Source organism: Humulus lupulus, chromosome 8, assembly GCF_963169125.1.
Source record: "Humulus lupulus chromosome 8, drHumLupu1.1, whole genome shotgun sequence".
Taxonomy (NCBI): domain Eukaryota; kingdom Viridiplantae; phylum Streptophyta; class Magnoliopsida; order Rosales; family Cannabaceae; genus Humulus; species Humulus lupulus.
The window spans coordinates 51,272,779-51,344,867 of NC_084800.1; the positions used below are offsets into that span (position 1 = coordinate 51,272,779).

Sequence of the window (72,089 nt, forward strand, 5' to 3'; positions counted from 1 at the left end):
TGCCGTACACCGAGGCATCGCCAGGGCCAGAGCTCAGCTCGAGGAGATGAAGGCTGGTCACCAGGCCGCCCTTCAGGAGGCTCGCGTGGCGAAGGATGCGCTGGCGACCTCCAAGGCCGAGTTAGAGAGCACCCACTCGAAGGTCAAGGAGCTTGAGACATCCCTGGCCACCTCGCGGACTGACCTCGAGGCAACGACGACCGAGGCCCAGGCCGCCCTTGAAGCTGAACGGGCCACCTCGGAACGGTCCATGCAGGAACTGTTCTATCATTGCTGGGCCCACAATCCGGAGGCTGACTTCTCCTTCATGCCGTCGGGTCTCTGGGCGCGCTTGTTGGTGAAGTTCCAGGCCCGCTTTGACAAAGAGGTGCCGCCTTCGGAGACTGGGGAAGCCTCTGGTGCGGCGGAGCAGGATGAGACCGCGACCTCCAAGGGGCCGACCGACGGGGCTTAGAGCGTTTCTTTTTTTCTTTCTTTCTTTTTATTTTGAAGTATTTCATGTAATCTTTAGCACGAGGTATTCTTTCCTCGAGACAATTTGCCTTGAAATTTTAACTTGGGTATTTCTTCATGCTTTCGGCTATAATACACATATTTTGTTGTTTAATAAACTTAGTTCGTGTTAACCGTTATTTATATCCCGGGCCCTTTAAGAAGAACCACGATCAATAAATTTAAGTTAACTTCTAAGTTTTATGACCCGGTTAAAACCAGGAGCTTATTTTGAAAACTTAGTTCGTGTTAACTTTTTATCCATATCTCGTGCTCTTTAAGGAGAACCACGATCAATAAATTTAAGTTAACTTCTAAGTTTTCTGACCCGGTTAAAACCAGGAGCTTATTTTGACAACTTAGTTCGTGTTAACTTTTTATCCATATCTCGTGCTCTTTAAGGAGAACCACGATCAATAAATTTAAGTTAACTTCTAAGTTTTATGACCCGGTTAAAACCAGGAGCTTATTTTGAAAACTTAGTTCGTGTTAACTTTTTATCCATATCTCGTGCTCTTTAAGAAGAACCACGATCAATAAATTTAAGTTAACTTCTAAGTTTTATGACCCGGTTAAAACCAGGATAGGACTTAGTTCGCGTTAACCCTTATACATTGATAAGAATCAACACCTAAGTCGTTAAGGAGACCTCGTTATATCCAGGTAACATATGCCCCCCAAGTAACTGGGAAATGGTCTTTCGTGGTTACTTTAAGATTGCACTTGCAAAAAAGAAAAACGTGATTCTTATTTATACATAAAAAGTGGCCTCCCAGGCCTTACAAGTGGATCATTGATAATATTTCTTCAAATGGATGGCGTTCCAAGTCCGTGGGACTGCCCCTCCATCAAGTCGAGCAAACTTATAAGTTCCTTCCTTGATGACTTCAATGACCTGATATGGTCCTTCCCAGTTTGGTCCTAAGACTCCATCCTTGGGATCTTTTCCGGCCAGGAAGACTCTTCTTAGGACCAAGTCGCCAATGCTAAAGGTACGTTTTCTGACTTTAGCGTTGAAGTAGCGAGCGATCTTTTGCTGGTAATGGGCGAGCTGGAGTTGTGAATCCTCTCGCCTTTCATCGATAAGGTCCAGGGAAAGGCATAGGAGCTCGTGGTTCCTATCCTGGTCGTAAGATTGGACCCTATGCGACAGAACTTTAATTTCCACAGGGAGGACTGCTTCACTCCCAAAGGTTAGGGAGAAAGGAGTGTGACCCGTAGGAGTTCGATGTGAGGTCCGATATGACCAAAGGACCTGGGGGAGCTGTTCTGGCTAGATTCCCTTTGCCTCATCTAGCCTCTTCTTGAGGCTCGCCTTTAGAGTTTTGTTGACAGCCTCAACCTGGCTGTTTGCCTGAGGATAGGCCACAGAGGAGAAGCTTTTCACAATCCCGTGCCTTTCACAAAACTCAGTGAACAGGTCGCTGTCGAACTGAGTGCCGTTGTCGGAGACAATCTTCTTCGGCAGGCCGAACCGACAGATGATGCTTTTAACCACAAAGTCGAGTACCTTCTTCGATGTTATTGTTTCCAACGGCTCTGCCTCGGCCCACTTAGTAAAGTAGTCGATGGCTACCACGGCGTAGCGGACCCCGCCCTTTCCGGTAGGCAGGACGCCTACTAAATCTATCCCCCAAACGGCGAATGGCCAAGGGGCTGAGATCATTTTCAGTTCGACTGGAGGAGCTCGGGCAACCGTAGCGAAGCGCTGGCACTTGTCGTACTTTTTCACATATGAAATCGAGTCTTTGGACAGGGTTGGCCAGAAATAACCTTGCCTGAGAACCTTCAAGGCCAGGCTTTTCCCCCCAGCATGATCTCCGCAGAATCCTTCGTGAATGTCTTGCAAGATGGCCTGTGCCTCATCTGGATGAACGCACCGGAGGAGAGGTAGGGAATGCCCACGTCGGTACAACACACCATCGACCAGAGTGTACCTCGGGGCTTGATACAAGACTCGCCGTGCGTCGCTACGCTCTTCAGGCAGCTTACCTTCAACGAGATACTCAAGAATGGGGGTCATCCAGATCGGCCTGGCATCAATCATCTCGACCTCTGCCCGATCTCCCTCTATACTTGGTTCTTTTAAGAATTCTATTGGCACTAACCCCAGGGTTTGTGTTTCTCCCGAGGTGGCGAGTTTGGCGAGAGCATCTGCGTTGGCGTTCTGTTCCCGAGGTATCTATTCAATCGATCCTCGCTCAAATGTGGACAGCTCAGTTTTTACCTTCGCCAAATAGGCAGCCATCTTGGCTAACAAGGCTTCGTACTCTGCCTCATTGTTGGATGCCTTGAACCCGAACCTTAGCGCCGAGTGGAACCTATGTCCCTCGGGGGATATTAGGATTATTCCAGCCCCGGAGCCACTCTCGTTAGATGAACCATCAACGAAGATCTTCCACGACGAATGCGGCGAGGCGACTTGACGTAGGCCTTCTGATGGATCCTCCTGGAATCCCGTGCACTCCGCCACGAAGTCAGCCAACGCCTGACTTTTTATGGCAGTCCGTGGAGTATAGAAAATCTCGAACTGACTGAGCTCGACCGCCCACTTTAACAAACGTCCCGATGCTTCAGGCTTTTGAAAAACCTGCCTTAGAGGCTGATCGGTCATGACGTGTACCGAGTGGGACTGGAAATACGGTTTGAGCTTTCGCGAGGCTGTGATTAGGCAAAACGACAATTTTTCCATCAGTGGATACCGTGACTCTGCTCCGAAGAGTCTCTTGTTGATGTAGTAGACTGGCTTTTGAACTTGGTCTTCTTCTCGTACTAGCACGGCGCTAGCTGCATCCTCCGTGACGGCCATGTAGAGGAAAAGAGGTTCTCCTGCCCTGGGCTTGGACAGCACGGGCGGTTCAGCCAGATGCGCCTTCAGATCGAGGAATGCGTTTTCGCACTCTACTGTCCACTCAAATTTATTGTTTCCCCGGAGCAGGTTGTAAAAGGGCAAACACTTGTCGGTCGATTTGGAAATGAACCGGTTAAGTGCTGCCACTCTTCCTATGAGGCCTTGGACGTCTTTCCGCGACCTGGGGGAAGGAAGCTCGATCAGCGACCTGATTTTGTCGGGGTTTGCCTCGATTCCTCGGGTATTGACTATGAACCCCAGGAATTTCCCTGATGCGACACCGAACGTGCATTTCTGAGGATTGAGCCTCATGCCGTATTCCCGTAGTATTTTAAAACATTCTTCCAGGTCGGAAACATGGTTGTCGGCAGTCTTTGATTTGACAAGCATGTCATCAACATACACCTCCATGTTCTTTCCGATCTGGTCCGCGAACATTCTGTTTACTAGCCTCTGATAGGTAGCTCCAGCATTCTTCAGACCAAATGGCATGACCTTATAGCAATAGACATTCGTTGGGGTCATGAAGCTGGTATGCTCCTGGTCCGCCGGGTTCATCGCGATCTGATTGTAGCCTGAGTACGCGTCCATGAAGGTCATGAGCTCGTGCCCCGTCGTAGCATCCACCAGTTGATCGATCCTAGGCAATGGAAAGCAATCCTTGGGGCAGGCCTTATTCAGGTCGGAGAAATCAATGCAAGTCCGCCATTTCCCGTTGGGCTTTGGAACTAGCACGGGGTTGGCGACCCAAATTGGAAATTTGGCTTTGCGGATAAAGCCACACTTTTTGAGCCGGGCCACCTCTTCTTCTAGGGCCTCGGCTCGGGTTGTTCCTAAACGCCTCTGCTTTTATCCAGATGGAGCGTATGCATGATGACACTCGGACTAATCCCCACCATGTCCTCGTGGGACCATGCGAATACGTCCAAGCTATTCTTCAGAAACGCAATCAGCTCCGCCTTTCTCTTGTCGCAGAGGTTCTTCCCAAGCTTAACCGTCCGTGACGGATTTTGTTCATCAATGTTCACCTCCTCGATGTAACGACCCAAATTCGCTAATAAGGCTTAAGGGCCTTGATTAGCGTGCCAGGAGGGCATGATGGGATTGATGTGTGATTTTAATTATTTAAATGCATGGTTATGATTTAAAGCATGTTATATGACTATTTGTTTATCTGAGATGCATGACTATGTAAGTTAGTGTGCATGTAGGCCCGGATCGTGTTAGAAGGGGCATAATTGTAATTTTGGCCATGATTGGGCGTAACTGTATTGTTATGTGTTGATTGTTGAGGCCACAGTGGTATGTGGATGTACCTGTGCTTTGTGACTCGAGGCGATCCCAATGAGCAGGCTAGCGGAAAGTGTTGACAGGAATTTATACCCAGCTCGGGGCGAGCCTGGGGGTATAAGCAGGAATTCAGAGAAATGGATTGAGATAATTATTTGGTGATTTATCAGGTATTGGGAAGCAACGGGAAAATATTAGAGACACTTGAGGATTAGCGGGAATTGGGTGAATGACTAAAATGGCCCTACTTGAACAAAAGGATTTAGAATTTATAGGGAGGGCATTTTGGTCATTTGGCTTTTGGAGATAGGTTTTTATAAGGCTTTATAGAGAGAGGGAATGCTGAAAGAAAAAGAAAAGAAAGAAGAAGGAAAGAAAGAAAAGAGGGAAAAACAGGTGGGTTTTCTCAAGGAACGGTTTGTGCGTTCTTGCACCGTTCCTCTCCGTTTTTCTTGGGGAAAAGCTCGGTGGAGAGTAAGGGTAGGCTGAGCATCAAGGATCTTAAGGTTATACTTGAAGATTTGGCAAGGATTAGCAAGAACACATCAATGTTTGAGGTAAGTTTTAGAGATTTTCGGTTTTAAGGGTTTTGATGGTTTGAGCTGTGTTTTGAGCTGGATTGATGGGAATCTCAGGGGATTTCTGGGCAAGCTTTGGGGGATAGCAAGCTAAGGAGGCCTAGGGTTGAATCAAGGTCGAAATTTGCAGCAATGGTATGATTTCTAAGACTTTAACTTTGTGGTTTGCTTGAATTTCTGGTTTAGGGTTGTTCATGGTAGATTTTGAGATTTGGGATAAATGATCTTGGGATTTGAGGATTTGGGATGCTTGGGATGAGTGGAGAGTGTTCATAAGCTTGATTTTGAGTTTGGTAAAGATTTGGGGAAGTTTAGTTTGAGATTGGGTGAAAGAAATCGCAGAAATGCGATATTGGGATTTCTGGGCTGCAACTAGCGCTACAGCGCTAGTCAGTGGGCGCTGTAGCGCTAGTCCCTGTTTCTGGGGGGTGCATTCTGCTTGTAGCGCTACAGCGCCCTCTTTAGAGCACTGTAGCGCTGCACTGTTCACAGAGGTGAATTTTGGGTTTTTGATGATGGATTTTGACCTAGGGTTCGGGGCTTGTTTCCGCCACTTTGTTTTGGGGATTTGGGACTTCCCGGGGGCTCGGGATTGGTCCCGAGGCTAGGTATTCGGACTTGGGGTTCGGTGTTGACTTTGACCTATGTTTGTGCCTAGGTGTGCGCTAAGGCTCGTGTGGGATCGTGCTCAAGGAGTCAGGTGATCTAAGCTATTGATTGGAAAGGTAAGAAAACTATAACACCCGAGGTTAGGGCATGGCCCCAGATTGTATTATGTGCAAATTTTTAAACCTTAAATGAATCATGATGTGTGTGAATGATTATTTCGAATGTACTATATGTGTGATTATGATGAAATAAGCGGCAAGGGCCGAGTACGGCGTAAGCCGGGGCGGCCGTGGGCCGAGTACGGCGTAAGCCGGGGCGGCCGTGGGCCGAAAGTAACACCTAGCACATGGGATGCTATAATCAGGGCGGGGCCCGGTGGATTCATGTGTTTGCTTAGTCTAAATGGTTGACTTATTTATTTGTGGATTATCTGTTATGATAAAACTGTATACATTGCATATGTTATGTTCTGCATGAGTTTTCTTGCTGGGCTTCGGCTCACGGGTGCTCTGTGTTGCAGGTAAGGGCAATGACTGAGTCAACCAACCATGAGTACGGAGAGCGTGAAGCGACGTGTACATGTTTGGTCTGCCCGACTGCTTTGGTTGGGGGTTTATTCGAAAATGGCTGTAATAATCTATGATTTTATGATTTCTCAACTGTAACCTTATTTCAAGATGTAATTAGTTTTCAAAACTTATTTTGGGATCCCAAATGTTTAATAATAGAAGTTTTAATGAAATGACACATTTTCAAAGATTACAGCCTTAACTTTTAATTAGTCACACTTTTGTTTCAAAACCTCGGTTAGCGAGTCCATTGCACACTATTTTGTCTTAAAAACTCACTTAGTAACGGCTCTAAGGAAGTAGGGCGTTACACTCGAGCTCCTCAATAGCCTGGAGCTCGGATCTGTCCTCGCCTACTCGGGGGTCAATGTCCTCGCTCAAGGTAATCTTTTCCTCTTCGGTATTAAGAGGTTTTTCAATCTCAGGAGCCACCAAGGGTCCCTGAGATTCCTCCTCGCCCTGAATGGCCATTGCCAGCTGCCCGGGTTTAGACTTTCCCTTCATGGAAATGCTGTAGCATTCCCTGGCAGCGAGCTGATCGCCCTTGGTGGTACAGATTCCTGTTGAAGTAGGGAACTTCATGGCGAGGTGTCGAACGGAACTGATGGCCTCGAAAGCTATGAGCGCAGGTCAGCCCAAAATGGCGTTGTAGGCAGCAGAGCAGTCAATGACCACGAACTCAAGTAGCTTGGAGACTGTCCGAGACTCTTCTCCTAGGGTGATCACCAGCTCGATCGTCCCTATCGTTGCCGATCCTTCTCCCGAAAAACCATATAGCATCATGGAGGTTGCCTTTAGCTCTGCTATGGTTAGACCCATCTTTTCTAATGTGGATTGGAATAAAAGGTTCACCGAGCTTCCGTTGTCCACCAACACTCTCCTCACTTTCCGGTTGGCGAGCTGGACTACTACGACCAAGGGATCATTATGGGGGAATTGGACGTGACCTGCGTCTTCCTCCATAAAAGTAATCGGTTGCTTCGCTAACAGTTGCTATTTTGACTGACGCTGCTTCGGGATGAACTCCGCTCCGTTGTGGGCCTTTAACTCATTCACATACCTCTTCTGGGCGCCTCTGCTCGTGCCAGCCATGTGCGGTCCTCCAGAGATGGTGGATATCTCTCCCTCGATCACGGGAGGAGGGACGTCCTGATCTACCCGAGGCCTGGGCTGACTGGCTAGGACTTCTGGAGTTGGTCGACCCGCTGGGACCTTGTTTCGCGAATATTGCTCCAAGGGGCCTGCTCGGATGAGAGTCTCGATTTCATCTTTTAGATGCCTGCAATCGTCGGTATTGTGGCCGACATCGTTATGGAAACGGCAGAACTTTGACGTATCTCTCTTTCCCTTGTGGTGTTTCAATGGCTCCGGCCTCTTCCAAGGGACCCGAGTAGAGTTGGCTAGGAAGATGCTTTCCCTGGACTGGGTGAGCTCGGTATATGCTGTGAACACGGGCTTGAATTTATCCACGGACTTATTCTTCTTTTGACCGTGCTGGCTGTTTTCACCGTTTCCCTTTCTTTTGCCACCACCGGGCTGGTTGTTCTGCGCGACGCCGGGGATTGCCCCGCGATCTCCGTCCCCGCTCCAGCGGGCTTCTCGGGAACCTGGCGGGTCCCCGCGGCTGAAGCTTCAGCTTCTTCTAAGTTTATCCACTCTTGGGCTCTGTTAAGGAATTCGTTAACCGAGCTGACTCCCTTCCTCTGAATATCTTTCCACAGGTCTCCCCCGACCAGGATTCCGGTTCTCATGGCCTTGAGCTTGGAGCTATCGTCAGCGTCTCGGGCTCGAGCAGCGACATTCGCGAATCTGCTCAAGTAAGCTTTTAGCGTTTCACCGGGCTGCTGTCTCACGTTAGCTAGGGAATCGGCTTGGACTCGGGCGGCCTGGGAGGCGCGGAATGCCCTTTTGAAGTCAGCTGAAAAAGTCTTCCAGGAGCTGATTGACTGTCTTTTACTTTGCTTGAACCACTGCCTGGCAAGTCCGATCAGTGTGGAAGGGAAGATCAGGCAACGCAGCTCCGGGCCAATGTTATGAGCCATCATTAGGGTGTTGAACATCCCCAAATGATCCGACGGGTCCCCGTCCCCGTTGAACTTTGACAAATGGGGCATACGGAAACCGGATGGGTATGCCGTCGCTGCTATATTAGGGGCGAAGAGTTCCATTTCGTCGCCCGAATCATACTCGTCTTTTTCTTTTTCTGTTAGGAGCTTCCACATCAGCTCCTCCATCTGAGTTAGACGCTCGAGGGTTTGGTCCTGAGATCCTGGGTTATTCCGAGGCTGTTCCACAGCTCCGGACCCATTGTACATATTAGGTGGGTTGTTGCCCCTCCTATCTTGAGATAGGTTATTTGGGACATTCCCTCCGTTACGTACTTCGGATCGGACTCCCGCCAAGCGAGCCTGACTACCATCCCTAGCCATGTCCTCTCTGTGAGAGTTGAGGCGATCTCGAAGGTCGCCTCCCTATGTGGTCTGGTGGCTCTGTGCCGAACTCAGTCGCTGACGCAGGTCTCCTCCGGAGAGATCACTCCGGCGGCTGCCAGTCCAATGACTCCTGCCGGATAGGCTTGGAGTCCGCCTTTGGTGGTGAGGACCTGAGCTTTCTTTAGGTGCCCTGCTATGCCGGGAAGGTCCTGCTGATGGTGGGTCTCTCCTATTACTTCCGTAAGCCGGGATGTCTCGGAAAGGCCGAGGAGACGGATATCTGATTGGAGAAGGAGGATGCCTGACTGGGGAGGCGATCCTAGTTCCGTCCGGACGGATCAAATTTGGCGGGGGCCTTTCGGCCCTGCCAGCTTGCTGGTCCCGCCCTGGGCGAGCTGGACGAGGCGTAGGACGGTCTTCTGGGACGGGCTGGCGCTGCTGGCCCGCCCCGGATCTCCTTCGGGAGTTTCCTCGAGCTCTCCGGAGCGTTCCCGAGGAAGGTTGAGAACTAGGAGTTGACGTCCTGACCGAACAGCTGTATTGCTGTTGTCCGACCCCAGGCATTTCCCTGAAGTTTGCCTCTTGATGGTGTGATGAAGGGGTGGAGTTGGCTGCATGAGGCCTACCCGACCGGCTATGCCTGGGCCGATTACCCCGGTGAGACTTAGGAGCCTCACCTTGCCTCTCTCCAACGTTAACGTTGGTTGTGAAAGGGGGTAGTCAGGCCAGAATATCCTGGATTTGCCGTCCGGCTGTTGCTAACTGGCTCCTTAGTTGAGCATTCTCCATCTCCACCGCAGTATAATAACACGGGTTCGGATTAGGTGGCCGGGGTGCTGAGCTACCAGTGTCATCTTGGCCCGCCGGCTGCTTTCCTGGCCTCTGTTGGACTTCAGGAATTTGTTCATCAGGGATGGCAATATGGTGGGCCTCCTGCCCATCCTGCTGCTCTATTTCATTGCCATGCCTGGATTGAGTGGTCACCATAGTTGGATGTTTGTGGCAGCACTGATTGAACTTGCTCTCAATGAAAGCACCAAACTGTTGACGCAGTTCTTCGCCAACATGTAATTAAGAGAAGAAGAGAAAAGGATTAGTGCTGAAAGTAGAACCGTCACAGATGAAATCTTAGAGAATGAACTAGGTGACTCAAGACACGTTTTTAAGTGGTTCAAAGGTTAAAATCATTCTACTCCACTAGTCAATATTATTGATATATTCTGGATTTTTGGTTACAAATTGTATATCTCTTCTGAGACTATTTTTTCCAACCCTTATCAACTCCCAGGGTCTCCATATTTATAGGAGAAGGCACCTGGAAGTTGGTAAGAAGGTCATCCCGTGACCTTCTTATTTGTCATATCAACTCTGTGACATTCATGATTAATTCCTAAACCTGACACATGAGTATGGTCAAATCGATAGATAAGGAGATAATGGGCCGCACGGCCCAACCTAGTCGTGGGTCTCTGAATACGCACGTTCATGCTGCGTGTCCGAGAAGTCAGGGAGATATCTGACACGTGATGTCAGATATAGGCACGTTTATCTTGCGTGTGTTGACTTTACAAAGGGTCAGAGATCTATGAGCAGCAGCTCGCACCACGAGCTGCTTCCATGACCCGACCTTCGGCCTCAAGGATTCCTTCCCCCAGCCTTGGGCAGCCTTGGCGAGTTCTTGAGGATACCTCGAGCTAAGGGGGTACGACCTGGAAAACAGGATCTCCGACCTGGGGAAGTTTACGGACTAACCTTGATTAGTCCGAGGCTCGACCTGCTAATCAGCCCGTGGAAATCCAGGGCGTACAGTTACAGATATTATTTCCTAAATAATCGGATACTTAGGAAATCATGGGAGAGAATTTCGGATTCCATCATAACTGCCTAAGATTTCCTCCGCGTGTTACGTGCATACGACCAGACTGGTCGTATGAAGAGACCGATCGCATAATGCTGAATATCTTCTTGGTCGATAGTCGAGCACATGTTTTGCCAGGTTTCAGCCACGTGCAATTAATTCCTGCCATGTCATTCAGTTCTAATTTTTGGGATAACTAGGGGATTTACCCTATTTTTGCCGCTTAGATCGGCGGGTTGTAAATTTTATAATGTAGTGACCATTTTGCATGGTAAATAACTTGTAAACGTTTTTTTATGGGCCCATTAATAGTTTTATGTTTTAAATAAAATATATCATTTCCTTTTTATTGATTTTTCCACCTTAATCTGTTAATAACACCTAGAAGCACGTTTTTTTTAACCAAAGAACTCGGTTAGCGAGTTAAATTCATGGTTCAACGTTCACCGTAACGATCTTAGGGTAACCAGGGCGTTACACCTCCCGACATGCTAATCCATGCACTTAATTCTATTAGGAATTTAAGGGTGTTACACCTTGGGACAATCTAGGCCCCGGCCTGAGGTACTTTGTAACCTCCAAATTTTGCATTTTTCCATAAAAACATCATAACTCATTCCCTTTTGATTTTTTAACTTTCATAAACCTAATGAGAGTCAAAATCATTTCTCCAATAGCTATTCAACATAATGGCTCATGAAATTCAATTTAGAATTGTGTAACTCTCGTTTTACACATTAATAATTGATATTTTTGAAGTTACAAATAATTACTAATTTGTAAGATGTGTGACAGCCAAAAGTATGTTACAAATTTGGACAAACGCATTTGTTCAATTTATTGTAACTCTGTTATATGACAAACTCATTTTGTCACATTTCTCTTTATTATTTAATCTAGATAATATAATGTTATATGTATAACCTATAATTAAAAATAACACTTACTCATTATAAGTTGCTTCACAATCAATTAAACACAACATTCAAACATCAAATCTCAATCACATAACCCACAAAGTATTATAAATTTCTTTTTTCTTTCTTTCACCTAACTAAATACAATAACAAATAGGAATTTTTTTTTTTTGAATATATGCTTTGGTGAGATGAGATGGAAAAGTTAGGATAGGAAGAAGTTTTGTTCTTCTCAAAAAGTTATTTTTTTTTATATATCTCAAAAGGTATATATTTATATATTATAAATGTGAGTTTAACAAAAATTGTTATTTTCTGATAGATTTAATACTTTTTTTGTATTGTTTTCTAACACCGTTAGTTTTAAAGTTAATTAAATAAGGTAACTTAATTTTTTTTTAAAAAGTAATAAAATCATCTAAATAAGGTAAATAAATTAAAAAATAAATAAATAAAAAGTAATAAATTAGACATAATAATTTCTTATCACATATTTTAAAATTTTATATTAAAGTATTTAAATTACTCTATCAATTATAAATGTTTTCAAAACTATAATAAAAAAATATTTATGTGCTTAAATTTATTATTATATTGAAATTCATATGTATTTTTTTTAAATTAAAAAAATATTTAATTTTAAAACTGGAATGAACCATATCTTTGTGTATAAAAAGTGTGTATTTAACGTATAAATGTTTTTTATTTTTTTTAATTATAGACAATTTTTTGATTTAATTTATTTTTGATATATTTTTGTCATTTTTTTATAATATATATAATATTCTTTATTTATTTAAAATTGATATGATAATTAAAATCATATAATAAAAATAATTAATATATTTTCTAAATAAAATCTAAATAAAATGGACAATGGTTGATTTAGTCTATTTCTTTCAAACAATTAATGTGGTTGTATGCACTGGACGATCGTTGTTATTGTTTACCGTGGCTGTGAATTGTGCGCCTGCTGATATTGGTTGACCGACCGTACTCATGGATTGGGATTCGACGTTGGCAGTCATTGATGTGGGTTCTGTTTTAGTGGGAATTAATTTTACAACTTTCATTCTAATCTAATAATTAATATGGTCATAAAAAGTTTTCGAACAAGCCTTTATAATTTGTGTACAACATGATTACTTAATCTGATCTAAGGAAAAATATATATGAATATGAATAGAACAATGATTAAGCTGATTCATTGTTCTGACCCTATTAACTTTAAGTCCTTTTAAGCTAACTCTAACAATAAAGCGCATTCTGGTATCATATAACCAACATTAAAATTGTGTAATTTTAGTATCATATATTTTTTTCATTTCAACTACAATACTAAAATTTACACAAGTATATTCTATGTTATTTTATCTTATATATAAAATAATATAAATATATATATTTATTATTATTAAATACTAATATAAAAAATAAAATAATAATTTTTTTTGTTGCTACACTACTTTATTATATTTGGTGGGGGTACTGTAGCTTGACAGCATAATAGTGGGATAAATACAGTTGAGTTGGATTTACTTTTGTGCATTTTTAGCCCTATAATTGTTGTTTTGCAGTCCAGTTAGAGTTGTCCTTAGGACATCTCTAACCCATAACACCATATATGATGTTGCACCAATACCAAAACTAAGGAATCTTGGCACCATATTTTTTTTTTCCATTCCAACCAGAACACCAAAAATTACACCGAAAAGTATATTATTTATTATTATATTATTTTTTTATAAAATAGAATATTCTTTTTATTATTATATTATTTTATTATAGTGTAGAGTAATAATTTTCATACACAAATTAAAATAAATTATATAAAAAATTAATTATGAAATATTTAAAATTTATTTAGAAAATTAAATTACACGTGTATTTATAATTTAAAAAATCCAACATAAAATATAGACTCAAATAACGCCCATATATTTATATATACTAGATACAAGTAACGTGCAATATGCACGATTGCTTATTTTTATTTATAGAATTTCTTAATTATTTTTATTAAATTTATATTAATGTCATATAAATTTTGAAATAAATATCCTATTTTAATTAAATAACTTATTTATTTTTGTTTAAGTTTATATTTGTTCTAGTTTTTGAATTTAGGAGTGACAACAAGAAATTATATATTATATATTTAACGTAATATTATATATTATACGTTGATTTTAAATTTAAGTTTCTTGCTAGTTTTTTTTAAAAAAAAATAATTTGTTGTTAATTCACAGTATATTATATTATATGTTTAATATGATATTATTCTAATAAGTGAGTTTAAGTTTAAGTTTAATTAAATTTTATTTAAGTTATAAAACGTATGATTTTATTATTTTTAAATAATTATTATTGTAAAATATCTCAAATATATCATATTTTAATTTGTTTAATTACTTATTATTTTAAAATAATTATCATTATAAAATATCTTTAAAATATATTATTTTAATGTGTTTAATTATTTATTATTTTTAAGTAATTATCATGGTAAAATATCTCAAAAATATCATATTTTCATTTTTTTTAATTATTTATTTTATTTTATTTTATTTAAATTTAAGTATTTACAAACTACCATTAAATATAAGAATATTCTGTTAAATATAAGAATGTTCCGTTAAAGTTAACATTAAAAAAATAAAAAACTGTTAAAAACAAGAATTTTTGTTATCTACACACTTATTATATAGAAGAGATATAGGATATAAATATATATATTTTTAAAAGAGATATGATATATATATATATATTAAAATAAAATAAAAATTTGCCATGTGAATAGTGTACAACATATCAATTATGGTACTGTTCACACACGATTAAATAGTGTGTAATATCAGCTTATGTTGGGTTGGAGACATTCTAAGAGAATATCAGCTTATATATTTCGGGGTTGGATTGGAGTTCGCCTTGTATGATATTTTTTTGGTGTTGAAAAGTTACTAGTTAAATTTTTTCTTTCACTTTAAAGGGTTTAACGTGCATGTCTTACATCAGTGTCTACACATTTTACCTTTCTCTCCTTCATCACTTTTATTCTTTTTAAAAACATTTTATATAGAGAATGGCTGTGATTGTGAATTAGTAGTGATCAAGCTGATGTGTAACAAAGCATAAATTTTTGGTTCTTATCCCCAGCTTGGCATCTCAACTTGATTGGAAAGGACCTTAGAGATTACTACGAAACTATACAGAATATGGCTTTTAGAAGAACCATAATAATAGACATTGAGTAGTTACAAGTAACCTCAAGATAAGGATTAATTGAAATCAAATAATCAAACGGCTATTATTGCACATGTTGCTCTTTTTTTTTTTAGTGATCACTACACGGAACCATGATAATATGTTAATGACCAACTCAAATTTCATAGTCCAAAGTCTCTACTCAATCAATCTGACATACTATATCTATAACTTCACCAAAACTAATACATACTCAGCTCACCAATTTGGAAAATAATAATAATAATAAGAGCTAGGATTTATGAACATATAGAAATAACAATCAAACATGTTACACCCAAATTTCAAAATCGTAATAAATGAGCCTCGAAGTGTAGGCTCATAAAGTGTAAATTCGAAAATGTTGAGTAATGGTTCAACACTTGTATAAATTAACATGTTTCCTAATTTGTTCCAATTGGCGATCAAGTATCAATTAAGAAGGTTTGAGCTTAGACATTAAGTTCGAAAGGATGGATCTTCTCTAAAGTCTGAGTGCAATTCAAATTTTCATTGCAAGCTCAAAGAGGTTGATCTCCGATTGTTAGGCTCAATGAAATTACTGGTTAAGGATGAGGCTAACCAGAATGACAAGCTCGTGATGTTGGTCGATCTCGAAAATGTGTAAACTGTATGTTCAAGGTCGATAATCCAGTTTGAACGTGGTTGCGGTTAGAAAATCCTTATTTCTTGGGAATTTGTTGTAATTTAATAGTAAATTCTGATTATCATGGGATATTACATAATTAATATATTTAATTATATGTATTTCAAATTTGAATTGTAACTTTCCGAAATAAAAGATAAAATATTTTATTAATCAGTCTATAATAAATAGATTGAAGAATTTCATTTGTAGGAGAGACACAATTTGATAATGAGAATACTCTACAAAATTGCTTTGTAAAAATTTTAAGATAATTCCACCACTCAATAATATTGACTTAACTTGTAGACTAGACAGATTTTAACTATTGAACCATGTAAAATCCCGATTATTTTGATTTATTTTTTTAATTCTGTATTTAGTGCTCTTATGATTTAAGTTGACGAAAAACGTCGTGAACAAAACTATTTATAAAATTTTGGAAAAATAATGATAAAATTTTGTTTCTGTCACAAATTTGGATGTAATGCTTATTTAATAAAATGTGTATTGTCACTGTTGTCTGAGTTGGTAAGCTATGAACCTTCAAAGAAGCAACACTATGGACAACGAAGTTCTAGATTTTAAGAAAGAAAATAATAATAATAATAATAATAATAATAATAAAAATAAAAATAATACATCTGACTGGATTGTTTTTGTACTAAAGCTAATATTTAACACTACCAGTAGTAATTATTAAAAAATAATATAATAATAATAATAATTATAATATGTGCTTGCAAGCTTGCATCAACTACACAGAAGATTCCAAAGTGAGGTGGTGTGATCCAATGTCATCTAATTAAGTTGGAAAAGCATATGCTCCATGTCTTGTTGTCTGTGGAAGTAAAAAATTATGCTCTCATTTTTATCATGATTTTGTGTTTATAATGGAAAGAAAAAAAAAAGTAGAAGTAAATTTTCACTAGGCACGTGCTTTGAAGTTTTTCAGGGTTGAATCTTTTTTTAATATTTAGATAAACTTTTAAAATATATATTTTTTTAAGAAAGTATATATTAACTTATATAAAAAAATAAAAAAGAGTGTTTTTGTAGAGTTTTAATTAAAAAATTATACTTTATATAAATTCTGATGATATTTGTGTTTGTATTTTTTTATGATTTAGAAAATTCTTTAAAAAACATTATATAAACTTTTTTTTATTAAAAAAAGAGTTTATACTTTTTTGGACCATGTGTTTTTTTCCATTACCTGTTTGGATCCTGTGTTTTGACAAATTATTTTTTGGACCCTATGTTTTGTAAAATAGTTAAAATAGAACCATAAACTCAATTTTGATAAAAAAAAATTGAATATAACAACACAGTTTTTAAGCAGAATGATTTTATTTTTGTTTCTGAATTGTTAGTTTGCTAAATTATGTGTGATTTTAGTTGAAAAAATATTGACAAAAATCGAGTTTAGAGTTCTATTTTAACTATTTTACAAAATATAGGATCCAAAAAGTAATTTATCAAAATACAAAATCCAAACAAATAATGAGAAAAAATAGGAGATCCAAAAATGTATAAACCTTTCAAAAAATCCTTAAAAAAATACTTCTACTTTTATTTCTTTTCTTTTACTGTATATGGGAATAAAAACAAAAAATTTCTCAAACAAACAACCATAAATGACCCATTACTCCATCTAAAAAAATATATGGTTGAAATTTAATAGCAATGTTAAACCTTAAAATAACAAAACATAATTTGTAATGATTAGTGTCTAGAAACTAATGATGAAGACCATATTTTTTTATACATGAACTACTAATATAATATATATTTTTTAAAAATATTAAGTGTGATTGTTTGTAAGGTAGAAAACTATTTGATGCATAATGGTATTGTAAAGTATTATTTTGGTACTTTATATTTGTAATAATACTTATTTGATATAATTAATAAATAAAATTTTGTCAATTTAATTAAATTATTTTTAGTTATATGAATTCTAAATTCAAATTTAATTATTTAATTACATATAATTTATACTAGTTTAGTCATATTAATAAAATTTTATTTATTAAATTTGAGTCTAGGGTGCCAAATATGTATGATTTTAAAATTAAAAGTACTATATATTTATTATTGAAAAAAAATATCAAAATGATACTTTGCATAAACATAAAGTACTAAATGAATAAATTCCATTATTTTTAAATTATTTATATATTTCTTAAAATTAAAATCACATATTTTATAAATGATTTTAAAATATTTGTTTGCTTTTGCTTTTGCAGTCATTTCAAAAGATTAAGGTAAATTCCCTAGAAAGATAAAGAACATTGCATATGATATGTTTTTTTTAATGATAATGATATGCATTCCTAAATTAGTAGAAGCACATAACTCTTAACTTGTGAATATTATATTACTTGGGAAAGTTCATAACACCTAATTTTGACTGCTTCTTACTCACATGGAGATGATGATGGAGGATTGGAAGCAAAGTTGAATTGACTCATGCATTTTATTTTATCATTAATGTTATTTTAATGGCAAGAGAAGAGAGAGAGAGTCATTTTTCTTTGTTTTATAATCTATAATTTAATGCTACTATTATTAGAACTTTAGGGGGTTTGTTGAATGAGTAATAATATGTGGGCTTCAAATATACAATAAACAATACATAGAGTGATCTAATCCATTGTTTTATTAAAATTGAATCTCATTGATTTAAAAATCAATTGCACATTATTTTGTGTAATATTTTAATGCATATTATAGATTCCCGTATCATTACTCTTGTTATATAAATATATATGGTACATCTCAACTTAACGAGTGTGGTATTTATATTGAGAAAAACATTTTGCTTTCGCTCAACAACCTCCTTTGTATTCTTTTGATCTGACTTGACTTATATATCATGCATCATAACTTCAACTTGTCATTTTATTAATTAATTAGCAATAACATAATTTACTTGAAACTACATAAACGTGTATACATATACCGAGTGACATCCCACGTATGATCATGCTTTGTTGAATGTTTGTTTAGATTTTATCTTTTTCTCTGCATATTTTATTTTACTTTACAATGGAAATTTGGTAACAAATGAGGCCTTAATAATGTGGGGTACAAATTATATTCTATATTGATAATCAAGTATTTTATAATTTAAAAATTGGTAAAAATATAATTTTGTGCTCAAATTTAATCAATCAAATTTTCAAAATAATCAAGTTATCCTAATTATAAATAATTAAGTAAAGGCGTGCGAAGGTTCCTCTCTTCTCTCCATGATGAAGAAGAAGAAGGTTGCTCGAAAGCCTGCATCAAGAACAAGATCTGAGGAGGCCACTAAATCACTGCCATCAACGGAATCTTCGTTGAAGGTTCACCCTGTTCTACAGACAGAGGACGTTTTACCTGATAGCTTGACGGAAAATACGCAGAGGATAAGTTCGTTGGGTCTGAATTGCGAAGATGGATTGTCTCATCAGGGGGATGAAGATAAGATAAGAGATACAGTTCTGGTTGAGGGAAATGAGGATTTCCAATCTTCTGCTCAATCGCATTGGGCGAACCTCAGAGGTAAATTAAACGTCAATGAGTCGACTAAGCTGCATTATGAGGAGCCTTTACTGAAAAATGGAAAGAAAGTAGCTCAAATTGATTTGGAGGAGGTTGCTGAACAAGCTCAGAATTGGAGTTCAGCTGTGATATGCATGGTTTTGGGAGCCAACCCCCCTTTTGCAGTTTTTGAAGGGTTTGTAAAAAGAATATGGGGTCACCTGGGTATTGAACGGGTAGTGAGGATGCATATGGGTCTCACCATTGTCAAGTTCAATGATGAGGCTACTAGAGATTTTGTTTTGCAGAATGGCATTGTGCAGTTTGATCGGAAACCAGTCATAGTGAGGCCTTGGACCCAAGATCTGGACACCATCAGGTTAGTAAGATCTGTTCCCCTGTGGATTCGACTTCCAAACTTAGGTCTGCAATACTGGGGAAAAAAATGTCTCAATGCTTTGGTAAGCACTATTGGGAAGCCAATTATGGTGGATAAGTTTACCAATGATAGATCTATGATCAGATTTGCAAGGGTGCTTGTAGAAATGGACATAACTGATGATCCTCCTTTTGTCATTCAATTTGTCAATGAGCTGGGCCAAATTCAAGAACAATTTGTGGAATATGAATGGTTCCCTATAAAATGCCAGAATTGTAAGGGATATGGGCATAATTCAGCTGAATGCAAGAAATTTGATAACAAAAGCTGGGTGACCAAGGATAAGGCTATTAAGGAGGTTATAAGGGTTGATGCTAAATTAGGTGAGGCTGGAAATAACTCAGAAGGGAATATTGCAGAAACTGATGGCCATAAAGCAGTATTATCTCAGCAGAAAGCAACTGAGTTAAGCAATGTTACTAGTGATCCAACGAGTAGATTACAGATTCAACAGGAGACACGATTTCAGGCCAATAAAGAAAATTGGGAGGTCCCAAAGAAGGTTGGGAATTCAAAGAGCAAAGGTAAGTCAGTGAGCACGCATTTAGGAAGTAAGCTGAATGTATTCAAGGTACTCCAAGACCAAGAAACAGGGGAGAAATCTGAGGTTCTAATTGACCCTAAAGCTGATGGATTGCTCAAATTTGCTTAGTTGGAATGTTAGGGGGTTGAATAAGAGAGACAAACAGCAAGCAATTCTAAGTCTCTTAAGGTTGAATAAAGTTGGTATTGGTGCTCTGTTAGAGAATAAGTTGAAGATGGATAAAACTAAGGATATGATGTCTAAAGTGTTTGAGGGCTGGGATCACTATAATAGCCCAGTTATTGAAGGCAGAATTCTGGTTTTATGGAGGAAGACTTTTGTTAAGGTTCAGGTGTTAATGGAACACAAGCAATTTCTTCATTGTTTGGTTTCTTTTACTGGCCTTCAGCTGGATTTTGTTGTCTCTTTTGTGTATGGTTTTAACACAGTGGTTGAGAGGTTGGATTTGTTGAGGGATTTGTCTTCAATTCAAGTTACTAGTAAGCCTTGGCTGGTAGTGGGTGATTTTAATGCAATGTTTAACTATGATGACAGACTTGGGGGTAAGAGGATTAATGCTAATGAGATAATGGACTCTACATCTTGGCTAGCCTTTTCTCAGCTAGCTCCAATCAAAATCATAGGTTCGAAGGTTACCTGGTCGAATAGACATGAGGGAGCTGATAGAGTTTATTCTAAAATAGATCATGGGTTTATCAATGAAGATTGGTTTGACTTTATTCCAAATACTGTTGCTGAAATTCTGTGGGATGTGCTTTCGGATCATTGTTTCATTCTCATTAAGGCACTTAAGGTGGGACATCTTGGAATTAAACCCTTTAGATTCTTTAATTGTTGGATAACTCACAGCAGGTTTAAAGAAACTGTTATTGATAACTGGAGCAAGCCTTTGACAGCAAAAGGGTTATTGGGAGTGACAAGGAAATTGCTCAGGCTGAAGCATACTTTGAAAGCATTCAGTAGGATGGAAATAGGGGACATTGAACAGGGGTATCATCAGGCTAAGGGTGCTTATCAGGTCGCATTAACAGAAGCTCAGGAACATCCTTTGGATGCTTCTGCACAGGAGGCAGAGATATTAGCAGCGGTCCGTTATAAAGAGCATTATACTCGGTACAGGAGCTACTTAATTCAGCGTAGTAAAGTCACTTGGATTCAGAAGGGGGATGAAAATATTTCTTATTTTCATGCTTGTATTAAAAAGAGAAGAGAGGAGAATCGGATATTGTCTTTTTTGAATGATCATGGGGAGGTAATTACTGATTATGGGGCAGTAGTGAAGCATTTTCTTGATCATTTTAGGCAGTATATGGGAAGTCAAAGTTCAGGTTCTGGGCTGATTAACATTGATTGCATTGATTTGGGCCCTTGTTTAGACATTGATTTGCAGCTGAACTTAATCAAGAAATTTACTAAAGCTGATGTAAATAAAGCTCTGTTTAGTATTCCAGGTACTAAAAGTCCAAGCTTAGATGGCTACAATTCAGATTTTTACAAGGCTATGTGGAAGTATATTGGAGATGACATTTCTTTGGCTGTTTTAGATTTTTTTAAAACAGGGAGGATCCTGGCTGAGTTGAACAAAACAGTTTTGGTTCTAATTCCTAAAATTGATTCCCCTAATAGGGCAGTTGATTATAGGCCTATAGCATGTTGTAATACTCTGTATAAGTGCATTTCAAAAATGCTTTGCAGTAGGCTTTCGGAAGTGTTAGCCTCTATTATTAGTTCCAATCAAGGTGCTTTTATTAGAGGGAGATCTCTTGCTCATAACATCCTTATTTTTCAAGATTTGATTAAGAATTATAACAGAAAGAATGCTTCCCTGATATGTACTTTGAAGATAGATCTGAGTAAAGCCTATGATACTCTTGATTGGGATTTTTTAGAGAGGTTATTAATAAGATTGAGGTTTCCTTCTAAATTCATTCATTGGGTGATGGTTTGTCTCAGAGGTACGTCCTATTCTGTTTTGATGAATGGTCGTTTGCAGGGTGGATTTCAAGGAGTTAAGGGTCTTCGACAAGGCGACCCTATTTCCCCATTACTATTTGTCTTAGTTATGGAATATCTCACCTGATTGCTTCAATTTGGTGCAATGCATCATGAATTTCGGTTTCATCCTTTACGTAAAAATCTCAAAATCATCAACTTACGCTTCGCTGATGATTTAGTGATTTTTTGCAAGGCTAATAGAGGTTCAGTTCAGATTATTAAGCAGGTTTTTGAAGACTTTTGCTATAGTACTGGAATGAAGGCTAACTTAAGCAAGTCTCAAGTCTTCTTCAGTGGTATCTCTGCTCAAGACAAACGCCAACTACAGCTTCTGTTAGAGTTAGAAGAGGGCTCCTTCCCCCTGAAATACCTTGTTGTTCCTTTGAGACCCACTAAATGGAAAGCGGCTGACTGCGGTGAAATTCTTAAAAAGTTAAAGCTTAAACTTCACACTTGGTCAAGTAGACATCTATCCTATGCAGGGAGAGTTCAGCTCATCACTTCTGTTCTTTTGGGGCTGAGAAATTACTGGATGAATATTTTTTTATTGCCTCAAAGTATAATCAAAGAAGTGGACAAGCTTTGCATGTGGTTTCTTTGGGGTAATGATGGAACTAGAAGCAAATTTCATCTTACATCCTGGTCTACGGTTTGTTTGCCTAAAGCTTTTGGTGGTTTGGGGTTTGGAGAAGGCTATTAGTCATCAGCAGGAAGCATTATGGGTAAAGTGGGTTCATGCAGTGTATTTAAAGGGCCAAAACTTTTGGCAATACCAACTTAAGGCTGATGCAAGTTGGTATTGGCGCAAAATCTGTCAATTACGTGAGATGTTCTCTCAAGAGGAGATTGAAAAGGCTGGTAGTAATGGAAGGTTTAAAGTTAGACAATTGTATACTGGGCTGTTTCAGCTTACCCCTGTCAATTACAAGCAATTTGTTTGGAACAGAGTGAGTGTTCCTAAGCATAGGTTCATCACTTGGCTTGCTGTCAATTCTAAGTTGCTAACTAGGGACCACTTACAAAGAGTGATGCAGCTGGATTCTTCTCTTTGCCCGGTCTGTGATCAAGAGTTGGAGAGTCATAGTCATCTGCTCTTTGGGTGTTATTTCTCTCAGCAGGTTGTTCAAAAGATTCATAGCTGGTTTGGCTGTTCTTGGCCTCTTATTTACTCAGACTGGTGCAGATGGATTGGTGGTATGAGTAAGGGGGTTAGAGCTTCAAAGGTGGCGGTTGTGTTCTCTGCTACAGTCTACTTTGTGTGGCATAACAGAAATATTTGTGTTGTTCATAATTACTCTCTTAGTATTATGACTGTAGTTGAGTTGATAAAAAATGCCATTAAGTGTAGACTGAGTGCATTTTTCTCTGATGATGTTGTAAAGCTGTGAGTTTTTTAGTGTTGAATTGGTGAGCTAGTTTATTTCAGTGGGCTTGTGTTGGCTGTAGCTTGGTTGCTTTTTGCTGTGATTAATAAAAATTCTTTTTCTTGATCAAAATAAATAAATAAATAATTAAGTAATTATAATATTATATTTAAATTTATCTAAAAAAATTATTATGACATGTCTGATATTATACATGGTCCAGCATATAATTCTTTTTAAAGATTTTTAATTTTATTTGTAATAATATTTTATATTTTGAATTATAAACATTATCTATTTTTTTTTTTAATTCTTACACATGGTTTCAAACCTAGTCTCCAATACCATGTGATACTTGAGCAGTTGAGCTAGCCTCAAGTAGTAACATTATATAATGTTTTAATTTTAGTAAAATTCACTTTCATTATAACTAAATTTTTATTTTCATCGTTCTTTTAAAATAAATATGTCTCCATGGAGATTTTCTACCCCCACCCCGCTAATATTCTTAATTTCTTATCCCCTTACATGTGTAATTTTTATGTACTAATTATTATTTTTTTTAATTTATTAAATATAATATGTGGTACTTTATAATAAATTGTGTCAATCAATGTTAGATGGTATTGGGCAACATAGGTGCCTTATAGCAATGCTCAATTTTTTTATCTACAGACTCTTTTTTAATTACTAAATTACACTAATCAATGTTAGGTGGTTTTTGACATCATATTTGTCTTATAGCAATGCTCAATTTTGTATGTACTAACTTTTTTTTTGTTATATGCTAACTAAATTTAAGTCTTTAATTTTCAACCATTTACTAAATTAATAATACATTTTTTATTTATAAAATTACATAAATAAGTAGATTTATATTTTCTTTCAAAATAATATTAACAAATAATCTCTCAAAATGTGAGCACTCTCAATGGCCCCTTTAAAATAGTTATACTCTAAAATTATAGCTCAAATATGATAAAATGGTTCTTTATCAAATGAATTATTCTCTATTGGAGCATTTGGGCGGGAAGCCCTACATGGGATCCGTTACTTGACTTGTGAAGCCCTGTGCTCGAAGCAAAATCAGATTACTTGCACAAAGAAAGTGACCAAAGATACTATAAAGACAACTATTCACTCTTTTATAAATATTTTATTTTATTTTTTAACTTTTCTCCATATATATTTTATATTATGAATAATATTATATAGTTTTAATAAAAAAAAATTATACTTATATACATATTATATTTTTATATTTTGTTATAATTATTATATTGAGAATTATTTTTAAATTTTGTATTAATTTATATTTTATTTTATTTTGGAATAATCTAAAATAATTATAGTTATGTTTTGATATTATATATGGCTAAATATTAAAAGATATAAAGATATTATTGATAATGAATGAAAAAAAATTAAAAATAATATTCAAATGACACATTGAAAAAATAAAAAAGTTGATGTTGTGTAATATAAAAAATATTGATAAAATAAATAAAAAAAATGTTTTGATGAGTTATTAGACACAGAATTGTATCTATTGAGATTGCTCTAACAAATTCTCCAATTTTATCTATTTTGGTTGAGTAGTTAACACGTTAAGGTTGATAAAAAGAAGAAAAATGTATTATGGAGCAATACTTTAGTCCCTCACTTGGATTTGATTGGATTTGAAGGACTTAGTACTTCATCTATTTTCAGCCATTGGATCCATGATGGACGGTGGGATTGTGGTGTTTGGTTGAGGATGTGTTAAAATACAAATATACTCCTTGATAACTCTTAGGAACCGACTACCGTTTCCACTCTTAATTTTTTTTCTGATTTTTTTAATTGAAAACAAAGAAGAGTTGTTCTTCCCCTCCTAATGTACCTCGGTCTATCTCTCCCTCTCCATTGCTTTTTTTAGTCAGAGTTTTGTGTTAAAATTGTTGAATAATAGGTGGATTGGCGCGGTTAATTGATGGTGGGTTTCATTCATTCTTCTCCTTTGTTTTTTTCGTACATTGTCCAGGAACAAAGCTACCTTGTTTTCCATCTGTGGATACATTTGTCTTGCATTTGCTCTTCTTATTTTTCTCATTTTGTGCCCTAATTTTGTTTGTCTTCTCATATTTTAAATTTCGTCATATAGAAATTATGTTCTGCTAACTAAATTTGATGGATGCAGATCATTTGTTCCGTTGATTTTAATTCATTCTCTTGTTCATTCTCACTCCCGTCAAGCAACACACCCACTCAGAGGTATTTGATCGTCCCAATGAGCGGTCCATGACAAAGGCACTCTTCCCAACTTCCACCCATTCTTCTAAAGTCGTGGAGAGGTAATCTCTCTCTATATTTCTTGTTTTTTTTAATGGATTTAGTTAGAGCACCAAATGTTTGATGCAATGCCTATTTGCCTACTTTTATATTTTATTTTGTATGTGTAAATGAAGAATGAATTGAATCTCTGTCTTAATTTTGAAGTTTATACATGCATTTTGGCTGGAGTGATGTTTTAAGCCATTTATTTTCCATTGACTTTGTTTTTTTAAGAAAAAGTTGTTCTGCATTTGAAATTAATGATTATTTATGTATGAACATGATTAGTTTTCTTAATTAAATGTTGTTTGAGTTAATGATAGCATTTATTAACAATTGTCTTGTGCAAGACTCGTTTGATGAAAGTCATTGTGATATTTTTTGGTTTCATTCAAGTTTTTTTTTTTTAGAAAATTAAGTGCAAATTGTACAGTGTTGTTGTTTAATTTGTAATAATCATTTTATTTGCTGGTGACATGGTAGTTCTATGATTCATATCTATTTATATTAGTGACATGAATTTATGCTATTGTGAGAATATACCAATGTGATTGCAAGATAATTAGGTAAATTTTTAAATAAGAGAAAAAAGATGAAAGTTATTAAGAGGATGTTTGGCACCTTAACTAAAAAACTGTTTTTTGTTTTTAAAAGCTAAAAACTGTTTTTTGAAATCAAGTGGGGGTGTTTAGTATTGTTTTCAGAAAACAATTTTTAAAAACAAAGTTACAAAAAATAGAAAATTTTGAGAACAAGGAAAAGTTGTTTTCTGTTGTTCTCAAATTTTCTCACTTCTTATTTTTCATCATTTTTTCTTTGAAATTATTTTATCTCATTATTTATTGCAAACTTTTAAAATATATTTCTCTTTGTAAATATATTTGTTAATTTTTTATTTAAGATTTAAAAAAAATAAAACTAAAAAATTGTTTTTAGAAAATATTAACCAAACACCTCTTGTTTTTTGAAAACTACAAAAACAATTTTCTGTTCTCATTTCTGATAACACAATTTTGAAAACAAAAAACAAAAAACAATACCAAACAGGCCCTAAAGCTACCATGCATCATGCTCTAGTCTTAGTTAGATTACTATTCTAGTACTCTTACCATCTACTTTAATTTTGTTACAAAAAAAATCATTAAAAAAATACTTATGAAAAGTGAAACTCTTAGCTACTTGATATCATATAATAGCCAAAATTCATACACAATTAATTATACAACAATGAGGTACCTAATTAGTGCTAATTCATTCATCCAACCATTAAAACATATTTAAAGCTTTTATTAACACAATTTACAAAAAAAAAAAACACTAGACTGATTAGTTCAGGTTTTTTTACTTTCTACTATAACATTGTTACTTACCACTTAATTCAAAATTACTTACCCATAGTAAAAGGATACTTTACTAAATAAGTTACAAATCAATACCAAAATGACCATATTCACCTTAACTATACACTATTTTGGATATAAATTACCCTATTGTCCGTACCTTTAACAGCTGCATCAAGATTACTACTCACAATCCGTTCATATAACCCATTCTATATGTAAAACACTATAAAAGATAAATACACCAAACTAATTCACATCACGATACTTGGAAAATTTAACGGGCGAAGTACTAATAGGACTAAAGAATTTTCCTTACGATAATTATTTTTTAAAATTGTAGGTAATAATAATAAATAATAAAAGTAAATATTGACAACACCAAAAAGTCGAAGGCATGGAACGTACTATTAATCCAATAATGATTAATAGTAGGTTTCTTAGGATAATAAAACGAAGCAACTAGACTCACTCTATACAAAATTCTAAGCTTTTTTATTTTAATAATTAAAAAAATATCTAATCTCTTGCTTGCCTCGCCTATAAATTAGTGAACAACTTATCATTTTCCTCCTCCCTCCTCTCTTCCTAATTTCCGGGATTACTCGTTTGGTCTCTCTCTTTCTCTGATCCAAATACACAGAATCCGTGTACAAATGGATCCACCCAGTTTCGTAATCGAAGCCTCCGAGGCTGAATCCATGGCTGCCAACTCCGGCCTCACAGTCCTACAACTCCTCCCCTCTCTCGTCAAGCCAGCCCAGACCCTGGCCCGACCGCCCATCTCCAAGTTCCATGTCGGCGCCGTCGGTTATGGCTCATCGGGGCGGATATTCCTCGGCGTCAACCTTGAGTTCCCGGGTCTCCCTCTACACCACTCTGTCCATGCCGAGCAATTCCTCGTCACCAATCTATCCATCAACGGCGAAACCCGTCTCGAATACATCGCCGTCTCCTCCGCCCCTTGCGGCCATTGCCGCCAATTCCTCCAAGAAATCCGCGGAGCCCCGGATATCAAGATCCTGATCACGTCGGCGGAGCCCGGGGACGATGACGGCAATCGCCCCGATTTCGACAAGTTCAACCCGCTTCTGAGTCTTTTGCCTCAGCGGTTCGGACCCGACGACCTACTGGACAAGGACATGCCGTTGTTCTTGGAGCCACACCGTAATGGGTTTTCGTTCCCGAGCGGAACCCACCATAGCTTGTCCAATGGCTCGTGCGACGAAAATGGCGAGGTGGGTCTACTGAAACTCGCAGCTTTAGAGGCCACGAACAATTCTCATGCGCCGTACAGTGGCTGCCCTTCTGGGGTGGCGATTTTGGATTCTAGTGGCAGGATTTACAAAGGGTCTTATACGGAATCGGCGGCCTATAATCCGAGCTTGGGACCGGTCCAGGCGGCGCTGATTGCTTACATAGCCGGAGGAGGTGGCGGGTACGACAAAATAGTGGCTGTCGTTTTAGTGGAGAAGGAAGATGCTTCGATCAGACAAGAACAAACTGCGAGGCTTCTTTTGCAGTCCATCTCGCCAAAGTCTGAGTTTCGGGTTTTTCAATGCAGTAAAAAGACTTGTCCTTGTTGATGCGAGTTAAATGTGTATTCTATCATAACCTTGTTATCCTTTTCTAACCATTTTGGTTGATTAATATTGGGAAAGGATTGGACCGAGTAAAGTCAATGAATGAAGATGATCTTTTTGTGTACATCTTTTGATTTGGTTCGTACTACTTTTTAACCACAGTGATCCGAATCTTTTCCTTTTTTTTTCTTTTAATATTATGAATTGGGTTGGATTGGATTACATGGTATTTGATTTCATTAAAACAGAAAAGCCAACCTTAAGAAGTCTTAGCCTATTGTATACCAGCATCTTGTTTTCTCTTCTTCTTATATCACACTAGTCAAAGATGAGAAAACAAAGAAATGCCAGAACTAGTTATAGTATTTCTTTTAAATTTTATTCATTGGTTTGCTTTACTACGGAGCTTTGATTGTTGAAAATACTGTGAGACGGTCTTTTTGATGTCATAAACAAAAGTCCTTTTACATACAGTTCAATCACTGGTCTAAGGCATTATTGAATGAATTTCACTGTGCCACTCATAATTGCCAAATTGATTGGTGCTAATGGAGTTCCAATGTTGCATCATCTTCATTCACTTTCCTATTTTTTAATCATTCTAATAAAGTACCCAATTCTTTAATATCATAACTTTGAACACCTGTGCACAAAAGAATAGTTCAGAAAACAACATAACTCTTGCCACATTTCTTTTAAGCCATTATAACTACAATAGCTATGATGACATTTTAAGGTGAAAACTGAAAAGGAACTTGTCGAGCTTGCTTTTTCTATCACTTAAGTTGCATTCTAGCCAAAGTCACTCCACTTGTTCTGTTCTTAGTTGACTCATAAACCAGAGGTTATTTCAGAAGAGTGTCCATCACATATGAACTTTTGGGGCGATCAAGTGTTAACAAAAAGGAAGGAAAGATAATAGAGTATGGTAACACTTGATGAAAGAGATTGTATGTGGCCCTATATGACCAAGCAATAATCATCAATCCAGCTATCCACAGTCAATTTTAACATTTAAAATCTTGTAGAAGTTCTACCACTTTGTTTATTTCGTGGCCATTACACAACAAAAGTAGTAGTTGAATCTATAACTATAAGTATAATAGAATATTGCAGCCAGGAAGCTTCATAGTAATACATTTTGATGTGTGATATTTTGACTGTATACAATATTTGATCTAAAGGATCGATAGGGTAGGGACGACTAAGACCATTATTTGGATTAGAGTAATATAGTAAGGGTCTACTTGTACCACATACTACATATTAATTTTTGGATATTATATCCATGTGTGTGGTATTCGAATAAACAATTTCAATTAGGCTTTTTATGCTAATTAGTCTTAAACCAAGTTCGATTTGTTTTTTCTTTGACTCTAGGGGTTTGCTAATTATAAGCCTATATTTGTTAAGGTTTTATTTCATATACTACTTTTTTTCCTCACGGAATGTTGGGTAATGATATATTAACAAAATATTACATACAAATGACATGGCATTTTTCTTTTTTAATATAATAGATCAGTTGTGTATTTTGCATGCAAATATCTTATATAATTTTTAAAAAAAAATTAACGAAATTTTTGTAAAAATAGATATTGAGGTGATACCATTGAAGCTATTTTTTGTGGTGTACAATCCTAATTAATTACTATGTGGGAATAGGTACTCAGTGATGGTGAAGATGAAGTTCTACAAAAAAAAAAAAAACACAATCAATTAGTTGTTGAAAAAATCAAAAGTTTTTAATTTTTTTTTTAGTTTCTACTTCTTTCGAGATTTTATAATGTTATATTACATAAACAAAGTTCGATGTTCAATTTGATAGCAAATTAAAAAAATTGGAGCTTCTTTATTGTAATATATAAAACTTAATATAAATTGTTAATTCGCATTAAGTAGCCTCGAACACTCTAGGCTCCCACAATAATACTTTTGTGCTCTTCGCAAAAGTAATGCTAAATTTGGTATCAAGTAGGTATGGGAAGAGCCGAAGAGCTGACATTTAGTAACTTTCACTTTGTATTATTACATTTTCATTAGGCTTATTGGGATTTCCCCAACTATTAACCCTACAAAATTGTTTTATGCTGTTAAAAATTTTCCTGAACTATTCACATTATTGAAATGTGCGACTTCTGTTTAATTTTCCTAATAGAATTGTGATGTGGCGACACTAGAGTGTTAATATAATATTGACATGTGTATAATTTAAAAAATAAATAGGAATTTACCCCTGAACTATTACCACTAACTATCAAATCATGCCCCAAAATTCAAAAATTTAAAATTTAAACGATATTTTAAATATTAAAATAAAGGTAAGAAAATATTAAACAAAAAATCCATTTGAATTAAATTAAATCATACAAAATTAAAAAATCAAATAGATAAAAACAAAACTAGATTAACATTTTCTCTTGTACAAAACTCATCAATTTCACCACCAACCAAAAATCTCAACAAAACTCATCAATTTATCACAACAAAAACTCAACTAAAAAAACTATCACAACATGTACAAATCAAAATTTCAATCTCTCAAATTCATACACATTTTAATATGATATCAACATAACGAAAAATCCAGATTTTCTATTATTTTTCTCACACCTTTGCTGTAATGCCCAAAATTTCCTAATAAGGTTTAGGACCTTGATTAGGAGGATGGGAGAGCCATAATTGATTTATTATGGTATTTAATGATTATATGCATGTTTATGTGAATTATATTATTATATGATGGTGAATGCATGCATATGGGCTCATATTTTAATTGCAATGGCATTTTGGTAATTTGGCCGTTGGGGGGTGTGATTGTGTAATTTCAAGCATATGGGTGAATTATAATTTTACCACATCATATGTGGATTGGTTCGAGCCATTCGGCATGAGACGATCATGGGAATGTAAGTGTTCGGTCTAGTCATAACGGGTTTAAGTTCGGGGCTCGGGGTGAGTCTCGGAGTCACTTTGATGATTAGAACATTACCGGGAATTAAAGGGTAATGGGATATGATTTATTGGTATTTGAGAATATTGAGAATAGCGGGAATTGGAGAGCGTTAATTATAATTAACGGTATAGGTTGGAAAGGACAATTTTTTCCCTTGGGATGGCTTTAGAAACCTTAAGTGACCTAGGGGCATTTAGGTCATTTGGCAAAGGATATGTATCATTTAGATGGCTGTAGAAAATAGAAAAAAAACAGAGCATCATCAACCTCATCCTTCTCTCTCTGCCGTACACCATTTTCCTTCTTTCTCCCTTTGGAATTTTGAGAGCCAATTTGAGGTAACAAGCTAGGAAATCAAGGTTTGGGCTTAGGGACTTGATTCAGCTATTGAAGGGGATTGAAAACCAAGCTTGAGGTAAGGAAACTCAGCCATGAAAGTCTGATTATACTCTGTTTTCCTTTAAGTTTCAGCTTGTGATTTCTTGGTGGTTAGTTGGAATTAATGGAAGTTTGGTTGGTGTCTAACTTGGGTTTTGATGAGGGTGAGTTATGGATAATGTTTAGTGGTTAAATTGGGTGTTAGGTTGAGGTTTGGGACTGGTTTGAAGGTTTGGTTTCGAGGGAAACGCAGGGGAAGAAAATCTGACTGTTGCTGGTTTGCGTAATGTGCTGCGGCCTGGCTATGGCGTGCCACGGCCTGAGTGTGCTTCTGGGCAAGTTTTTGCCTCTGTCTGAGGGTGAGCCGCGGCATGGCTATGGTGAGTCGCGGCCCATCAGGGCAGATTTGGCCAGAAATAGGTTTTTGACTTGGGGATGCTAGCTTAAGGCCTCGGGGTCGGTCCTACTACCCGGTTAAGTGTGGATTGATGTCCAGAGGCTAGATATTAGTTTGGAAACCTTTGCTTTCATTTTTATTGATGAATCATATATTTTGTTGGTTATGACTAGGTGACCGCTAAAGGACTAAAAGTTGATCGTTCTCAAAGGGCGTTTCTTTTATTAATTCTTGCTCGAACCCAAGGTAAGAAAACTGCACCCCATATGTGACATGCATGGCTGTGATTGATGCATGTTGGATATTGAATGTGAACATTGATAGCATAGTGTATGCTTGGCAGCTTTGCCCATTTGCATATGGTTATTATTGAGGCATGCTGGATGACTAAGTGTGATGCATGTGATGCACGAGAAACATGTGATTAGGGCATGCCATGAACGATGAATATGAGATTGGTCAGAGCTTGAGTCTCTGTGTTTGTGCATGATCGTAATTATGCTAGCAACCGTTTAGTAAGCATGTTGAATGCCCTATTCTTGGATAATTGGCATATGATATACATTGATAGCATTGCTTACCTGTGCATGGAACTGACTAACTAGTCAGATTTGGCAAAGGTGTTAGTGTAACGCCCTACTTCCTTAGAGCCGCTACTAAGTGAGTTTAAATACAAGCTTTCATCTTGCTAATCGAGGTTTTAGATCAAACAGTGTAATTAAGCTATAAACAAAGGAAAAACCTTAGAAATATTAATTTCCATAGAAAATCATAGAAGGGTTTACACTTGGGATCCCAAAATACAGTTTAGGAATGTTTACAGCATATTAATTAAACCAGGTCAACTAGACGACAAAACCAGAGTTTATCTACAAGCATCTCCCAAAATCCTCTGGCCGTGGCGGCCAGGCTGGCCGAACATGTACACGCCGCCTCACGCCTGCTGTACTCATGGTTGGTGGATCACTTCTGTACCCTTTTACCTGCACCATAGAGCATCTATGAGCCGAAGCCCAGCAAGAGAACCCACAAGCAGATAACATATGCAACATATATATCAAACATATAGACATGCCCCCAATGGCTAAACACGTACGGCCTAGCCGACCCAGGCATTTACCAAGCCCTGGATTCGCGGACCATGCCGTGAGGATATCCCAGGTATCCTTTTGGGAACTCGCTCTGGCAACTCGCACTCCACGTGCTCAGCGCTGCTCCCGGCCCCTTTGTCGTTCTCGGCCTTGCACTCAATGTGCCCAACGCCGTTCCCGGCCCTTCGCCGTTCTCAGTCTACACCGTTCCTGGCCCAAGCCGACCATTCACATCATAATTCACAAAGTATAACAAGCATACATAGAATTCTAACATAATCAAATAAAGGGCTACGCCCCGCAGTTCTAACATATTGGGCTCGGCCCTGCATATTAATTCATTCAAACACATTCGGCTCAGCCCTGCACACAAGCTCTATGGGAACAAGGGTTCTCTTACCTGAGTTCCGAACTTTCCGAGCACCGATGTCCCGAGCACAGTCCACTAACATGAGCCTCGCCGAAATCCTAGTCACAACACATAACAATATTCAACCATCAAATTCCAACCCAACAAATAACCCCAAACCGTAACCCTAACCTCCGGGATCTTGAATTCTATCAATCCGAATGATAAAATCCATCCCGAGCCTTACCCTTTAAGTTCCCAAGTCAAAAATATCATTAAAATCCTCACTGACACTAAGGGTCGCGGCCCCTCCCACTAGAGCCGCGGCTAGCCTCAAAACAGAGGCTAGCTCTCCACTGACCACCACGTGGGCCGCAGCGCGCTCGAATTCCCTCAGCCTCCCATGGCTGCGCGCGCATGCGGGCCGCGGCACACCTGTAATGCCCCAAATTTCCTAATAAGGTTTAGGACCTTGATTAGGAGGCCGGGAGGGCCATAATTGATTTAATATGTTATAAAAATGAATATATGCATGTTAATGTGAATTATATTATTATATGATGATAAATGCATGTGTATGGGAGTATTTAAAATGATAAGGGCATTTTGGTAATTTGGCCTGCTGAGGGCATATTTGTAAATTGGGTGCATATTGTAATATGTGAATGAGATTTCATTATTATGGAGATATATTCGAGCTATTCGACATGAGACGGTCATATATAATGGATTAGCGGTTTTGTCATAACGGGATCAATTTTGGGGTAATAGAAATGTTATTTGGTGATAGATTGGGAATATTTGAGATCAGGGTGAAATTCTGGAAGTTTTGACAATAGTATCCCCGGGGGTGTTTTCGGGACCCCGAGCACTAGGTTTTATTTGAGGTTACTTAAGCTTGAAGTAGCTTGTCAGATAAGAACGACGTTAGAAACCTCCCGTTCTCTCTCAAAGACGGTCCGTTTTACCATTTGAGCGTTTTCGAGGATATCTTGAGTTCTAGGAGTCGGAATCAAGCGAGGGTCGAGGCATTGCGATCCTAGGAAAGAATAGAAGCTTCTTAGCCGAAGGATTTGACGGAAAACAACCCAATCAAAGGTAATTGAAGTTTAAGTTTTGAGTTATTTCGAGTTTCTAAGCTTTGAATTGATTTTGTGAATCGTTGAGTTTTCGGTTTGTTTGAACCTTGAGTTTTGAGGGTTTTGAGGTATTGGGAACTTTGTTTTGATGATTGGGGAATGTTTAGGTGTGTTTTTGGGGACTTTGAAGTGTTGAAAACACGTTGGAGAATGGTTCTGGGTTGGGCGCCGCGGCCCTAGCTCGAGTTAGCAGGTGGCCCTTCTGTTTCGCTGGGCGCCGCGGCCCTTGTGTGGGGCGCCGCGGCGCTTGCCTCTGGAAATTCTGGGGGCCGCGGCCCAAGGTGCTAGGGCCGCAGCCCTTGCCCTGTTTTCACCCCGTTTGCTCGCTTTGACCCCGGGAACTTAGTTATGGGCCTCGGGAGTGTCCCTACTACTTGGATTAGTTTGGATTGACCTCTTGGGGGCTAGATATTGGTGTGGAACCTTTGATTATCATGTTATTGATGATGTTCCATATTTGGTTATGATTAGGTGACCGCTAAGGGCTTAAAGGTTGATCGTTCTCAAGGGTCGTTTTTATATTGGTTCTAGCTCGAATCTAAGGTAAGAAAACTGCACCCTGTGTATATGTGACATGCATGTTGGTTGATTACTGGGTATGACATGCGTGGTTATTATTGATGCATGTCTGTTGATTATTATGTATGACATGCATGGCTATTCTTGATGCATGTTGGTTGGTTATTAAACGTGACATGCATGGCTGTTATTGATGCATGTTAGATTGCTGGATTTATTACATATGATGCATGAGAAACATGTGTTTGGGACATGCTTTATATACTGAGTATGATACTGTTCAGAGCTTGAGCCTCTGTGTTTATGCATGGCCCTAATAGCACTACTACCTGTTTGGTAAGCATGCTAAATGCCTCGTTTATGGATGTGGAACATGTGATATGTGATTGGTGGCATGTCTTACTAGTGAAAGACACTGACTAGTCAGGGACCGACTCTAGAGTCGAGAATTACGCATTGAATGACTCATATGGGGTATTAATGCTAGACCGACCCAAAGGGTCGAAGAACTTATAAGCGCTTGCCTGGTCTACGACCAGATGACTATAGCCAAGGTATATGACCCCGGTGACCGTTTGTCACATGGCTAAGGGACGTTGTCCATAGTTTCGACTCTAGAGTCGTGAGGAAGGTTATGTTGGTGACTAATCACCTTGCACCTGTCCTAAACAAGCTTAAGTCGAGAATTACGCATTGAATGACTCATATGGGGTATTAATGCTAGACCGACCCAAAGGGTCGAAGAACTTATAAGCCTGGTCTACGACCAGATGACTATAGCCAAGGTATTGACCCCGGTGACCATTTGTCACATGGCTAAGGGACGTTGTCCATAGCTTCGACTCTAGAGTCGTGAGGAAGGTTATGTTGGTGACTAATCACCTTGCACCTGTCCTAATCAAACCTATGAAAGGATCATGTATCAGTTAAGCCCTGGTGACCCTATCGTCACATGGCTAGAAGGAGCGATGCTCATTATTGTGACTTTTGGCTATTGTCACCTATTTGCTTGGACTGATAGTCCTGAATGGTTATTATGATCGTTGTTGATATTATATCATGCTTTATTGTGTTTTCTTGCTGGGCTTCGGCTCATGGGTGCTACGTGGTGCAGGTAAAGGCAAAAGGAAGCTGGACCATCCTTGAGTTGGAGAGCTTAGGTGATGACGTGTACATATGCAGCTGCTCGTCCGCCACGGCCGAGGTTTAAAGTGGAACTAGGGTTGAACCCTGTTTTGCCGCTTAGAACGGCCTGTTGTAAATGTTTTCTGTAATAGACTCTGAAACTTTATTTTCGGGATCCCAATGTATATATTAAACGTTCTAGTGAAACGTTACATCTTAACCAAAGTTTTTAATCCCTAAACCGCTAATCATACTTAGTTCACGATTTTGGCCAAATGACTCGATTAGCGAGTTTAGCACTGTTTACAAGGCACACCGTAACGGTCCCTGGAGTTTGGGGCGTTACAACACCCCTCCTAGGGCCGCGGCGCTCCCGGCTGAACCCAGAATTCTTCATCAATTTCCTCCCTTTTCTTCAAACCAATCCTCACCAAAACTCACCTATCTAACCCAGGTATTAAACACATATATTCCAGCTCAATAATAACTCAGTAACAACATCAAAATCCATCAAAGTCTACTACAAAAATCCAACTAGAATACCCAAGAACATATCAAACTTAACTAGCATGCAACTCTTACAAACCAGTAGCAAACTAAAGCATAATCCTATGATTAAAACTTACCCTCTTGCTGAACCCAATCCTTGAAGTTAATCTTCAATTCCCCAAGCTTCAAGCTCCCAAATTTCCTCAGCCCAAATCCTTGCTTAAACTAACTTGCACCAAATTCCTTTGAGTTGTTTCTTAGAGAGTGTAAGAGAGAGAGATGAGAATGGTAAGTGATGCTACCCTAAACTGAGAAAACAGAGACATAAGTCGGTTCCCAAAGCTTCTACATATTTTCCCTTTTTGTTTTATTTGACTTAAGTCTAAAGGGTTACCTCAAAGCTCGGGGTACCAAAACGTCCCCGAGGGCAAAATGGTAAATTTTCCCAATATTCCCGCCTAGACATTCTATCCTCAAATATATCTCCAAATATTTATTTTCATGCTCCAATAATCCCATAACACACATAATACCCAAATTACCCCTCGACTCGCCCCGAGTCGGAATCTCAACCCCGTTGTGACCCTCTGGCTAACCGCTCCCCAGGACTGTCTCGGATCATGCTGCACAGACATTTCACATATATATATAACATATATCACATCATGCCCCTAATATCCAGACGGGGCCCACATGCGCATTTAACTCACTAAACATGCATCACTATCATATATTCACATTAAAGCATAATAAATCACTTATTGCCCTCCAGGCACACTAATCAGGGCCTTAAGCCCGATTAGCAAATTCGGGTCGTTACAGTTAGTATCAACTATGAAGCTGTGACTCACTAGTCAAGTTCGGCAGTGGTACTAGGCACTGGTCACATTGCGCTGACTCACTAGTCAGAACGGCCTTAGCGTGTATCACGCAAGCCATCAAAGATTAGATCTAATCGACTATCAGCATTGAATGACTCAAAGAGCATTAATGCCAGATCGACCTTAAGGGTCGATGAACATTATAAGCGCTTGAAGGTTAGAGGCTTACCCAACAGTCACCCTTCCATTTGAATTGGTGACTTGCTTGCCAGTCACTCAGTATGGTTTACCAGAACCTATTGAAGGTTAGAGGCTTACCCAACAGCCACCCTTCCATTTGAATTAGTGACTTGCTTGCCAGTCAATCAGTATGGTTTACCAGAACCTATTGAAGGTTAGAGGCTTACCCAACAGCCACCCTTCCACTTGAATTAGCGACTCGCTTGTCGATCGCTCAGTATGGTTTACTAGAACCTCAAGTGTTGCGACACTCATCTGATTAGGATTGACTTGATAGTCCTCCAATCAGAAGGCCAGGATTTCTTATCCTGGATACCCTAGCATTTGTTGGAATCTATTTGCATGCTGAATTGAGCTATGATTGCTAGGCATGCCAGATATGATTTGATATCATGATATGACTATTTATGAGCATATGAGTTTTCTTGCTGGGCTTCGGCTCACAGGTGCTTTGTGGGGCAGGTAAAGGAAAAAGGAAGCTGGACCATCCTTGAGTTGGAGAGCTTAGGTGATGATGTGTACATATACAGCTGCTCGACCAATACTTGGGCGAGGTTTGAAAGTGGAACTAGGGCTGAACCCTGTTTTGCCGCTTAGAACGGCCTGTTGTAAACACTTTCTTGTAATAGACTCTAAATTATATTTTTGGGATCCCAATGTATACAGTAAACGTTCTAGTGAAACGTTATATCTTAACCAAAGTTTTTAATCCCTAAACCGCTAATCACACTTAGTTACACGTTTATGGCCAAACGACTCGATTAGCGAGTTTAGCACTGTTTGCAATGTGCACTGTAGAGGTGCCTGGAGTTGGGGCATTACAATTTTTGGGTCATCACTTGAGAACTCCATGGTTAAGTGTGCTTGGCCTGGAGTAATCTAGGGATGGGTGACCTCCTGGGAAGTTTTCCCAGGAAATGTGCGAGTGAGGACAAAGCACGCTGGAAAGACTTGTCTTGGTTTGTAGGGCTAGTCGTCATTCCAGAAAGCAGCCATAGTGATGTGGGGCATCACATAATGGTATCAGAGCCTTGACCCAGCCGGAAGTGTGGCCGACGGGGACGTCGGGCCCGTAAGGGGGGGTGATTGTGACAGTCAAAATCCTGTGATCTGTAAGGGGAAAGATCGGGTAAGCTGTGCAATCCCACACCGCCTGGGGAAGGTCAAGTGTAATGATTCTAAGACTGTGTAGGTATGGGACTACACAGTTGAAGAGGGCTTAAATGGATTGATGGGTACTACCTATATCAAGAAGGTGCATCTTCTTTTCGGTAGCCCATCACTTGAGAACTCCATGGTTAAGCGTGCTTGGCCTGGAGTAATCTAGGGATGGGTGACCTCCTGGGAAGTTTTCCCAAGAAGTGTGCGAGTGAGGACAAAGCACGCTGGAAAGACTTGTCTTGGTTTGTAGGGCTAGTCGTCATTCCAGAAAGCAGTCATAGTGATGTGGGGCGTCACATTTGCACCATTCAAATTGTTAGGAACAGTTTCTAGTGCACAACGAAAATTGCAGTAATAGTAGTATTGCATAAACAATTTTTTTTCATATAAACAACTTTATATGAGGATCCTTTAATATGCAGTATGTTAATCAATATAATATGTATATGTAAAAAAATAATACTAAATGATTTATCTCTTGTAGCCTATCAAGAATCCTTGAATCTTTTCGTATATATTTCAATCTTCATATTATCGCTAGAGTACTCACACCCAGATCTTCTAAGACGTTCTCTACACCTCGAGATGTGGGTGGGTACATAGAGAAAAAGAATCAATATTTATGAATCAAAAGTATTATCAACACATAAGACTCTTGATTATAGGCTAGAGAGAAAGATTTTTCTTTTGTGTGAAAAAAGATGATAGTTTTTCTTCTTTGTGTAAAAACTTGTGTTTCTATTTTCTATCATATAGAATATATAAACATTATAATAATAATAATAAATAAAAAAATTGATCATCTTTAATAATAATAATGATTAGAGATAAAGTCTTAGCATTCCATTTTAAAATCTTTTTCAAAATATTTTATTAATTAATTAAATAAAATGAAAAATCAATAACTGATCACTATCAGTAGTGGTACACGCATAGGGCAGTCCAAGAAGCCATATGCATGTAGCACTTTCCCTGAAAAAAATGTATTTTATTTATTTATGTATTTTTATTTTAATTATTAGAAATTCAAACAATGTATCATCTTTTTAAGGAAAAAATAACTACTTAAATTTCAAATTTCAAAATTTGAATTTTCATTATCATCTTATTATTAATTAAATAAATATAATAATCAAAACCAACTTTGACTATCCATATTTATCCTTTCACACTTAAATAAAATAATTGATTAAAATCAATTTCTTTAATTTCTACACAATTTCGAAAATTGCACAAATGTAATAATAAATTGTGCAACTTCAATTATCACATAATTGCACATTTATTGTGAAGAATAAATATTATCTCAAATAGTCCATTCACAGTGACCATTGTATCAACTCTTACCTTGATTAGTGTTCATAGAGCCACATTGGGGACCTATGGACCAATAATTCCAAGCTCCAATAAATAAAAGATTATTAACTAAAACTCTTTGATTCAATAATCATATTTATTAATCTCATTATTATTCCACTATTAATATGAGATCGCACTCTTGAGAATTAAAGACATATATTCACTGAGTACTTTATTGTAACCATAAAGTATCAATTGATATAATCATTACATACAAATTAATCATCTATTGATGATTCATAATTAAGTGAGAATAAAATTACCGTTTTACCCTTTTAATTATATCTTGATTCCTAGTGTACCATTGACTTTACTAGTGAATGTTAATTCATATTCTGATTATGAATTTGACGTCAATAACATTTTCAGTTCCAAAAGCCAACTCAATAGGAACCATCATTCAATTTATAAGAAGGTATAAATTTCATATCTGTTAAGCTATGTCCCCAGTCATATACATCATTGAGTCCCCAAAACAATAGTTCTTAGCCTGATCATTATGACAAACCGTAACACATGAATCAAAATATCAAATGACATACATAGGAGTTCATAAAGATCAGTTTATATACGATCATCAGTTGATGTGTTTTATAATACTACGAAATGGTATTTAAACAAGTATCATTAAATCACATCTGGTCTAGTTCTACATACTCTCAACATGCAAAATACCTCCACTAAAGTGTCCTACTACACTAGTAACCTGAATCTAGATCACAAGTATTCATAATACTAGTGGACCGTACTAGCAGTAATTAATCTAAAGATTTCATAACTTTATTTTACTGCGAACTATTTAAGTTCATAATCTCAATCTCGATCCTCTCATACCAATATGAGATTGAAACCATATAGATGAACTTGAAAATTTTATGATATTTAGTTAATATTCTTAACAATAATATAGTACATAAGCTACATATATACAATAATTCGATTCATTCATTTATTTCATTAAAACTATTGTCAACTACAAGTTTTATGTGATGGCCCAAATTTCCTAATAAGGTTTAGGACCTTGATTAGGAGGTCGGGAGGGCCATAATTGATTTATTGTGTTATTAAATGATTATATGCATGTTAATGTGAATTATATTATTATATGATTGTAAATGCATGCATATGGGTTCATTTTTAATTATAAGGGCATTTTGGCAATTTGGCTCGTTGAGGGCGTGATTATGTATTTTCATGCATGTGGGTGAATTATAAGTAATACCACATTATATGTGGATTGGTTCGAGTCATTCGGCATGAGACGATCATGGAATGCAAGTTTTCAGTCTAGTCACAACGGGATTAAGTTCAGGGCTCGGAGTGAGTCTTGGGGTAATTTGGTGATTAGAACGTTGCCGGGAATTAGAGGGTAACGGGATATGAATTATTGGTGTTTGATAATATTGAGAATAACGGGAATTGGAGGGTGTTAATTATAATTAATGAGATAGGCTGGAAAGGACGATTTTACCCTTGGGAGTCTTTAGAAGCCTTTATTTGACCTAGGGGCAAAATGGTCTTTTCACCCCTAAGATATATATCAGCCTTTAGGGTTAGAAAGTTGTAGAAAATGTTAGAGAAAACAGAGCATCCTCATCTTCATTGCTTCTCTCCTTCCCGTACACCATTTTTCCTCCTTTTTCCTTTCAATTTTTGAGAGCCAACTTGAGGTAACAAGCTAGGAGATCAAAGGTGGGGGGTTAGGACTTTGGTTCAATCATTGAAGGGGATCTAAATCAAGCTTGAGGTAAGGAAATTCAGCCATGAAAATCTTATATACCCTGTTTTTCTATTAAGTTTTTAGTTGAGGATTTTGATGTGTTAATTGAGAATTAATGGAAGTTCTTGAGTTTGGTTGCTTGGGTTTTGATGAGGGGGTGATGTAGATGAGGTTTAGGGGTTGAATTGGATGTTTTGGTAAGGTTTTGGATTGGTTTGGAAGGTTGGTTTCAAGGAAAAACGCAAGGGAAGAAAAACCAGGGTATTGGCTGAACTGGGGTCGAAGGGTTACGGCGCTTGGGGAAGGGCCGCGACGCTTGAAGCAGAGGCGTGAGGGGATTGTTTCTGTTTTGGGGAAGGGCTGCGGCGCTTGAAAGTCATTTTGGCCAAAAATGTGTTTTTGACCTAGGGATGCAAATCTTTGGCCTCGGGATCGATCCTACTACCCGGTTTAGTGGGATTCGATGTCCCGGAGGCTAGGTCTTGGTCCAGAAACATTTTATTACTCAATTTATTGATGGAATCCCATATTTGGTTATGATTAGGTGACCGCTAAAGGACTAAAAGTCAGATCGTTCTCAAGGGTCGTTCTTTTACTAGTTCTTGCTCGAACTTGAGGTAAGAAAACTGCACCCTATGTATAAGTGACATGCATGGCTATTTTTGAGGCATGTTGGATGCTTAAATGTAGTGCACAAGAAACATGTGATTAGGACATGCTTTGTATACTGAGTATGATAATATTCAGAGCTTGAGTCTCTGTGTTTATGCATGATCCTAATTGTGCTAGTAATTATTGAGTAAGCATGTTGAATGCCCTGTATTCGGTTATTTGACATATGATATATGTTTGGTGGCATGGCTTACTTATGTATGGCACTGGCTTATTAGTCAGAATCGGCAATGGTGTCAGATCCATCTGTGAAGCTGTGATTTACTAGTCAAGTTCATAATGGGTTAAACACTGGTCGTGTTTTACTGACCAAAAAGTCAGAAATGGCATAGCGTCATGAACGCCGAGCAAAATGAAGATTAGATCTAATCGATATCAGCGTTGAATGACTCATATGGGGTATTAATGTTGGACCGACCTGAAGGTCGATGAAAATTATAAGCGCTTGCCTAGTCTAAGACTAGTTACTAGAGCCAGGGCCTAAGGCCTAGGTGACTACTTGTCACGTGGCTAGGAGGGTATGGGACCTCCGAGATGGACTTATTAGTCATCTAATCGAGATGGACTTATCATTCATCTAATCGAGATGGACTTATCAGTCATCTGACCGAGATGGACTTATCAGTCATCTGACTGGGATAGACTTATCAGTCATCTGACCGAGATGGACTTATCAGTCATCTATCTTTTATCCAGGGCTATCAGCCCGATATGGTTACCGGAACCACCAGTGCTAAATCACTTATCTGATTGAGACTGACTTGATAGTCGTCCATTCAGGAGGGCAGGATTCTTTATCCTGGATACCCATTGCTACGTGGTTTTTCTTGCCTGCTTGGCTAGGGCTATATCTGCTAGGCGTGTGCCTTATGATTTGATGACATGTTATTACTGTTCATGAGCATATTGAGTTTTCTTGCTGGGCTTCGGCTCACAGGTGCTATGTGGTGCAGGTAAAGGCAAAAGAAAGCTGGATCATCCTTGAGTTGGAGAGCTTAGATGACGAGGTGTACATATGCAGCTTGTGACGTCCCACATCACTATGGTTGCTTTCTGGAATGACGACTGGCCCTACAAACCAAGACAAGTCTTTCCAGCGTGCTTTGTCCTCACTCGCACACTTCCTGGGAAAACTTCCCAGGAGGTCACCCATCCCTAGATTACTCCAAGCCAAGCACGCTAAACCATGGAGTTCTCAAGTGATGGGCTACCGAAAAGAAGATTCACCTTCTTGATATAGGTAGTACCCATCAATCCATTTAAGTCCTCTTCAACTGTGTAGTCCCATACCTACACAGTCTTAGAATCATTACACTTGACCTTCCCCAGGCGGTGTGGGATTGCACAACTTACCCGGTCTTTCCCCTTACGGATCACGAGATTATGACTGTCACACAGCTGCTCGACCATCACGATCGAGGTTTGAAGAGGAACTAGGGTTAAACCCTGTTTTGCCGCTTAAATCGGCCTGTTGTAAATATTTTCTTGTAATAGATCTTTAAATTATATTTTTGGGATCCCAATGTATATAATAAATGTTCTAATGAAACGTTATATCTTAACCAAAAATTTTAATCGCTAATCATGCTTAGTTACACGATTTTGGCCAAATAACTCGATTAGCGAGTTTAGCACTGTTTACAAGGCACACCGTAACGGTCCCTGGATTTAGGGCGTTACACTTTAAGGGAACAATTCCCAACACAAATACCCTAAGACACTCAAATGAGAGAGAGAGAGAAAGAAGATATGTGAGATGGATATGGAAAGGGAGAGATGCAAAAGGACAACATAGGCGATACCAAAGCTGAATGTCATCGGGGAACCCGTATGAGCCCAGCTTGTCAACGATGTCGCTACCCAACAAACTTTGAGCTCAGGTGCATGCCCAACACCAAAGCCAATTTTTTTGTCACCATCAATTTTTTTTTAATTTCAATTAATTTTTAGTTTAATGGAATTTTTTTTTAATATTCAAAAGATTTTTTAATTTAAAAAAAAAATTAAAATTCGGGGGGTGAGTAATGGTAATAGTTCGGGGGGCAAGAATCATATTTATTTTTAAATTATAAACGAGACATTGATGTGACAATACAACATCGATACCCAAACAGCCATATCACCATTCCGTTAGAGAAATTGGACGAAAATCTCATATTCAGTAACATAAATAATTCATAGGTTAAAAAATTTGTGGGACACGATTTAGATTTGTAATAGTTCGGGAGAAAAAATCTTCATAAGCCTTTATATCATAGGTTTTCGTTTTACACTTTTATTTTATATATATTACATCACTTTTTCTAGTACAGTTTATATAATTAATATAGTGATTATTAGAAAGTAAAATTATAAAAGATCAACTTTTGCTACTTTTAGTACCAAACATAGCATTCTCCATAGTATTTGCATTGAGGATAATTTTACTCTTATTATTGTTCTTACGAGTGTTTTTTAAAAAAAAAAAAAAAAAAACTCATATGGTCTAAAGCACGAAAAGAAATGGTACTTTGTTTTGCAATTATTTTGTTTATTAGAAAAACCCATTTTCCAAACACATTAGTGTAATTTTAAGACAAATTGCACCTTTATTAATATTTTCAACATGTTTCAAAGTCATATTTTATTATTTTGTCCCCTAAAGTTTAGTTTTTCCGTATTTTTTCTTATAGATTTTTCACTATTTTATTCATTCAGTCCTTTATCATTATCATTGTTCATCCCAAAACTAAACAACAAAAATAGAAAAAGTAAACGAAATAAAAAACTAAAGTAGTTTGGTACGCAGTGATGTTAACTCTCCTAGGAGTAATATAAAACAAATCTAAATTCTCTATTAAAATTTATAAACTTCCAGAATAAAATTATTTTTTATGTGTAACCAAATATTGTTATTTTGTTGCTGCAAAAAAAAAATATTGTTATTTTGTCAAAAAAAATATATTGTTATCTCATATTATCGTAAATCTAACACTAGCTTTTTATACACAATTTTACATTGCCCGGCAAATAAAAAAAAACACAATTTTACATTTTTTTTTAATAATTACATCCTATTCAACCTTCTCGTACCAAAAAACACTTAAAGATACAAAATCACTTCAGAATTATTCCTCTGCTAAAAAAAACTCATATACCAAAAATAAGAAAGAAAAAAAAATAGACTCCCATGAAGTATTTTTAAACCCTAAAAAAGTATCACAATAAATTAAGTATTTTGATCTTCATAGTTCTTACAATAGTGGATTAGAATTTAGAGACCAAATTTTGCAAAAAAACGAGTCAAAGAATAATTGACTACATAAACCAAAATACAAGCAAAAGACAAAAAAACAAGCAACCTAAACAAAAACAACATCAATATGAAACAACCATAATTAGAGAACAGAACAAGAAAATAACATCAATAAAAATTAGAACTTTTTGGAGACGAAATTGCAATAAAATGTGGCATAAACAAGAAAACGAGTTAACACATCAACTTACAAAAGGACAATTGACAAATGACAAAACTCCTATAAATTTGGCCTTGAATGAAGATGTTTGAATTAACCGAATAAACCGATTCCAACCACCAAACCGTTCAGTTCGGTTTACTAATATATTAGTCCAATTATAACCGAGCAGTGATAAAATACTACCATAATATGAAATTGAAAACAACTTGAATCATAGAAAAACGTCAACAAAATACAAAAACGACATGAATATGATAACATAGAACTCTGTTTTGTAGTATGTAGCAGGAGTCCAACATTTTATTAAATTTATGACTAGTTCCAAGTGGTTACTTGTGTGGCATAATCGCCACAATAGATGACTAGGCCACTGATCATTGGTGACCATGAAAAAAAAAATCAGCAAGTGGATTTAAGAAAAATAAGATAAAGAAAAAATCCTTTTAATTCCAATTCCACTAGGCCAATTAGAAATTGACTATTGCATGCAGCTTATGCTATTTACATCATCCCAAGAATCCAAACCAACTGCAAATTCAGATTCATTTGAAGTTGGGACATTAATAAAAGAAAACAGAAAGATTGAGATTAGCCCCCCAAAAAAACATCACTCAATTTAATATTATATATATATATATATATATATATATAACAAGAATATGTGATTTCTTGTCCACGAGTTTTAACTACACATCATAAAGATTATAAAAAAAAAAAAATTAGCAAAGAATGCAAACAAAATATTCTTCTACACAGACAAATTCACATGTACAGAAGATATTAGATAGCTGACTATGCAACTTCCCTTGGGTTTGTTTGCTGAATCTAGCAGGAATAGACATTAGTACAATGGTTGTGTTGATTTGAAACGCGCTATGCTGAAGGAGATTCTGTTGATTTATCCCTGGGAGCTAGTGCAGGCAGTAGAATATCTCCAACACCTTTAGGCGGCCCGATGCTGCAACGAGCTGTGTTATGTGTTGCAATAGCGTCCTTTATTTTTTGGAACTGCATAGGATGTTGGGAAGAATCAGATGTCAAAATATGAATTTTGAGTCTTCTTGAGAGATTACAAACAAATTGAAATCCAAACTATGTGAACGATGAAAAAGTTTAGAATATGCAAGTATGTTAATGAAGTTAGTTCTTCAATGTCACTTTTATAGGAGACTAACTCGCTTTGCATGGGAGAAAAATGCTGATTGTATATATGCCCATGATGAGGAGAAGAAGAAAAATAACAGGTTGAAGTTACTTACCTTAGCAAGAGAACACGAAAAGGATTCCAACTGTCCATCAGCTCCGCGGTAAAAGTGGAAATAAGGAAGGACCTTCACATTCAAACTTTTGCACATAGGCTTGTTCTCATCAAAATTGACTTTAAGGAATAAAATTTCAGGATGGTCTTCAGCTGTTCTACAGAGCTGATATGTAAGCAATCCAAAAAAATATATATCTCAGAATAGAGTAATACATCCATAAACAAAGGCACATTGAAAAAGAGTTGGATCATTGAACCCTTCCCTGAAGTTAAATAGTTTTGCAAAAAATTACATACAAATACAAGACATGGCTCACTGCCTTGCATGAAATATCGAAAGATTCACAAGAACCAAGGCCCTGGTGAGATGACTACTTATCAGGAATCTATCAAAAAAGTATAGCCCTGAATATGATTTTCATTAAACTCTTTGGGTTAGTTTTAGAATTGGAAACGTCTGGAGTGGTAGATTGACAATTATAGAGAGTATGTCAAGTAAAAAAAGTAGTTACCTTGGGGAATAATGCCCTGCAAGAAGCACACCAAGTTCCATAGAACTCTACAATTACTAATCTATCTCCAGCTTCACCTAACGTACTTAAGAATTCTTGTGTCGAATGAATGTCAACCATGTTTGGTGCATTCTTTTCCCACCATTTTGGCGGCTCAGTTTCGGCAACGGTTGCCTGCACCTGCACGAAGCAAACAAAGGAAAATTTATAAGCATAGCACCACATCAGGAAAGTTTGACACAATAATTCAAACGTAAACCGAAATCATTCTTCCAATAATTCAAAAGATACCCACTAACACTTTAACAAAGTGAACTGAAACTGAGGAATATGTAGACGCTAAAAGTAAATGCACGTGATGTTAATAAGATGTGAAGCAGAAAGCTAAACCAACATGAGCAAAATACACATTCCAACTTAACAGGCAAACACACTCTTCAATCAGATTAACAATTTGGTAGATTTATATTATCAGAAAAGCCAAAGTCAGCTCAAATCAAATTATAATAGTATATCAAAATGAAAATTGACCGAATATGACACAATATCTATCATTACTCATGAACAAAACAATGTAGCGTTATCTCTTTTATCAAGTTACCATTCATCATGAAACAATAATGTGTAACGTTTCCTAACAACCCCTTTTCAGAAAAATTCGAAGCCTTCTTATTTCTCTTTTTCCAAATAACAAGTAATTACCCTAATCAAAATTCACCTGAATTTAACCAAATACCCTAACAAGCAAATGGGTCGTCGTAAATTCACCTGAATTTAACCAAAACCCAAATCAAATTCGAAGCAAATAAGGCGAAATCATAGATGGGGAAGCTAAAAACTTTACCTTGAAAGAGAGCAAGGGGTCTCTACGTCTGAAAGCGAGGCGTGTAACAGAGGAAGAGGAGAGAGGATAAGCTCTCTTATCCGAGTTGCAGATTGGAATAAGACCCGGTTGGTGGGAATTCAAGAAGGATGCGAAGGAGGTGATAACAGAGGAGGAGAAACGAAGTGAATGGTGTGGTACTCGAAGAACATCTGCCATTTAGAGAGATAAAAATCGAAAGAAGATATGGTGTTCTTGTGTAAAGATATTTATATGAATAAACAAATTATAAAGATGAGGAAATTAAGGTAGGAAAAGGGTCAAAAGCACATGCGAGAGGCCATGAAAAACGAAGGTTGTAGGAGGAGGAGGAGCAGTAGTTTCTCGCGGCTTCGCTAGTGTGAGCCAATCAACCTGAAACCAGATCGTACGGATGGAAGAATACAGAGGTGTTTATTATATAATGGTTTTTTTTAGCTCATCTTTTTAGTTTGTGGCAACCTTTACTGGATACCGAACCAAATACGGCTCTGTTTGGATTTCGATTATTTTTGGGATAAATAGAGAATTGGGATGTTCTCAAACTTAGTATCACTCTAATTTTTTTCCTTAATTATGTGAGTTTATTTTCTAGTGATTAATCATGTGATTTGGTTGGTTTTTACAAGTCTATAATAATAATACGCAGTTTGAAAGATAAAAATAAAAATTGCAATTCAAATCACACCTAAACATTTCTGAACTAATCTCTTTCTTCAGCAACTGAACTAATTTTTTAATAATATATATTTTTATTTTACAATGTATCTTTATAAATGGATGTAAGATACTTTTATTAATCATTAAAACAAAGTTGGAATTGATAGAAATTTATAATATTCTTTCTTTTTCAAGCTTTTGTTGTTTTGTACTTTTGTTCCTCTTCAATCAATTAAGGCTCTGAAATGGTTGCTAAAAAATCTTATTATATATGTGTCAACTTTTAGTAGAATATTTTAGTTAAATTAGCATACATGATATTGAGAAGAAGTCCCAAAATAATCGACAACTGGTTGTATCGTGGTACCACCAATTTATTTATATAAGCATCTTTCATGACAAGAAAAACAAAACTTGAATATTGTTTGGTACTAACTACCAAGGGTACGAAGCTTTAGTAACTTTTTTTCTTTCTTTTTCACTTGTATGTATACAATAATTCTCATAAACTTGTATTCAAAATAATACTATTCTGAGAAGGAAGTAATTCATTTCACAAAAATTTACACCAATTAAATTAATAAATACATTTAAACTTGGCATTGAATTTTCAGATGTCTATTTATAGGAAAAGTAATCAAATAAAAGGTGGAAGTTGTTAAAAAAAGCCCTTGTATGTGAATACAAAGGGGAAAACTTTTGTAAGGGAAAGAACCATACACAAGAACAATGCTTGAAACATTTGAGGTTTCACTTTATAAGAAGAGCTAACTGAAGAAAACTAAAGCTCCAAAATGTAGATTTAGTCATGAACAGTCAGATATAAAATATAAGTAATATGAAGTTACCAGAAACAGCACTATTATTCTGCCTCGTGGGATTTTTTACAAACAAAATTCGTTTGATAATTGGAGATGATTCCAAATTTACCAGTCCACAGATTACATAGAAGGAACACCGTTCCTGATGCATACATTTATATCAATGATACACTGATCAAAAGCATGGGTTCCCAATACCATACCGATAAATTTACCTATCTGCAAATGCATTATCATTTTTCACTTCAATGACTGAGCGTGAGACTCTAAGACCTTCTAAATTATATGCAAATGCAACATGATCAAACATTGGTTCCTTGTGTGGTAACCCCTTGCATAGCACCGATTTAAGCTTCATGAAGAACATTGATGAAGATATATATTAACGAGTAGGCAAAAGAACAGAACTGGGAAACGATACAGACCCATTATTGGGAGCACCATGTATGTTGAGAATTGAGGTCACCAAGTTGTAAATCTGAACATTTTCGAAAGATGGGACCTTCTTCCCTCTCGGAAACCGAGGACCATGACCAACAAATATGGTTCTCATGGAAAATATAGCATTGTCATAACCATGAGCTCCACCACACTCTTTCTTGCTGGTTCTCTTTTGTTCTACCTTAAACCCTTCTTCAAGTAATCCAATTATAGGTGGAATTCGATCACTGCCAACATAATGGAGCCTACTGGGAAGCTCCTCCTTAAGATAAACTCTCAAATGCTCACCATTGTCGACCTTCCCAGATTTCAACCCTTCATTCATTTTCTTGACCACATCAGATGGCTCAACGCCTTGGGGTGGACGAATTGCAAGTAATGGAGTGTATGACTGTACCCAATCCATAGGGATTTCAATCCAAGGAGCCAAATCATCAAGAAAAAGCAACTTTTTATCACATGTTCCAACCATTCCATGATCACCAACTAAGATAATATTAACATCTTCAAAAACACCTCTTTTCTCTAGACCAGCAATCAACTTCCCAATCAAGCTATCAATTCTAGAAACAGCTTCAGTGATCAGAGGATCATCAGGCCCAACTTGATGACCCTGGTGATCAGGATCCTCAAAATAAAGGGTCATAAATACAGGAATTTCACTAGTGGGAAGATCAAAATAATTCAAAACGGTATCAACTCGTTCCTCAAATGGAACAGAACCATTATATTGTTGACAATAACTTTTTGGGCAAGTCCAAGAACCTTTAATTACCTCGGAACCAGGCCAGAAGTAGAGGGCAGCCTTTAAACCATGATTGGCCACAGTCTCCCACAACGGCTCGCCTAACCACCACTTGGTCTCGTGGCTGGCCATGGTAAATATGTCCCCAGTATATGGATCTACAAAATGGTTATTGATTATACCATGATAAGCCGGGTAAAGACCAGTGACAATAGAGTAATGATTTGGAAAAGTTAGAGTTGGAAAAACCGGAATCAAACCCAACTCGGCTTCGGTCCCATTAGCGATGAGGCGGCCTATATTCGGAGTTGGGGTCTTGAATTGGTATCCGAATCGAAACCCATCTGAGGAGATCAGCAGAACCACCGGATGATCGAGTTTCTTGAGAGGACGAGCCAACGAGTCGGACTCTGCAGAGGACTTCGTTCGGGTGGTCGCATTTGGAGCCGAGAAAAAGAGGAAGGCGAAAGCTCCGGCGGCGGAGAGGGCAAAGCAAGTGAGGAGGAGGAGGGAGATGAAAACAATGGTGGTAGCCGCTGACTTACGGGAAGGGTCAAAGGAAGAAACGGAGTCTGTGTTAAAAGAGAGAAGAGCCTCCGTCGGGCTTGTTGGGTCATCTTCTTGAGTCGGAAGTTGTTTGATTGGAGCTAAAATGGAAGAGGAATCGGAACCCATATTGGAAAAAGCAAATAAAGCTGGGGTTTTGAGTTATGGGTTTGAATAGAAAATACGAGAAAATGATGGGTGTGAAGTTTGAAGTGAAATGGAAGAGTTTGGTGGATGATGAAGAAGATTGAAGATGGATTCAGGGAAAGGAACAGCAATGGAGGAAGTCAAGGGAAGGAAGAGCTTGGTAGGCAGAGGGAACGAGTTGTTTTGGTTTCAAATCTTGTTCGACGGCCAGGATTAATTGAAAATTGTTACAGAGGTACCTACCTACGAATATACGATACGAGAAGGAAGTGGAACCCAACTCCTGGAAAGATTTATTAAGTGGGCCCTTTGGCTATTAATGGCTACTGTTGGCCAACTGGCAATTAGACGACGAACAGAAAGAAGTAGAGGTGAGCTTATATTATAACTTTGAAACCGTCCGCATATTAGTTATAAATTTCTCAAGGCATGTGTAGTGTTTAAGAAAAAAACAAAAAAAGGGCTATGTATGATTTTTACCTATGAATTATCATGTTAAAAATTCTTCTAACTATTTACAATTCTATAAAGTGATAATTTTGTCCAATATAACTAACAATATAGTAATGTGGCTCTTCATTTGAAGATGTGTCTTTCATAAGTAAGCGCCACATGTGTTTTTTATTTTAAGAAAATAAATTTAAAAATATTAAAAATTAATAAATTTAAAATAATTTATAACTTATATAAAAAAAAAGTAATTTTGTAAGATTTGATTTGATTTAATTTAAATTATTTTTAGTGCAATGATTTATTTTAAATTTATTGATTTTAATAAAAAATAATATTTTAATATTTTTAAATTACACTAAATACAAACAACGTGCAATACATGTTTGATTAATTTTATATATAGAATCTATTAATTATATTTATTAAATTTGTATCATTGTCATATAAATTTCAAATAAATAAATAATATTATATATAAAAAAAATAACATAAATATATTACATGAAAAATTAAACTAAAACATTGTTTATGATTTTTTTATATATATATAATATGATAAACTTTTTAAATATATTTGATAATTTTTTTCATAAAAATTATGATTATGTATTATATATTATTATTATATTTATAATATTTAAATTTATATTAATATATGTATTAAATATTTAGTTTTGTATTAAATATTATTATAATAATAACATTTTATAATATTTGATTTCATATTAATATAATTAGTAGAAAATTATGATTATATATTATTATAATAATAATATTTTATAAGATTTAAATTTATATTAATATAATTATTAAATATCATAATAATGATATTTTATAACATTTGAATTTATATTAATATAGTTATTATATATGGAGTCTTATATTAAATATTAATATAATAATAATATTTTATAATGTTTAAATTTATATTGATATAATTAATAAATATCTATTTTTATTTAGTTTTTAAAGTATATTCCGTTAAATATTTAGAATATTTTGTTAAAGTTAATAAAATAAGACGTTAAAACCAAGAATTTTCGTTATGCGACGCTGATGTGGTCAAGACATATCAGCAAGTGAAGAGTCATGTTAGCATGTTGTTAGCCACATTGGATAAAATTTGGCAAAAGTCTCATTTTGCAACATTGTGAATAGTTCGGATGAATTTTTAACGACCCAAAAAAATCAGCAGGCACGATAATATATAGGTCATAGTTCGGGGGCAAAAATCCTAAATAGCCAAAAAATATATATATTTATGATTTAAGTCTAAATAGTTTGGTTTAAAATGTACGAAACCTTATTGTGTATAAATGTGTGCTTATCAATTATTACTCAAGGTGTATGTTTCTTGTGATTTATAAAAAATATTTAACACCTTGTTGTCCGCATCACTAACACTTTCGATTATGAATATGAAAAAAAAAATTTGACTCTCGCCCCAATATTCTCTCAATAAACTTATGAGGTTTTTTTTAAAAAAAAAACATGAGAAGATTCTTCATCTTAATTGAAAAATATAATAATTTTATTTTTTTACAACTTTTTATATGGAAAAAATGAAAATTATTCATATAAAAAAATATCTGAAAGGAAAAAAAAAAGAAAAAGAGAGAGGTTTTTTTTCTCATGGTTGAAGCTTATCATGATTTGCAATATAAGAGCTATCAGTTAAGATAGAGCGAGGGAGTGTTGGTGGCGGTTGTGATTCTTGACGCCATCCTATTTTAAGTAGGGGTGTTCATCAAATCATCCACACCGCATCACAATTTGTGGTTTGAAACATTTCGCGTTATGGCTTTAGTTTGTATTTTTGTCAAACTGCGTTAGCGATATTTAATTTTATAAATGTGATTCAAGTCGCACCGCATCACATAATTATATATATTAATTTTTTATATATATTTTTTTCAATTTTACTATATTTAAAGAACAATTAGTGGATTTGCCCCTAACTTTTGTTATTGGTATGATTTTTTCCCCTAACTTTTGACGTAGTATTACTTTACCCCCTAAGTGGCAAAATAAGTATTATTTTGCCCCTAAGTGTAACACCATTAAACTTAAACCCTAAAATGTTAGTTGTTGATGAATATAATAGTATTTTTATAATAATTATTTTATGCACTTTCTTCTCAAGTAGATGATTTTATTATCGATATTTTTTCTTTAAAGTTCTAAACTCATAACAAAATAAAAGGAATTAAAGATTATTATAATTAAGTGATTAGAGTCTATCAAGATTGTGTTCGTGAACAAAAAAATGCATTATTGATTAATGTTTGATTTACAGGTTGAGATTTCTTGCAACTTTGACTATGGATGCAATTAAGGAGAATACAACAACGAAAAATTCTTAAGGTACGATTGTATATTTTTTTCTCTTGTAGTACTTTTGTCTTTGTTTTTAAAGGATTATGGTGATGACGGTATAAAATTATAGTATGTACGATTAAAATTATAATAATGCAGATGGTGAGTAATTGATACAAATAGTAGAAATATGTTAGTGGTCAAAAAAGTCAAAACTTAGTTCTTATGTTTTAGATTATTAGCACTCATGTTGTATTAAATATTGCCAATATTTATGATATTGACAATAATTTTTTTTCCTGAATTCATATGAGCAAGTTTTGATGTATTATTTTATTATTTTGTTGATATGGTATTTACGTGATTGTGAAATAATTATATTTAATAAAATTTAATTTAATCTTGAATTGGCTAAATTATTTTTATTTAAACAGAAAATAAGTTTATAAAAATAAAGATACATCATAGGGGTGAGTTGAAGAAAATTAAGTGATTGTGATCCTAATACTCTCACTATTGTACTTAATGAAATTCGTATTAGCATAGGATTGGAGAGAGATTGTCAATTTTGGTGTTATGTTTAACAATAGTATGCAAATAATTATGATAAAAAGACTATTATATCCATTAACAACTAACATTTTGGAATTAATTTTAACATTGTCAAGGGGCAAAATAATGCTACGTCAAAAATCAGGGGTAAAATCATACTAATAACAAAAATCAAGGGACAAATCCACTAATTGTTCACATTTAAACTTAAATACACATATTTATATAGTATAATATACACAATATCTAAAATTTATTAATTTTCATAAGAGGCTAACACATATTCTACTTCAACATAAATATATTTCTCCTGAATCAGAATCTTTACTTATATATTTAATTTTTTCTTTGTTATTAGTTTGTTGTATTTTTATTGCTTGCTAAAAGTTTATTAGTTTGTTATATATTTAGTATTTTGTGTTAAACACTCTTTAGTAATGAGCTTTACTATTAATCTTTATTAATTATAATATTTAATTGTTAAATTATTTGATAATATGTATAAACTGTCCACACGGCACAACAAATGCGGTGTGATTTAGAAAATTACTCAAACCACATGTATGGTGTGGTCCAAAAAAATTGGCAAAAAATCGCACGCCCTGCACCCCTATTTTAATTTTAAGAATGTGATAGGAAAATTGTGTCGTAGAGGTCATATGATAATGTTTGTAGGACTTTGTTTGTTGTAAAAAAAATATTTTCCCGTACAGCTATGATCATGCAAATCATAGTAAAAAAAGAGTACCCTATTGTAGCCATACCTAAGTATAAATCTTACAAACGTATTCTCAATTTGGTCCTTTCACTTTCACTTTTAATTTTTTTTTTGTTTTATGGGATCCTTTTACTTTTCTTTAGAAAATAGTAGGGCTGTGTAAAAAATTTTACAACCCGCCCAATCCGAATAAAACGCCCAAACCAATCCGAAAAAACCGCCAAAAAATGCAACCCGAATAAATTGACCAAAATTTAAACCGCCCAATTGTTACATTGGGCGGGTTGAAAATAATTATCAACCCGCCCAATATAACTCAACCCGCTCAATTAAAAATTTATTATTTTTAATATATTCAAATAAATATATAAATTAATTAAGTTTTATTTTAACTTTTTTACTATAAATTTAAAATATTGGTTTAAGCTTAAAAATATAAAATTCACACTATTAGTACTAGTATTTAAAAGAAAAAAATTACAAAAATGTTAAAAAAACAAAATACCACTTTTGTTTGGGCGAGTTGACCCGACCAACCCGACCAACCCGCAAAAAAAAAAAAAATACCATTTCGGTTTAGGCGGGTTAACCCGACCAACCCGCCCAAATTATTGGACGGGTTAAAAAAAAAATTCTTAATTGGGCAAGTTACGGGTCACTTTTGCTAACCCGATTATGACATTGGACGGATAAAAATGCCTTGTAACCCGACCAACCCGCCCAATGCTCAGCTCTAGAAAATAGGGTGTTTGATTCTATTTGGTGCCAAGGAATGAAGAACACTGATTTTGGTTGCTTGTTATATAGGGACAACACACATGCTTATCACGTTGTTATTCAATAATGTGACATTAACCTAAAAAGAAAGTTTGTATAGTAAGTGTAAGGACCAAATTGAGACAAGATGCAAATTTAAGGCCACTCACTCATAATGAAGTTACTATCATTTTTCTTTCATTGACTATATCATTTATTTTTCTACTCAGCTAAATTTGCATAAAAACCATTTGACAACCTCATTCTTCATTCATATTAGTTCTATGTATCAAAACCGAACCAAAGTTCACGACAATTTATGTTTATTAACTATGAAGATTGTTGGTTACTATATATTTATGACCAAGTCACGCTTAGACTGGTTGTTGATCATAAATATGAACAGAAGAGAACAACAAAATATTTCTTTCAATTTTACATATATATATTAACAAACCTTATTTAGTTTTTGAAAATAGCAAAGTTCCATCATTTTTCATCGTTTATAATATAATTCTTGCTGTGTTAGATTTATGTCAAAACTCAAAGAAATTAAAATAACTCTCAATTCATGTTATACCTTATATTCAAATAGATAAATTTTAAACAAAAAATTGAAATATATGAAAATAAATAAATATTTTTTTACATATATTTTACATTTGATCGTTTTAAATAAATAATTAGCCTCCAATCTATATGGTATTTTTTAATAAGTTTTATTTAAATTTGAAGTGAAACTTTGATTATGTGTAGTTTTACATTTGAAAAATACAAATCTTTATATATTATAAATATGAGTTTAACAAAATTTGTTGTTTTCCGTTAGATTTAACACTTTTTTATTTTTATTTTCTAACACTGTTATACCCAGATTTCGAGCCATTTTAAATGTGAACTCGAAAGTTGGATTCACAACGAAATGAACTCGTAAAGTTTGAAGTATGCTCCAGGACTAAATATCGAGCCTACAAGACTGAGATGACCTCGATGTGGTGACCTCGAAATATTCACGATTTCGAAGGGTAGCTCCTGAGATGCATCTATCCTCAGGGAAGACCTCAGATCAAGGGTTCCGAGCCTGACACACGTATAATCTCGAAGCCATGTGACCTCGGGAGATGTCATTTGCTCGAAAGCTGATGAGAAACCTGGGAGAATAAGGCCTTGGAGATATATGATAATGACTTTGAATATCCACAAGTGTTGTCTATAAGGGACGTGTTCTGCATTTATTATTGTAAATCCCATAAAATCATGGGATATTATTCGATTAGTTATACGCCCCCTGGTCTTCAGGGGACATTTCCTTTTATATCAGATTACAGGCATTTAAAGCCATTTAATTTATTTACACAAAAGGAGTAACTACCCAAAATATGTGGGATAGTATTCTGCATCCTTCTCTATAAATGGAGAGGTCATGCATCATTGTAAAGGACGGAAATTCTGAATCTGGAGAGAAAACTCTGAAGAATTCATGCTTAAGAATTTTCAGAGATAATCTTGAGTTCAATAACAAAGACTCGTGGACTAGGCAGATTTAACTGCTGAACCACGTAAAAAATCGTGTGTTGTATTGTCATATTTTAATTGGCCATTACTAGTTATTGTTTACGTGTTCTTCTTTCACTGTTGACGAAAAACGGCGTCAACAGTTTGGTGCTTTCATTGAGAGCCTTAAGCATTCATCCCTGAAAAAGTCATGGCCACCAATAATCAGAACACACCTGAAGAAAATTACCCAAGACGTCCTGGAAAACAACCAATGGAGAACCCGGATGTTGAAGAGAGAAGTGGGTCTTCTGATTCCCGGGGACCACCTCCTCCACCAAGAGATGAGGATATGTATTACAATCCTGAGCGGTATGTTCCTATTGTGGAACTTGAAAACCGGCAATTGAAGCAGCAGTTGGTAGAGGCCAACAGACGGAATGAGGAGTTGGCAAGGATAGCCGCAGAGGCGCAGGTGGCTCAGCCCCCGCCTCCGCGCGAGAACCAAGTCCCTCCTCCAAGGGACGTGCATGTTCCTCCCCGTAGACCCCATGGGTGTCCACGAAAAGACGCTGCCACAAGGAGGCCGACTCAACCTCCGGCACCAGCAAAGCCTGTAACACCCTCACTTATTTTAGTTAAAAACCATATTTGAGGTGTTATGTTTTAAAACTATATCATAATTTATTTCTGCGGAAGTCTGGACATTTTTTTTTTTAAAACTTGAAAACTTATTTCACATTATTTACATTAAACATAAAGTGTGTCTCAAACATATTATACATAAGTATTAAATAACCCAATTTATTTTCAAAACATAACTTCACACTTTATTACAAACATCTCACTGATAACTGAAATAACCCACAAAAAGGTCGATGTGTTCATATGTACAAATCAGGGTCAGGACCATGCTTCAGTTCTCCTCATATCATTCACATATTTCTTTCTCTACCTGCAACACAAGACAACTGTGAGCCTAAAGCTCAGTAAGCAAAGTAATGCATGCAATGCTAATGATTACCCAATATCAATGGACATATACAACTTCTTTTTAAATTTTGGGCCCCTTAATATTGTGCACACTGTTTGAATTGGTCAATGCCTGCAGGGCTTGTTACACATATAATACAAAATCCCATGGGTTCTCCTCCGGCTAGCCTTCACCACAGTAGGGCACATTAAAAAACCTTATTCCATCGTTGCCCCGTCAGGCTCAAGAGTTAAGGCGGCCACACACTGTGGTGTCAATACATATAACAATAACTCATATGGAGGAGAAATAAAAATGGAAATATGGCAAACAATATAATTGGTTCACTAAACCTAGCCCAAATTATTGGGCAGCCACTATAAGCCTACTATAGGCCTCCGTTTACACTTATTAACACTTTCATTTGCCTTTTCAAAACAGTGGCACTGAACTTAAACTTCTTATTACAACTTTCTTTTATGTTGCACAAAACTTGCAAAGGCATCATATAATTAATCATCATAATATCATGCATGGTCTTATATCATATAATAATTTACCATATCACTATTATGACATGCATACAAATTTATGATGAAGTGTCACTGTATGTTAATACCACTTACTCACAAAATATTCATATAATGCATACTTTCACATAACACATAATTCTTGTGTTGCAGTTGAGTACTTTACTTACCTTTTGTCCACAATATATTTCACCGTGTAACAAGTGATGTCTTAGGTATTGATGTGCTTATCCTGACAATAGCATGGATTTCTCATCATAATGATGGCAGTAATACATTGAACTCTCATTTAAAAAAATACCCATAAGACTTCATATCAAATTTCATACCCAAAACATGCCTAAAATGCCTTAAACCACCTAGATCGAGCATTAGATTTATCTTAGACATTTGGGGAAATTTTGACAGAGTTTCCCCTTAATTTTAGCTATCCTCAAATATCAAAATACACCAATAATCAACATCAATTAACCTGCCATAACCATATATCCCAAATACCAACATGATTCATCATAAAGTTATCATATACCGATTTTGATAAAATTCTTATCTCCTAGATCATCACCCAAATTAAATGAGTCTCCACATATATTCAAACATTTATAAACATATATACTCTCTTATAAACTCAATCAAATAACCAAAAATCATCTTGTACTCCAAGAACCCCAAAAACCTCATAAAACACAAAATTTCACTTACCGAGCAACTTTTCGGCGAAAACAATCTCTTCAAGCTTTTCTAAACCTCAAACCACTTGGAAACCCCAAGAAATATCTTAAAAAGGATAAAACACCATATATAAGTTCTCAGAAAAATTCAAAAACATAGTTTAACTTCCAAGTACAAGAACTTACCATAAAAAGGCTAGAACTAAGCTTAATCTACTTCTTTGGCTTTGCTTTCACTTGGATCTCCTTAGAATTTCTTCAAACCAGCCAAGAAATGGTTTTTGGTTTTCTTTTCTCTCTGTTTTTCAGAATAATGGTCGTGCAAAGTGATAAGGTTTGATGAAAATTCCTTATTTTCAATGATTTAGCCTTATTGTCAAAAGTTGACACCTTTCATCTCATCATTTCACCTTTTGACTTATGAAAACCTTATCACTTCAATAATTTCGACTTAATCATCTGCTAGGCCTATTATCCTTATGTGTAAAACACTCATACCAAACCTTAGGTCCATATGACTTCATACCCAATAGTTATGCTTACCCGATCGAGCGTAGCGCACTTATGCTAAGCTCGTTTTGACTTTGCATCAATACCACTGATTATGTATACCTCCCATCAAGAATTGATCTAATGGTTCTAAAACCATTTTTACATCATCAATGAGACCTTAATCATACCTCGATTACATTTGGTAAATCCATAAATACTCAATTTTACACCGAAATACTAGTAATCGACATTGTACTATTTTCCACTACTTAACCTATTTTGCCTTCTATATCTCACTTTCAACACTTAATTCCATGCCTTGTCCATATTTTTCATACTTTCTTATATCTTGAGCACATCAAACACCCATAAAAGACAACTCAAATGCCACAAGGTTAATAATATTGAGCATACATATAGACATCACATACACAACTTTTATACTTATACATGAAAACACTTATAAGAATATGCATATGCTCAAATTATACATATTGTATGATATGTAATGCAATGCAATCATGTGATTATTGGCTATATATATCAAAATAATGTGGGTGCTACAATCCTCTACACCTTATAAAAATTTCGTCCTCGAAATTTCTCTTACCCAAATAGCTCTGGGTATTTAGATCTCATTTCATCTTCCCGTTCCCATGTCATTTCCTCAATGTTTGAACTTCTCCACAAGACCTTAACCAGTGAAATCTTCTTATTTCTCAACTCTTTCTCTTTTCTGTCAAGAATTTTCACTGGTTTTTCTTCATATGTTAGGTCTTGTTCAACTTCTATTGGCTCGTAGTTTAGCACATGTGAAGGATCTGGCACGTATTTTCTCAATAATGAGACATGAAAAACATCGTGGACATTTGACAGTGATGGCGGTAATGCCAGTCTATAGGCTACCTTTCCCACCTTTTCCAATACTTCAAAAGGTCCAATAAATCTTGGGCTTAACTTCCCTTTCTTTCCAAACCTCATTGCTCCTTTCATAGGGGCAATTTTCAGAAATACCTTATCCCCAATGTTGAACTCCACATCTCTTCGCTTTCGATCAGCGTAACTCTTTTGCCTACTCTGAGCAGTTAACATTCTTTTTCTTATCTTCTCCACTGCTTCAGTTGTCCTTCTGACCAGATCTGGACCAAGATACTTTCTTTCTCCCATTTCATCCCAATGAATTGGTGATCTGCATTTTCTGCCATATAACATTTCATACGGTGCTACACCAATCGTTGCATGAAAGCTATTGTTATAAGAAAACTCTATCAGACACAAATACTTCTCCCATGATCCTTGAAAATCTAGGACACAAGCTCGAAGCATATCTTCAAGAGTTTGAATGGTCCTTTCAGATTGTCCATCAGATTGGGGGTGATATGCCGTAGTAAACTTCAATTTTGCGCCCAATGCTCTCTGCAAACTTTCCCAAAACAATGAAGTAAATCGAGCATCCCGGTCTGAAATTATAGATACTGGCACTCCATGAAGTCTAACAACCTCTTGAACATATAATTCAGCCCACTGATCCATAGTATAAGTCATGCGTACCGGAAGAAAGTGTGCTGATTTGGTATATCGGTCTACTATAACCCAGATAGCATCATGTTGTTTAGAAGTCTTTGGCAATCCAACTACAAAATCCATAGTAATCTCTTCCCATTTCCACTCTGGTATCCGTATTGGTTGTAGTAAACCAGCAGGTTTCTGATGTTCAGCTTTCACTTGTTGACAGGTTAAACACTTGGCTACAAACTCGACCACATCCTTTCTCATGTTGGGCCACCAGTAGTGTCTTTTCAAGTCATTAAGCATCTTGGTCGTCCCCGGATGTACTGAATACAAGGTATTGTGAGCTTTGGTAAGGATTTCTCTCTTCAACTCCTCATTATTAGGGACACAAACTCTTTCCTTGAACTTTAGCATCCCATTACATGACACACTAAACTCATTGACCTTCCCACTTTCCAATTCACCTTTTTGTTCCACCAAGTAAGGATCCTCACATTGACCTTGTTTGATTCTCTCTAACAAGGTAGACTGAATAGTCATCACTGATAATCTTCCTGTGATCACCTCAATCTCCGCTCTGCACATGTCCTCCTGAAGTGGTCTTGTCAGTTTCCTCAAAAATGACACATTACCATGAGACTTTCTACTCAGTGCGTCTGCAACTACATTTGCTTTTCCAGGATGATAAAGTATTTGACAGTCATAATCCTTCACTAGCTCCAACCATCTCCTTTGTCTCATATTTAATTCCTTCTGAGTGAAGAAATACTTGAGACTTTTATGATCGGTATATATTTCGCACTTCTCACCATACAGATAATGTCTCCAAATCTTTAGTACAAAAACAACTGCTGCCAACTCCAGATCATGTGTTGGATACTTCTGTTCATAGTCCTTCAATTGTCTAGAAGCATAAGCTATGACTTTGCCATTCTGCATCAACACACACCCTAAACCTTGCTTTGAAGCGTCACTATAAATCACAAGTCCTCCTGATCCAGATGGAATAGTAAGTACTGGAGCAGAAACCAATCTTTGCTTCAAATCTTGAAAACTTTTCTCACAAGCTTCAGTCCATTCAAACTTATGATTCTTCCTCGTGAGTTGTGTCAATGGCATTGCTATCTTGGAAAATCCTTCAACAAATCTTCGGTAATAGCCTGCTAATCCCAAAAAACTCCTTACTTCTGAAACATTTGTTGGTCTATTCCACTTACTAACAGCTTCAATCTTTGATGGATCCACCGCAATACCATCTTTTGAGACTATATGGCCCAAAAATGCCACCTTCTCTAGCCAAAATTCACATTTCTTAAATTTGGCATAGAGTTGTTTTTCTTTTAATTTCTCCAACGTCAACCTCAAATGTTCCTCATGTTCTTCTTGGGATCGAGAATACACCAAGATATCATCAATAAACACTATTACAAACTTATCAAGGTTGTCCTTAAACACCCTGTTCATCAAGTCCATGAATGCAGCTGGAGCATTAGTTAATCCAAATGGCATCACAAGGAACTCATAATGGCCATACCGAGTTTGAAATGCGGTCTTTGGTACATCCTCTTCTCTAATCTTTAATTGATGATACCCAGATCTCAAATCAATCTTTGAAAACACTCCTCTTCCTTGTAATTGATCAAAAAGATCATCAATTCTAGGAAGTGGATACTTATTCTTGATTGTCAACTTGTTCAATTCTCTATAATCAATACACATTCGCATCGTCCCATCCTTTTTCTTCACAAATAGCACCGGAGCTCCCCATGGTGAAAAACTAGGCCTGATAAACTTTTTATCCAGGAGTTCTTGCAACTGTATCTTTAATTCCTTTAGTTCTGCTGGTGCCATTCTATAAGGTGCCTTGGACACAGGGGCTGTACCAGGAAGTAGCTCAATCACAAATTCAATTTCTCTGTCTGGAGGCAATCCCGGTAAATCTTCTGGAAATACTTCTAAGAAATCTCTAACTACCGGTACATCTTCCGGTTTTAACTTTTGCTCCTTATACGTGTCAACCACACTGGCGAGATAACCCACACATCCACTTTCCAACAGTCGCTTGGCCTTCATAGCAGAAATTAATGGAATGCAACTTTTTGATGTCGCTCCAGTAAACATAAACTCATCTTCCTCTGAAGGCTTAAATATCACTGTTTTCCTTCTACAATCAATAGTGGCATTATACTTTGAAAGCCAATCCATACCCAAAATCACCTCATAATCGGCCATCTCTAACATTATTAGATCAGCATATAATTCCCTACCATCAATGCAAATAGGAACCCCCCTCAACCAATGAGTAGAATACAGAATCTCTCCAGATGGTAACATTGTACTAAAAACTTCTGACAATTTTTCACACGATCTACCCAACCTTTTTACATATGTCAATGATGCAAATGAATGCGTGGCACCTGAATCTATTAATGCATGAGTGAGAATACCAGATGCAAAAATATCACCTGACACAACAGAGTTGTTGGTATCAGCATCAGCCTGAGTAATCGTGAACACCCTAGCATTTGTCCTCTGAGGTTCATCCTTCATTTGTTGGTTCTTCATCAATGGACAATCTTTGATAAAATGATCCCCCTTGCCACATTTGAAGCAGCTCTTAGTTAGAAGCCTGCACTCCCCGAAATGATTCTTTCCACAAGTTTGACATCGTGGCATTTGTTGGAATCCAGGTTGCCTGTTTTGCTGACCTCCTTTAAATTTCTTATTCTGTCCTTGTCTAAATTGGAAATTCTGGGCCCCTCTTTTGTTGTCATTGTGAAAGCGGCTTTGTTCTTTGTTGAATGGAGTGTCTCTACGAGGCATGCTAGTAGCAGCTTTAGCTTTTGTTATTTTTTCTTCTCTGTGTTCAGCTCTCAAAGCTTTCTCCACAGCCTGAGCATAAGAAAGAGGCCCTGTACGTCCCATATCTACATCTCTAGCCAATTCTGGTTGTAGACCCTCCAGGAAGCGATTCACTCTACTAGTTTCAGTGTTAACCAAGTCTGGTGCAAACTTGGCTAACCGGTCAAATGTCCTGGCGTACTCAGCCACTGATAGATTCCCCTGTTGCAATCTAGTGAACTCACTTACTTTGGCAGTCAACACAGCTTCATTATAAAACTTCTCATTGAAGACCAGTTCAAATTCTGCCCAAGTCATCTGATTCACTTCTCTAGTCTGCTTAACCACTTTCCACCAGATCTTAGCATCCTTTTTAAGTGTATGTGCAGCACAAGAAACTTTTTCCCTGTCACTTAGTTGCATGAACTCAAAGATGTCTTCTAAAGAACTCTTCCAGTCTTGTGCGTCAAGTGGGTCAGTGCTACCTTCAAATACTGGTGGGCGTTGTTTTCGGAACCGTTCATATAATGGTTCCATGGGGTGCACTGCAGGTGGAGCTTGTGGAGGTGGAGCTTGTGGAGGTGTTGGAGTTTCAGTAGGTGGTGTTGGTGCTTGCCTTTGTCGTTGTTCTGCTAACAACTTCTCAATTTGTTCAGCCTGTCTATTCACCACCGCTCGAAGTTGAGCCATTTCTTGTTCATATTTATTGCTGCAAGAGCCTTCAGTAGCCCCCATACCATGTTCATGATCCATCTGTGTTATTATATATCTTTTAAGACAAAATTTCCATAACTTATGTCATTTAGCCAATAAAGCACATGATGCATGCAACCAGCACATAATAAATGCACACATAAAACTTACAGATGAACTGAGCATTATCCTTTCCTCAATGTGTACATATGAACGGTCTACAAGAACATTTTAACCATGGCGCTCTGATACCAACTTGTAACACCCTCACTTATTTTAGTTAAAAACCATATTTGAGGTGTTATGTTTTAAAACTATATCATAATTTATTTCTGCGGAAGTCTGGACATTTTTTTTTTTAAAACTTGAAAACTTATTTCACATTATTTACATTAAACATAAAGTGTGTCTCAAACATATTATACATAAGTATTAAATAACCCAATTTATTTTCAAAACATAACTTCACACTTTATTACAAACATCTCACTGATAACTGAAATAACCCACAAAAAGGTCGATGTGTTCATATGTACAAATCAGGGTCAGGACCATGCTTCAGTTCTCCTCATATCATTCACATATTTCTTTCTCTACCTGCAACACAAGACAACTGTGAGCCTAAAGCTCAGTAAGCAAAGTAATGCATGCAATGCTAATGATTACCCAATATCAATGGACATATACAACTTCTTTTAAATTTTGGGCCCCTTAATATTGTGCACACTGTTTGAATTGGTCAATGCCTGCAGGGCTTGTTACACATATAATACAAAATCCCATGGGTTCTCCTCCGGCTAGCCTTCACCACAGTAGGGCACATTAAAAAACCTTATTCCATCGTTGCCCCGTCAGGCTCAAGAGTTAAGGCGGCCACACACTGTGGTGTCAATACATATAACAATAACTCATATGGAGGAGAAATAAAAATGGAAATATGGCAAACAATATAATTGGTTCACTAAACCTAGCCCAAATTATTGGGCAGCCACTATAAGCCTACTATAGGCCTCCGTTTACACTTATTAACACTTTCATTTGCCTTTTCAAAACAGTGGCACTGAACTTAAACTTCTTATTACAACTTTCTTTTATGTTGCACAAAACTTGCAAAGGCATCATATAATTAATCATCATAATATCATGCATGGTCTTATATCATATAATAATTTACCATATCACTATTATGACATGCATACAAATTTATGATGAAGTGTCACTGTATGTTAATACCACTTACTCACAAAATATTCATATAATGCATACTTTCACATAACACATAATTCTTGTGTTGCAGTTGAGTACTTTACTTACCTTTTGTCCACAATATATTTCACCGTGTAACAAGTGATGTCTTAGGTATTGATGTGCTTATCCTGACAATAGCATGGATTTCTCATCATAATGATGGCAGTAATACATTGAACTCTCATTTAAAAAATACCCATAAGACTTCATATCAAATTTCATACCCAAAACATGCCTAAAATGCCTTAAACCACCTAGATCGAGCATTAGATTTATCTTAGACATTTGGGGAAATTTTGACAGAGTTTCCCCTTAATTTTAGCTATCCTCAAATATCAAAATACACCAATAATCAACATCAATTAACCTGCCATAACCATATATCCCAAATACCAACATGATTCATCATAAAGTTATCATATACCGATTTTGATAAAATTCTTATCTCCTAGATCATCACCCAAATTAAATGAGTCTCCACATATATTCAAACATTTATAAACATATATACTCTCTTATAAACTCAATCAAATAACCAAAAATCATCTTGTACTCCAAGAACCCCAAAAACCTCATAAAACACAAAATTTCACTTACCGAGCAACTTTTCGGCGAAAACAATCTCTTCAAGCTTTTCTAAACCTCAAACCACTTGGAAACCCCAAGAAATATCTTAAAAAGGATAAAACACCATATATAAGTTCTCAGAAAAATTCAAAAACATAGTTTAACTTCCAAGTACAAGAACTTACCATAAAAAGGCTAGAACTAAGCTTAATCTACTTCTTTGGCTTTGCTTTCACTTGGATCTCCTTAGAATTTCTTCAAACCAGCCAAGAAATGGTTTTTGGTTTTCTTTTCTCTCTGTTTTTCAGAATAATGGTCGTGCAAAGTGATAAGGTTTGATGAAAATTCCTTATTTTCAATGATTTAGCCTTATTGTCAAAAGTTGACACCTTTCATCTCATCATTTCACCTTTTGACTTATGAAAACCTTATCACTTCAATAATTTCGACTTAATCATCTGCTAGGCCTATTATCCTTATGTGTAAAACACTCATACCAAACCTTAGGTCCATATGACTTCATACCCAATAGTTATGCTTACCCGATCGAGCGTAGCGCACTTATGCTAAGCTCGTTTTGACTTTGCATCAATACCACTGATTATGTATACCTCCCATCAAGAATTGATCTAATGGTTCTAAAACCATTTTTACATCATCAATGAGACCTTAATCATACCTCGATTACATTTGGTAAATCCATAAATACTCAATTTTACACCGAAATACTAGTAATCGACATTGTACTATTTTCCACTACTTAACCTATTTTGCCTTCTATATCTCACTTTCAACACTTAATTCCATGCCTTGTCCATATTTTTCATACTTTCTTATATCTTGAGCACATCAAACACCCATAAAAGACAACTCAAATGCCACAAGGTTAATAATATTGAGCATACATATAGACATCACATACACAACTTTTATACTTATACATGAAAACACTTATAAGAATATGCATATGCTCAAATTATACATATTGTATGATATGTAATGCAATGCAATCATGTGATTATTGGCTATATATATCAAAATAATGTGGGTGCTACAAAGCCATCCGCTCCACCTAGGCCCCAGAGGAGTACTCGGGCTCGGGCTCGGGCCCCGGCTAACCCGCCTATGGAAGTGCCTGCAGGAACTGAGAATAACCGAACCCCTGCAGAGGCTCGGACTCAGATACCTGGGAGCGCACCAAATGCGACCGACCCATCTCGGGCAAATTCTGGACCCTCTAGGCCATCTCGGGCAAATTCTGGACCCTCTAGGCCGCGACATGGGTGGCAGCCACCGTCGCCTATACATTTCCCTCCATCACCCATAAGATATCCTTCGCCCCCCCGCAGGAACGCTCAACCCGTTCGAGATCAGGGGGAAGGGCGTGCGGGGGGAAGACAAGGAAACGAGGAGGCTTTCCAGGAGCGGAGAGGCGCCCCATCTGAGAAAAGTCAAACGTCTCGGTCTCGCACGGCGGAGACGAGGCGACGTGGGAAGAATCCATCACGAAATAACCAAGCAACGAGTTTTACCAATGATGATTCCGGAGATACCAGGTTGGTCAGTAAGCATGACCGAGGTCGTAAGAATACTGGAAGCCGCAAAAATCATCCCGACCTGCGAGATCACCTAAATCAGAGTCGGGGTAATGGTGACCAAACAAATCCGGACTTGAGGAATCGCTTGAATAGGCGTAGAGATCCTTTGCGGAGACGCGAGCCTGGGATTGTGATCGATGACAACCGATTCCAGACAGTGCCTCTTGCGGACCCAGTCCAAGAAAGAATTGACCAGCTTGAAAAGGCTTTTAAGCTTTTGAAAAACGAGCAAAGGAATGATCGATATGAAGACTCTGACGAGGAGCTCGAACCGTTTGCTCCTCATATTTCCAATACTCCATTTCCTCAAGGGTTTCGGATCCCTCACGTCCCAACGTTTGAAGGAAAGACCGACCCGTGCAGTCACCTGAGCACGTTCAACACCATCATGAGAGCCAGTAACGTGGGTTACGAGCTCAGGTGCATGTTGTTTCCAGCATCATTGACGGGACCTGCCAAAAGTTGGTTCGAAAAATACAAAAGACACTCGATAACTTCTTGGGAGCAGTTGTCTAAAGACTTTAAGAAGCAGTTCAGAGCAATGATGGGGGTCAGACCGGAGGCATCCACTTTGACTAACGTCCGACACCAGCCGGGCGAAACACTAAAAAGTTACTTAACAAGGTTTAATCTGGAAGTCGCCCGAGCTCGGGACGTGGATGACAGTGGACACCTAATGGCCGTCCGAGCCGGCGTAATGCCAGGAAGTGCCCTTTGGGACGACATGCAAAGAAAACCAGTAAGGTCCATAACCGAGTTTAACAGACGAGCGCAAAGGTTTGTCAATGTAGAGGAAGCGAGGTCAACGCTCAATGCGACTTCCCAGCCCGAAACTACAACGATAAACATCAACTCTGCCTCAACCTCGACGGACCCAGCAGCTCCAAAACCTGTCACGGAGAACCCCTCCAAGAGGAAAAAGAACGAAGGAAGTAACCCCGAAGCCGAGGGAGGAAAGAAAAAGAAAGGGGAGAGATATTTCTCCGTGTATAGAGTATACACCGAGCTCAATGAGTCTCGAGAGAACATATACCTGGCTAATGAAAACCAGGTCCCCTTTAGGCGTCCGGACCCGATGAGAAATCAAAAATCCAAGAGGGACTCCAGTAAGTATTGTCGATTTCACAGAGACACCGGGCATACAACCGATGAATGTCGACAACTGAAGGACGAGATCGAAGGATTGATCTCGAGAGGTTACTTCCGGCAATATGTCAAAAACCAGAGTACTAGTCAGGCGGCTGCGAGCCAGAGAATAGCCGCGCCTCCGACGACACAAAACAACAATTCCCGAGTTCGGGAAGAAGACAGGCCCCCGCCAATAGATGGAGAGGATGTAATAACCATCTCGGGAGGGCCTCATCTCGCAGGAGTGGGCAGGAACGCCCAAAAGAGATATGTTAACGAGCTGAAGACTGGGGATGGGTCTCCTTATGAACCCGAACCTAGGGCCCCAAAAAGCCAGAGGATTGAGACACAACCAATAACCTTCACCGAGGAAGACGCTTCCCATGTCCAATTTCCTCACCATGATCCGCTGGTCATTACTCTTCAGTTGGCCAACAAGAGGGTCCACCGAGTTCTCATAGATAATGGGAGCTCAGTCAACATTCTTTACAAAGCAACCCTCGAGAAGATGGGACTCTCCCTTCGCGACCTGAAAGCGTGTGCAACTACTTTGTATGGCTTTTCAGGAGAAGGAACCGCCTGCATGGGATCCATCGAGCTCCCCGTGACCTTGGGAGACTACCCAGTCTCGACAACCAAGATGATGGAGTTCGTGGTAGTAGACTTACCATCAGCCTACAATGTGCTGCTCGAGAGACCCGCGCTGGTCGGATTGGGGGCAGTTTCATCAGTAAGGCATCTGACCCTCAAGTTCCCAACCCCTAGCGGAGTCGGGACATTGAAAGGAGACCAATTAGCACGGAGGGAATGCTACAGCATCTCCTTGAGAGGAAAGAAACAGACGAACGCACAAGCACTCGTCATCATACAAAACAAAGACGGAACGGTCTTAGAGTTTGACGAAGAGATTGATCCAAGGATTGAGGAGAAAGTTGACCTCGAACCTTTAGAGGAGCTCGAAGAAGTTCAGCTCGAGGAAGCTGATCCTTCGAAGAAAGTGAAGGTCGGAAAACACCTCCCAGATGAGACAAAATAGCAATTAATTTGCTTTTCGAAGAAAAACCAGGATGTCTTCGCATGGTCACAC

General features: G+C 36.9%; 5 protein-coding genes across 5 annotated transcripts; 2 read left to right on the forward strand and 3 right to left on the reverse strand.

Annotated features, from left to right (window-relative positions):
* Nucleotides 1–22,094: 22,094 nt before the first annotated feature.
* LOC133795388 (uncharacterized) lies at nucleotides 22,095–23,379 on the forward strand. The gene is made up of 2 exons (XM_062232837.1): nucleotides 22,095–22,496; nucleotides 22,657–23,379. Exons 1-2 carry the CDS (start codon nucleotides 22,095–22,097, stop codon nucleotides 23,377–23,379), a joined length of 1,125 nt encoding a protein of 374 aa, XP_062088821.1.
* Nucleotides 23,380–27,560: 4,181 nt separating this feature from the next.
* On the forward strand, nucleotides 27,561–28,717 carry LOC133797201 (cytidine deaminase 1). The gene has a single exon (XM_062235030.1). The coding sequence runs from the start codon at nucleotides 27,665–27,667 to the stop codon at nucleotides 28,592–28,594; it is 930 nt and encodes a 309-aa protein (XP_062091014.1). The 5' UTR covers nucleotides 27,561–27,664; the 3' UTR covers nucleotides 28,595–28,717.
* An 18,387-nt stretch (nucleotides 28,718–47,104) lies between these two features.
* On the reverse strand, nucleotides 47,105–49,586 carry LOC133797202 (thioredoxin-like 2, chloroplastic). Its single transcript, XM_062235031.1, has 4 exons — nucleotides 49,083–49,586; nucleotides 48,239–48,418; nucleotides 47,725–47,889; nucleotides 47,105–47,473 (listed from the first exon to the last, which is right to left on the reverse strand). The coding sequence occupies exons 1-4, from the start codon at nucleotides 49,278–49,280 to the stop codon at nucleotides 47,339–47,341; spliced, it is 678 nt and encodes a 225-aa protein (XP_062091015.1). The 5' UTR covers nucleotides 49,281–49,586; the 3' UTR covers nucleotides 47,105–47,338.
* A 1,018-nt stretch (nucleotides 49,587–50,604) lies between these two features.
* LOC133797203 (uncharacterized) lies at nucleotides 50,605–52,716 on the reverse strand. Its single transcript, XM_062235032.1, has one exon. It carries the CDS (start codon nucleotides 52,440–52,442, stop codon nucleotides 50,964–50,966), a length of 1,479 nt encoding a protein of 492 aa, XP_062091016.1. The 5' UTR covers nucleotides 52,443–52,716; the 3' UTR covers nucleotides 50,605–50,963.
* An 11,522-nt stretch (nucleotides 52,717–64,238) lies between these two features.
* LOC133795389 (uncharacterized) lies at nucleotides 64,239–69,105 on the reverse strand (the record flags this gene model as incomplete). Its single annotated transcript, XM_062232839.1, has 2 exons — nucleotides 68,462–69,105; nucleotides 64,239–66,537 (listed from the first exon to the last, which is right to left on the reverse strand). A coding segment is annotated over exon 2 (2,283 nt), but the record flags the coding sequence as incomplete, so codon positions are not given.
* Nucleotides 69,106–72,089: the final 2,984 nt, after the last annotated feature.

What these genes read in the sequence shown, in the direction of transcription:
- LOC133797203 (XM_062235032.1), bottom strand. Translation starts at nt 52,442, where the DNA reads ATGGGTTCCGATTCCTCTTCCATTTTAGCTCCAATCAAACAACTTCCG.
- LOC133795388 (XM_062232837.1), top strand. Translation starts at nt 22,095, where the DNA reads ATGCATCATGAATTTCGGTTTCATCCTTTACGTAAAAATCTCAAAATC. An exon ending in GAGTTCAGCTCATCACTTCT is followed by an intron (nt 22,497 to 22,656) that starts GTTCTTTTGGGG and finishes GTTTGCCTAAAG; the next exon opens with CTTTTGGTGGTTTGGGGTTT.
- LOC133797202 (XM_062235031.1), bottom strand. Translation starts at nt 49,280, where the DNA reads ATGGCAGATGTTCTTCGAGTACCACACCATTCACTTCGTTTCTCCTCC. An exon ending in ACCCCTTGCTCTCTTTCAAG is followed by an intron (nt 48,419 to 49,082) that starts GTAAAGTTTTTA and finishes TGCTTCGTGCAG; the next exon opens with GTGCAGGCAACCGTTGCCGA. An exon ending in TTTCGTGTTCTCTTGCTAAG is followed by an intron (nt 47,474 to 47,724) that starts GTAAGTAACTTC and finishes CATCCTATGCAG; the next exon opens with TTCCAAAAAATAAAGGACGC.
- LOC133797201 (XM_062235030.1), top strand. Translation starts at nt 27,665, where the DNA reads ATGGATCCACCCAGTTTCGTAATCGAAGCCTCCGAGGCTGAATCCATG.